We start from the raw sequence: 72,089 nt of genomic DNA, 5'->3' as shown, positions 1-72,089 counted from the left end.
TAAAAAAATAAATTAAATTAAAAAATAATAAATAAAAAAGAAAGAATACTCAGATGAGAAGGATGATTAAAATTTAAAAAAAGGAAAGAAAAATTTCAAAGAATTTTAGTAGTTGTTGTCACTGGGTAGAACATTTTCACTTTTGCGACCAGCTTTGAGAATGTCTAATTCATAACTGGAGAGTGACAGAATTAGTGTGGTTATAATGGAGTGAATATAGTCTTAAAATCAGGCTGACCTGGATTTGAACCCTTCCTTGGTTCTTGCTAGTTATGGGATCTTGGATATATAACTTAGATTATCTGAGTTTAAGCTTCTTCTTTTAAAAAATATGGATAATATCGTTTATCCCGTATACTTGTTAAAGTGATAAACAAGCAAGGTTCTGGGATACTGGTTTGCCCCTGATATTTATTTAACAGACATGAACTGTTAATTTACCTCTTTCATGTTTTGTTTATAATTTTTTAATTTGATGAAATGCTGGATCAAATCTCTGAATGAAAAGTAGAAGCAGAGATCTTCTGGGCAGTCAGTTAAGGAAGACAGGAGAAGGTAAATTATAAAGATTCCCAATTGTTGACTTTACTTTTGTTCTTAAGATGGTTCCTGAAGAAGGTCAGTGGAAATCTTGGGCTCAAGGAAATACAGTTATTACATGCATGATCTCAAGTACCTTTTGCAGCCTTCCGTGGCTGATATAATCTCCTCCTTGACTGAAATTTTTACCACTTTCCTTCTTGCTCCTCTGCTTCTTTGCTCTTCCTGAAACATTCCAATGCATTATAATCTCACAACTGTTGTACTTGTCTCCCTGCCTCCCACACTTTTCAAGGTATTTTCATGGCTAATTTCTTGACTTAATTCATGTTTTTTCTCCAATATTTTCTTTTCTTAATGGTCTTCTATAAATAGCCCATTTTAAATGACACTCCACTCTTCTATCCCAATACTAAACTCTAGTTATCATTAAAGTGCAGGTTTTGAGGACAAAGGCGATCTCAACTTTGTATATATCAATATATTCCCTGTACCTAGGCAATTGCCTGGAACAAATTAGGTGTTCAAAAATCTATATCACATAATCATGTTTTCATAAATAATTGTATAACAGTGGAGGCATTGGGGGCAGATACATCATTTATTTATGTGTTTGTGTATGTATATATGCAACCTGCATGTATTTATTTGCCACTGTGGACTAAATACAATCTGGCTTGATATACACTCTTTATCAAAAAAAAAAAAAAAAAAAAGGAAAACATTTATTTAGGTGTAATCTACATATCATAAAACTCTCCCTTTCTAAGTGAAATTTTTAATTAGTTTTAAAAATACATATACTCATATATCCATCACCATAATTAATAAATAGACAATTTCCATTACCTCATAAAGGTCCCTTGTGGCTCTTCCCAGTTAATCCCTACTATATGCCTGGTTTCATGCAACCACTGATCTCTTGACCCTATGGATGGTATTTTTCTTTTAAAGAAAGCCATATAATGGAATCATACAGTATGAATTCTTCTAGGTCCAGTTTCTTTCAATCAAGCCTACCATTCTTGAAATGTATCCACATTTTTGTTTATATGTAATTCATTACTTTGTATTGCTTAGTAGTGTTCCAAGGCACCAATATTCTACCTTTGTTTATCCTTTCAACAATAAAGGAGATGTAGGTTGTTTCCAGTTTTAGGATATTATGAAGAAAACTGCCATGAACAATCATGTATCAATCCTGTACAGACATGTTTTTGCAGTTAGGATATTTCCAGTAAGTGGACGCTGAGACAGAGTTAGAGGTGCAAAAACTTTATTGGGAGGTAGTACCTGTGAAAATATAAAGGGTTATGTGGGTGGGGGGATTGTGGAGGGGAAACATTCAGACTGCAGTGCAGAGCTCAAACTTTTAAAGAGGAAATAAAATAAAACTTGGCAGGGAGAGCCTCAGACTGAAATATAGATCTGACAATTTTTCAGCCCACCCAATGGGAAGTACTGGCCCAATGATTTCCTGTTAGTGAAGCCATGCTGTATTAGGTTAGGTATTCTGAGAAGCAGGTGCCAAGACAGAATTAGACACACAAAGATGTATTGGATCGCCTAGATCAGGTGGCAAAACTCTTTTCACTTCTGCCTGGATCTGGTGCAAAATTCTTTCCATGTTAATTAATATATCAGCTGGAACATAATTCCCAGATGTGGTATGTGTATGTGTGTGTGTGTATATATATATATATATATATATATATATGCCTCTGGAATTTATGCATACATACCAGGGATTTTGCTTCCCTTATTGTGGCAAAGGATGTACAAGTCAGGATTTTTTTCTCAATTTAGAGTGGATACTCTACAATTGGACTCCTAAAAACGTTATTTATGTTGCAGGCTCCTAAATAATCAAAGGGTTTACATTCCACCCTCTGGGGTCCATTTGTCTCACCAAGGCTGCTTATCCTGTCCAGTCATCATATGTCATGGATTTAATGATTCAATGTGATTTCCAAATCTCTGCATTATGACAGAGCAGGAGATGTATATAGACCTGGAGCAAAACTCTAAATGTGTTCTGATGTCCCTGCTGTGCCAACACCAATTAATTATTTTTATCATTTTCTTTTCATTTTGATCAATTATATTGTTATACTCTAGATAATAAAATTGTCCCATTTAAAGTGTACAGTTAAATAGATTTTACAAATACATATGGTCAGTTGACCATCACCACAAAAGATTTATAACATTTCTGTAACCACAAAATATTTCGTCATTCCCCGTTAAACTCAGTCTCATTCCCCCATCCTAGCCCCAGGCAACGACTAATCTGGTTCTGTCACTGTAGACTTTTTCCAAATTTTATATCAATTAGATAATATAATATATAACCTATTCTGTCTGGCTTTTTTCACTTAATGTAAAGTTTTTGTGATTCGTTCATGTTGTTGCATTCTTTTTTACTGTTAAATAGTAGACCGTTGTCTGAATACAACACAATTTCTTTAGTGATTTACAAATTGATGCCACATTATGTTTATCACTTTTCCAGAAGATTAATGTTTTTCCATTAATGGCTATTAAGAATAAAGCTTCTATGAAAATTTACATAAAATTCTTTGCGTAGACATATGTTATCTTGGGAAAAGACAAAGGAGTGAAATTGATAAGTCAAATGATAAGGATATGTTTAACTTTATAATAAAATGCCAAATTGTTTTCCTATAAGTTATATATGTGTGTTTTACTTGCTTCACATCCACGCTAATACTTGGCATTGTCAGTTCTTTTAACTTTTCTAATATGTGTGGGCATATCTCATTGTAGAATACATTTGCACTTCCTTAGTGACTAATGAGGGTGTGCTTCTTTTTGTGTACTAGTTTGTCAGCTATGCATCTGTTTTGAAGAAGCATCTGTTTAAATCATTGCCCATTTTTTATTAAGTGGTTTGTCTTCTTTTGTTGTTATTGAATTGTAAGAGTTCTTTATATATTCCAGAAATATGTTGCATATGAGATACGTGTTTTACAAATACTTTTATCCAGTGTCTGAATTGCCTTTTCAATGTCTTAAGTGTCCTTTAAAATGTCTTCATTGATGCATAATTATAGTACAGTAAGCTACACATTTTTAAAGTGTGCTATTGTATCAGTTTAACAGATATGTGTCTACACACACGCAACTATGAAACCATGAAAATCATCAAATAATAAACGTTCCTATCGCCCTCAAATTTTTCTTTTGTTCCTTTGTAACCCATCTCTACACCTACCCTTGTCAGCGGGCAAACAATTAAATTAGCTTGCATTTTCTGGAATTTGATATAAGTGAAATCTCAATATATGTATGCATTTGTACCTGGCTCCATTCACTGTGCATAAGGTTTCTGAGATTCATCAGTATAGTTTTGTGAATCAGTAATTCATTTTTAGAGCAGGGCACTATTCCATTTTATGTATGTATAAAAAGTTGTATATTCATTCACATCTTTTTTTTTTTTTTAGTTTATTTATTTATTTATTTATGGCTGTGTTGGGTCTTCGTTTCTGTGCGAGGGCTTTCTCTAGTTGCGGCAAGCTGGGGCCACTCTTCATCACGGTGCGCAGGCCTCTCAGTGTCGCGGCCTCTCTTGTTGCGGAGCACAGGCTCCAGACGCGCAGGCTCAGCAATTGTGGCTCACGGGCCTTGTCGCTCCGCGGCATGTGAGATCTTCCCAGACCAGGGCTCGAACCCGTGTCCCCTGCATTGGCAGGCAGATTCTCAACCACTGCGCCACCAGGGAAGCCCCTCATTCACATCTTGATGGACATTGGGTTGTTTCAAATTTTTTCCTATTACAAATGACGCTGCATGAATGTTTGCACGCAAGTTGTTGTGCATATATAAGTTTTTATTTGTGGGCATATACCTAGTAATGAAATAGCTGGATAATATAATAAATAAATGTTTAATTTTTGAAAAACTCCTAAACAGTTTTTTTTTTAAAGCATTAAGACCATTTTACACCAAAGATGAATGGGATTTCCTTATACACACTTGGTATGGTCTTGTCAAATATTTTAATTATTATAAGGGATGTGTACCCATATCTCCTTGTATTCTTCATATGTATGTGTGTTTTCTTTTAGGTTTTGTTAATTTGTTTAACATTGATTTTTCTTATTTTTTTAAAATCATCATTGTTATTTTAACTGCATTTATCTTATAATGTTGAGTGTCTTTTCATGTGCATATTGGTCATTTATATATCTCCTTTTGTGGAGTATCTGAGCAAATCTTCAGCCCATTATTTTCTTATTATTGAGTTGTAAGTGGTTTTCATATATTCTAAATTCAAGTCCTTGTATGATTCATGTGTTTTGAACATTTTCTTCCAGCCCATAGATTGCCTTATTGTATTAGTGATGGCATTTAATCTTGATGAAGTCCAATTTTAAAATTATTATTTTATTATTTGTTAGTTCTGCTCTATCTAAGAAATCTTTATCTAAATCAGGGTTAGGAAGATTTTCTCCTGTGTTTAATTCTAGAAATTTTAGCTACAGGTTTTGTTGTTTGGTTTATAATCCATTTTGAGATACTTTTTTACTGTGGTAAAATATATATAACATCAAATTTACCTTTTTAACCATTTTTAAGTGTACAATTTTGTGATATTAAGTACATTCACAGTATTGTGTGGCCATCATTACTATCCATTTCCAGAACATTTTCATTATCCTACACAAAGATTCTCTACTCTTTAGATACTAACTTCCCATTCCCCCTCTCATCAACCCCTAGTAACCTCTACTTTCTCTATCTATGAATTTGCCTCATCTAGGTAACTCAGGTAAGTGGAATTATTCAATACTAACTTTTGTGTCTGGCTTATTTCACTTCATACAATGTTTTCAAAGTTCATTCGTACTATATCATGTATTAAGATGTCATTCTTTTTTAAGGTTGAATGATATTTGATGTTTGTATATAACACATTTTGTTTATTCATTCATTCATTGATGAAAATTTGGATTGCTTGCACTTTTGGGGTTTTGTAATAATGTTGCTATGAAGAGTAGTGTACAAACATATGTTTAAGTCTCTGCTTTTAATTATTACTGAAGCATATAGTAATTCTTTGTTCAATTTTTTGATGAATTGCCATACTGTTCTCCATAGTAGCTGTACCATGTCACATTCCCACCAGCAATGCACAGGCATTTCAGTTTCTCCATGTCCTTGCCAACACCTGTTACTTTCAAAAATCAACAAACAAACAATAGCCATCCTAATGAGTGTGAAGTGGTATGTCATTGTGGTTTTAATTTGCTTTTCCTTAATGATTAGTGATCTTGAGCATCTTTTCTTGGGCTTATTTGCCATTTGTATATCTTCTTTGAAGAAATGCTTCCTCAAGTCCTTGGCCCATTTTTAAAATGGGTTGCTTTGTTGTCGTTGTTCTTGACTTGTAGGAGTTCTTCATATATTCTAGATATTAATCCCTTATCAGTTATGCGATTTGCAATTTTTTTTCCATCCTGTGGGTTCTCTATTTTTGTGTGTATGGTATGAGGTCAGAGTCAATGCTTGTTTGTTTTTTTCCCAGCTAAATTGCAGATTTCTTTTTACTTTCCATAAACACTTTAGCACGTATATTATTACCTAGTGATCAATATAGATTTACTAATTCTATGTAAAATTTACACACACTGAAATGCACACATTTATGTTTGCTTAGTTTTGGCAGAGGCATGCACCTGTGTAAACGCAACCTATCATGATATAGAACGTTACCGTGATCCAGCAAGATTCCCTGATGTTCTTTCCCAGTCAGTTCCCACAATCTTGCCCCCAGATGTAACTATAATCACACTTTTTTTAAACCATAAGTTTGATTTGACTGTTCTAGAGCTTTACAAATTTTGAGGAAAAAAGAGAGTATGCACTCTTTTGTGTAAGGATTTTTTACCACTTAGATTGATACATGACTTTCAGATTCACCCATGTTGTTACATATAATAGTCTGTGCCTTCATAACAATGAGTAATGTTTCCTTCTGTGAATATCTCTCTATCTAAATGGAAACTTGGGACAGGTCAATTTTGGGGCTCCTATAATAACTTTGTGCAATTCTTCTTTTGTTAACACGTATCTATTTCTTTTGGATAAAAAACTAAATTTTGCATTTCTGGTCATAGGCTAGGTATATTTTTAATTCTATAAGAAACTGACAGAACTTTTTTCAAAGCAATTGTCCTTTTCAATATTTGCACAAACAATGTATAAGAGTTTCAGTTTCTCCACGTTTGGTGTTATTATTACATTGTTAAACTTCGTCCATCTGACATCCTAGGAGGTGTGTAGTAGTATCTCATTGTGGTTTTATTTACATTTCTATCATGAATAATAATATTTAACACTTTTTCTGGCGCTTATGGTCCATGCTTACATCCTCTTTACTGAATTGACTATTCAAATCATTTGCTTATGTTTTTACTAGATTTTTTCCACCATTTTATTATTGAATTGTAAGAGTTTTTCATATACCCCAAATAAATTCACTTCACCAACCCTCCCAGGAAACACTTTATAGATGAGCAAGGAGATTTTTAGTGCAAAAAGAAAAATAAAAGTGTACTACTCTAGAATTAATAATTAATCTGAAGGATCTATAATATTTTGAGTAGATGGATATAAAAATTTATTTACTTTAGAATTTTAATATTAACAACAGCAGGATGAAGTACAAGCAAAATAACAACAAAAGCAATGAAACCCAAATTATTTCATTTTATGTAAAGTAACTTTAGTTTTTATTCAAATTGTCACCTTATTTAATGCTTGCAAATAATATTTTTGTATAATGACATATGGAGGAATCCTCTTCAGCTGTGTTTTATTTATTGCTTTCCCTCTAATAAAAACTATCATTTATTCATTTCTAATGCCAACTATTGTTTTAAGCATGCACATTATTACATATTACAAATAACAATGTTTTACCAATAGGTTTTTAATAAGTAAAAAATTGCCCCATTAATATAAGCACACTATTATTTATTTCTCATGAACTTAATCCTCAACTTGCCTTGCAATCTAGTTATTGGATTCTAAATTATGTTTATTGGTTTTATTTTATATGCGAGCAATAATCTTATAAATACATTAAAGTTTACAATCACTGTTCACATGGCCTAAATTGCTGTATTTTTTCCAGTCTTTGGAAATTGATCCTCTAATTATTGGATAATTACTATTCAGTGATAGGGTAATTATAGAGTAATTGCTAAGTTATTATTGAGTAATAACATTGTAACACCATGAAATTACAGGGTAGATAAATGCATGCCAATTTTTACATACTAAAGCACAGTACAGAAAATCCAATAATTATATTTCATTGCATTTAAGGAAAGCGTACACTAAATCACACTAATCAGTTTTCAGTAGTCATATATATTAGCAAAATTGTTTCAAAGCAAAGCCTTTATTTTCTGGTGAAAGCAAGTAGCTTAATTTTTGTGGAAAAGTTAGTGGTGGAGACAGAGTGTATGATAGTTTATGTTTTCTCTTTCAGTATCACTGTGCATACTACCTTTCACATTTAAGTAATCACAAATGAGATTTCTTGGGGAAAAAAAGTGCTATTATTTTAAATGTAATTAGAATTCTATCATTCTAATTTATATACTAAATTTACATACACATTCCCTCTTATATGAAACTAACAAACATGCTTCTGCGGGAGGAATAGATTTTGAAACTTCAATTAAATACTTTTGTATGGCTTCAGTGTCAGTGTCATAAAAGACAAAAAATTCTTGGGGAAATTATTCTAGATTAAAGAAGAATTAAACCCATGACAAGTAAAAGTAATAAAAGATTCTAGCTTAGGTCCTGGTCATAAAAAATAACAGGTATATGAAATTATTGAGAGAATTCGGGTTATATATTAAGCAAAAGTATTTCATCCATGTTAAGCTTGCTGATTGTGTTCATTATATTGTTTTATGTTGGAGGATATACTTGTTTGTTAATAATATGTGCTTTACTATTAACCACGATGCTCTACCACTCCAGGAAAAATATGTGTCTATACACACATACACACACTTAAGCTCACACACACTTATGGAGACACAGGAGAGGGAGGGAAAGAAGGAGAAAAAAAGAGAGAGCAAAAATAACAAAACCTTGACAAGAAAGAGAAAAATATATGAATGATAAATACATAAGTGCTCACTGTAGTATTCTTGCAACATTTTAATTGAAATATAGTTGATTTACAATGCTGTGCCAATCTCTGCTGTGCAGCAAAGTGACTCAGTTATACACATAGAGACATTCTTTTTTATATTCTTTTCCATTATGGTTTATCACAGGATATTGAATGTAGTTCCCTGTGCTATACATTAGGACTTTGCTGTTCATCCATTCTAAATGTAATAATTTGCATCTACCAACCCCAAACTCCCAGTCCATCCCTCTCCCTGCCCCCCTCCCCCTTGGCAACCACAAGTCTGTTCTCTATGTCTGTGAGTCTTTTTCTGTTTTGTAGATAAGTTCATTTGTGCCATATTTTATATTCCACATATAAGTGATCTCATATGGTATTTGTTTTCTCTTTCTGAATTACTTCACTTGGTATGATAATCTCTAGTTGCATCTATGTTGTTACAAATGACATTATTTTGTTCTTTTTTATGGCTGAGTAGTATTCCATTGTATCTATGTACCACATCTTCTTTATCCATTCATCTGTCAATGGACATTTAGGTTGTTTCCATGTTTTGGCTATTGTGAACAGTGCTGCTATGAACATAGTGGTGCATGTATCTTTTTGAATTATAGTTTTCTCCAGGCATATTCCCAGGAGTAGGATTGCTAGATCACATGGTAATTCTATTTTTAGTTTTCTGAGGAACCTCCATACTGTTTTCCATAGTGACTCCACCAGCTTACATCCCCATCAACAGTGTAAGAGGGTTCCCTTTTCTCCACACCCTCTCTAGCATTTGTTATTTGTAGACTTTTTAATGATGACCATTCTGACTGGTGTGAGGTGGTACCTCATAGTAGTTTTGATTTGCATGTCTCTGATAATTAGTGATGTTGAGCATATTTTCATGTGCCCACTGGCCATCTGTATGTCTCCTTTGGAGAAATGTCTGCTAAGGTCTTCTGTCCATTTTTCGATTGGGTTTGTTTTTTTTGTTGTTGAGTTGTATGAGCTGTTTGTATATTTTGGAGATTAAGCCCTTGTTTGTTGCATCATTTGCAAATATCTCCTCCCATTCCATAGCATGCCTTTCTGGTTTTTTTATGGTTTCCTTTGCTGTGCAAAAGCTTGTAAGTTTGATTAGGTCCCATTTGTTTATTCTTTCAACTTTTTAAGTTTAATTTTTTAATACAAAGTTATTGATATAGTCTGGACCATGACTTGATAAATCTTAGAACTGCAAAAGAAGACAATAAATGAGGAAACCCAGATGTTTCATGTATAACTACCATATCAGAGATGAATCTGAGAGTGCCTAAATATGCAGCATTCTTTACTTAGACTTGTTTTGTCATATGTTGTAGTACATCCCTTAATTTGACTCAAGTTCCTTCTCATAGTCCACATACATGCACAAACTACATACCTACACAGTAATGTATGCAATAGATGTGGATATACACATATAATGTCAACTTTTCTTTGAAAAAATAGTTGGTGAGTTTGGTAGAAGAAAATTCATATGCATGTTTAAGGTATTTCTCTTCCCCTCTGTCTTTTTCTAATTTTCGTATTTCTTTTGAGACTAAATTAACCCCCTACTGAAATACACAGACACCACACACACACACACACACACACACACACACACACACACACACACACACGAGAGAGAGAGAGAGAGAGAGAGAGAGAGATTAAGAGAGAGAGAGATCTAGAAAGAACACTCAACAAACCACCTGTGTCTTGAAAGAAGTAACATGTCAGCTTTATAATATCTCTAAAAATATGAGTCCCAAATTATAAAGAAATGTAATACTTTTCAGTTGAATTAGCTCTAGCAAAATCAAATTTTGGAGATTCAACCAGTTTTTTTCTTTTAATTCTCATGGTATCATTCAAATCAAAGAGAAAGTCTGGTTTCTGAATAATTCTGTATTCATTACTTGATATAGATGTTCATATATTGTGGGGAAAATATATCATAAAGTTGACTTTCTATTGAAAAATATTTTCAGAAGAAAATAAAAACTTGAGAAGAGTTTTGAAAAAACAGCATATGAAATGAAACTCATTTATTGAAAAAATAACATTCAGTCTGATAGTACAATCATAAGCATTATAGAGAGTATTATCCATCCAACCTCACATCAAATTTCTTACATTGGAAGATGAGAGACACACTTGGTTATTATATAAAAACTTCAATAGTGAACTTAATTATAAAATATTACTGATGCTAATTTTACTGCTCCATCACTTAGCGATTATCTTGCTACCAAATACATACTCAGTTTCTATCACTTTTTCCAATTCATAGTAACAATGTTTTTAAAGAAAATAGGACAGTTTTTCAAACTAAAAGTTCCCCATGTAAGATAGAAATAATAAGATCCACTTTTTATTCTTTGAAGGCAAGTTCTTCACAGTAAATGTGATGTCCTGAATAATTAGTAATTACTATTAAATATCATTGTTAATATTCTTATTTAAACGATTATAAAATACACATTCAATTTTATGTGGCCTTATGAGATTAATTTGATTCTCTTTTGAAAATAAAATTACTTATTAGTAATATTAACTATCCAAGTTCTATTTCTTCTTTAAAATCTCTGTCATTTTTTTTCTACACAGACACAAAAAACTTCTTATTTTACCCCCCCTGCTATATATCTTATGCATACTTAGCCTCTTTTCTTCATCAACTCAGCAATAATAAACTGATATTTTAATTTATTATTTTAAAATAATTTAATTAAAATCATCTTTTTAGTATTGCAAAAATTTTTAGGAATGTATTCTATCTAACAAACTGTATTATTTTCCATTCAAACTTATATTAATCTTGCACATACCACAGAGAATGCTAGAAGGAACTTAATGTGTGTGAATTCTATGAATTTGTCAGCTCTGTGCTGCCATAGAGCTTTTAAAGTTCTTCCAAATACTATATTTTCTTTTTATTTGTGAGAGATATATGTATAGAGCTGTTCAATTTTGGATCTATCCATTAACCAAAAATAGACACCCACTCTGTGTGTGTATGTATATACATGCATTCCCACATTCCCACGTACATACATACATGTTCATATATAAAACACATTTTCTCTGTATTAATAAATACTAGATACTGGAGATCTTTTAGATAAGATATTAAGTTTATGAAATTTTCAACCAGGGCAAAGTATCTTTCAAGAATGATTAAGAGAAAACTAACAACATCATTATTAGTAACGCTTGCAACCAATCATAATTTTTTGCAAATTTCCAATCAAAATTTGATTAAGTTGTTTCTGTTAAGTCAGAAAAAGAGCCCAAATACACTGAAAATGCTTATTTGGATGTCAACTTTTTTCAAATTTTAAAAATAAAGTCATTCAATTCAGAGAAAATTATGTCAAACATCTTTTGCTCTTTCTTTGAGGATATCAAAGTTTTTCCCATCATACAGAAAGAAGATGTAGATCTGTCCTATTCATATCTCTGCAGTCAACAGTGTGCTAGGCGCTACAGCAATGAACAACCAAAAAATATATAAGACATAACACCACCCTCTAAGAAATATAATTCATTTGGGGAAATACCATAGGGAATGCATTATAATTAGATAGTCTTTAGATGTTCATAAATGTTTAACTGGTGGTTTATAAAATTTTTATCATTTTTGAATATTTTTGAATTCCTAATAAATATTTAGGTAGTATCTATTTTATATTCCTCAGTTTATGAATGTGGAAAGAGACCCAATAACTCTCTACAATCACACAGCCAGGTATCTACTGGCTAAGCTAAGGCAAAAACTTAGGACTCTTGAATCCTAGGCAGAATGCTTCCGGTTATATTGCTCTGAGATATGATATAGCATCAAAAATTAATTCTACTGTGTATATGCTTTTGTTAATGCTATTGTTAATATTCATAACAGGAAATAAAAACTGACAAATTAATGAAATTCTTTTCTCTAGTATAGTTACATATTTGTTTAATAAAGCAAAGCCTCATTCAAGATAAAAATTATTACCGTCCTTATTAGAATTTTTAAATAATGAAAGTCTAACAGAGGAAGACATCCTAAAGGATGAGGACTACATCCACTTCTGCATTTTATCCTCAACACATGGCACAAAGTAAAAGGTAAATATTTGTTAGGCAGCACTGCACTCTTGTCTAAGACTGACTGACTCCTTATAATATTCAAACACACAAAGTATTCATATGCTTTCACCAATAAGTATAATTAGTTTGACATGCTAAAGGAAGGTGTGTTTGCTTAGTTATTTAGGTAAAATATTTCTTCCGTGAATTACCAGAATAAATGCTAACTATGCTTTGCTATATGTAACCCAGAAAGGAAAATTTATCAGTAGGTGAAAGAGGTATCGCTTGAATTGTGTGATTTCATCTGCTTCATAATGAAGTATGTTTGGGATTTTAGTAATAAAGAATTATTCTTTTAATAAAAGATATCTACTTCTGCCCAAGAACAAGCAGCATAATAATCCATGTCCATCATGCTTGTCTCTGTGTCAGATCAAGAATCAACCTGATCTTAATAATCACCCTAATCTATATAAGGTAGGAAAATAACAGGTTTTGGACATCTCGACTCTAATTGTTTCTCTTCTTTTAGTAGCTACTAAATAACTTCATCTCTTTGAGAAACAGTTTCCATATAAAATGGAGATAATAAACCTACCTTTTTTATAATTTATATAAATCTTATATAATAATTTTGATCAGGAGATAAGAAAAAAAATCATGGCCTATGTGGTGTAAATAGCTGAACAATGATGATAAAGGGAGTGCAAAAAGCAAAAATTGTTGCTACATTAAACAAGATTTTTTTTTTTTTGCTTTTTGTACAAGTTTTGTGGTCTATATTTGAGAGACACAATGGTAGAGTTGGGGAACGGGAAAACTGGTCCATGTAGTCACCTTGTGACACTAGGCAATTTTTTAAACATCTCTAAGCAGCATTGAGAAAAAAATGGTTATAAAATAAATGAAAAATCCACTGTGGGATTTAATTAGATAATAATAATAATTTGTGTTGGTGAATGAGGCCAGGTTTGTGCAACTTTTGACAAATAAATACATAAAAGTGGACAAATATCATTGGTAGTGGCAAAAAAAAAAAGAAGGGGAGGAAACTAAGCCAGAAACAAAATGAAAACTATTATGTGATTTCAATTATACGAAATATCTAGAATAGGCAAATTTATAGGACAGAAGTTACTAGGGACGAGGGGAGAGGGGGGAATGAGGAATTATTGCTTAATGGTTACAGAGTTCCTGTTTAGATTGATGAAAAAGTTTTGGAAATAGTGTTGATGGTTGCATGCCATTGTGAATGTAATTAATGCCACTGAATTGTACACTTAAAATGTCTAATATAGCAATTTTTATGTTATGACATTTCACCACAATAAAAAGATACATAATAAAAATAGTCCTATAAATATTTCTATAATTATCTGTAATTTAAAATCTTGTCACAATAAAAACTCAGAGCTTCATTGTCAAGTTCTGCCTAATATTTAAGAAATAAATAATGTCAATGATACTGATTTACAGATTCATCCAGAAAAGAGAGCAACAACATATATCCTCCCATCATTTATAAGCTAACATAACCTTGATTCTAAAACCCAACAAAGACTATAAAACACACACAAAAATTCATTCTAATGTCACTCATAAAATTAAGTAAAAAATCCTAACTCAAATATACAGAGTAAATATGACAAATATATAAAATAAAATGCATCAAGACCAAGTTAGAGTTATCACAGGTACACAAGTGTTTATTTAAATAGGGAAGCAATACATAGAATTCACCACATAAACAGAATAAAGAATATAAAATCATGTCAACATACACAATACATGGGAAACAATCTTATAGCAACTAGGAATAGAATAGAACTTTCTTATTCTGGTAAAGAATACCTAAATAATACTTCCATCACTAACCATAGATGATATGGTTGTGTAAGTAAACCTGAATGTAAAAGATAGAAATAGAAATATCTTTTATAACATAAGAAAATATCTTCATTAATCAGGACAAGGAAATACAATCCATAAAGAAAAGTTTGATAAATTTGATTAAAAATCAAGAATTATCTCTCCAAATAACACCATTAGAATCACTCAACTACATGCAAGAAGATATTTGCAACATATTTGCTAATAAAGAAATCATATAATAATATATAAATTGATATGCATAAATTACTTGTACATCAGTTAGGGAGACAATGGAAAACCCAATAGAAAACTGGGCAATAGACTTAAGCAGGTACTTACGAAAAGCAGAACTATAAATGTTCAATAAATATAGGCAAAAACTTCTAATAAAATTCATAGTTACAGTGATATACCACCTATTAAAATAGATAAAAACAAATGACAATGCCAAATGTAGATTATGATATATAACAACAAGTACTCTCATCCATGGATCCATAGCTGATGGGTGGGTAACTATCCTAACTATTTTGGAAGATAGTTTGATATTGTCTAGTAAAATTGAAGATACACTTAATCCTATATTGTTTCAATCCTACTGCAATGTTTACCCTACAAAACTGAACGTAATTTTGTACCATCATACATAAACAAAAATAACCAAACCATATTATTTATAATAGCTCCTTAATAGAAATGATCTAAAAACTCAAGAATAATATAATTAATTAATAAATAGTGGTATATTAATCCAGAGACATACAATACAGTATAAAAATGAGTAATTACTACTACAAGGAACCCAGTGGATAAATCTTGAAAACAAAGGATGAAGAAAAGAATATAAGCAAAAGAAAATTCCTAATGTTTGATATAATTTACATAAACTTTAAAAATAGGTAAGACTAATTGGATGAAGGTGGTCAAAATGTATATACTTTCAGTTATAAGATCAGTGAGTACAATATGATGTACAATGTACAATGTATAATATGAGTAATATAACCAACACTGCTGTATGTTGTACATGAAGGTTGTTAAGAAAGTAAATCCTTCTCATCAAAAGGAAAACTATTTTTTTCTTTTATTTTGTGTGTGTGTGTGTATATATATATATATATATATATATATATATATATATATATATGATGGATATTCACTAAACTTGTGATAATAGTTTCATGATATATGCAAGTCAAATCACTATGCTGTACACCTTAAACTTATACAGTGCTGTATGTCAATTATATCCCAATAAAATTAGAAGAATAATTAATTCATTAATTAAAAATAGGGAAGACTAAAGGAATGGGTTTAAGGATGAATAGTTAAGTCATAAAATTGTAGAAAACAAACAGATTAAGTAGTATAAAACTAAGGATATGGAAGAAGGAGAGGGTATGTTGAGTGTTGAGATGTGCATGAAAAGAGGTTTCTGAGATGTTAGTAATGTTCTTTTTCTTGGATATGATTATACGAGTGTTCTCTTTATAACAATTTATTAAGCTGTACATTTATGTTTTTTACACTTTTCCCTGCATTGTACTTCACAAAGAATAAAAAGATAGGCACACAATTACACATTCTACTTATACATATCAGTGTGTGTGTGTGTGTGTTGTGTAGTGTGTATCAAGCCATGACAGGTAGCAGATTCCAAAAATCATGAGGTAAATGTCATGGTTTTATTTTGGACAGTTCTTAAAGAGATACATGACTGAATTAAATATGAATCATAGGTAAAATATGTCCTCTTTTATCAGATATGTCTCATTTTTCACTAGTCAGGGAATTCTGTTCACTCCTGAGTATGAAAAAGTTTTTCTCTTGATGTTCTGATTTCAATGAAAGGCAAACACCGTGTTTATAACCCCAACCCATTTAACCTCAGTCATTTCTGACTTCTTCCAGTATCTTGCTCTTATACTGTTAACTTGCTCTTATACTGTTCCAAAGTCAGTTTGTTTGCCTGCATATTGTCTATGTGACATCTCTGACCAGTTTTCTACTCCAATTGCCATTCTGAGTTCAAATTCTCACCACCTTGTTACCAACCTCGTACTGCTTGCCACACAGCAGGCCAATAAATCGAGAGACAAGTTGTTGGGGCAAGGAATAATGACTTTATGTGGAAGCCAGCAGACTGAGAAGATGGTGGACTAGTGCCCCAAAGAACCATCTTCCCCAAGTTAGAATTCAGGCTTCTTTTGTACTAAACGGGGAGGGGGTGTGGCTGGTTGTTGCAAACTTCTTGGTTTGGGAATCCTTTGTTCTTGCAGCTGTCCTGGTAGGTCTGGTCACAATGTTCCTATAAACCTCCAACAAAACAATTACTATTATCTGTTCTGCAACTTTTTATCTGTATGAATGGAAAAGTGTTATACCTTTAAAGGTCAGAGCCTTGAGAATGAGCTATCCTGTATATTTCAGGCTATAGGCAACATTCTCTTACAAAGATGCAGAGCCAGCATGACTAAGCACAGGCAGCAGAGCACAAAGGTTAGAGCTAAAGGAATAGATCCAATATGGAGTCAGGTTTGTTCTTCTCTGTTATAGCCTCATATCTTAATTTCTACAGTGGTCTCAGTCCCTGACTCCAAGATCTCTATACTGCCTAAGTATCCTACATATCAATATGAATCATTTTATTAAAATTAATATTAATAGCATTCATCCATAAAAAACTTTTAAATGTCAATTTCTGAGCTAAGTATTTTATACTTCATCTTACTGAACTTTATTTAATCCTTATATCATCCCAATGATGTTGTATTTACAAGTCAGAAAAATAGTCAAAAAAATATTAAGTAAATTGCCCATATTCACACATTTGGTAAGTGATAGAGCTGGGAATCAAACCCAAAGCTCATGCTCTAAGTAGTATGATTTATTCCTTCTATGCTTTCAAAGTCAGGTAAAATAAAATAAGAAAGTTTTTATATAACGAGCGTCGTCTGGTACTCGCAATCCTCCATGATCTGGCTCCAGTCTATAATTTCAGCCTTGCCTCCAACTATGTCCTTTCAAACAGACTCTATTCACAATATAAGTTATATCCTCTGTGCTTTTGTGACAACGGTCCTTTTCCACCTGTCCGTCTCATCTCAATTCTCCAGTGAAAATGCCGTCTCTCTGTTAAGGCCCTCTGCACGTGTGATCACCTCTGTGACTCCTTCAATGACTTACCAGTAAGAATCATCTCTCCTTGCACTGTACTTCCCTCGGACTCTGTAGTGCCTTTACGACATTCTTTTTTAATTTGTGCACGTGTCATTGCCTGGATTTTGGAACATGGCCTGCGAAAACCTTCCTGATGTGCCGCCTGCCTCTTTCTCTGGTTTCCTCTTCACCCTACATCTGTTCACTCTATTAGATCCCAACGTACTGATTTCTTGCTGATCCTTCAAGGCAGGTCTTTTGCCTCTGAGCCTTACATTGACCTCTTCTTTTCACTCCTCTGATTCCCATCATCCTATCCCTACCTTCCCACTCCTATGGAGAATGCAACTTCTTCAGACCTTGAAACAAACTATATTTTTCCAGGCAGCATTCCTTCTGATCCGTAAACCTAACAATGGCCCCCTCCCTTCCATATACTCCCATGGCCCTTCGTATTATTCCTTCACAGATTTTTATCACAACTTGTATAAAGTACACTAATCTGTGGAATTGTTTCTTTATTTTCTTTCTTCCTCACTATACAATAGCGGTATAAGAATAGGGACCACATCTTTTCCCCTCCTTTTTCTAATTCAGTCCTTAGTGCCCAGCCCATGTCAGGCCCATAGTAATTACTCAGTAATATTTCTGGAATGGTCAGTAATATTTCTTCAATGGACATGTGCAATGATGTCTTCAGTAGCACCCTGAAATGTAGGGGCTCATAAATAGATTTTCATAATGAGAAGAGCACACTGTCTAAAAATTCAGGTAAGGTTTAAGCAGAACAGAATTGTTCCTTTATAGGTTTAAAACTGATCTGATCTCAGTTCCTTTCTAAGTAATGAAAAATATGCAGGCCTATCTAAATGGGATAGGACTATCTATCTAAATGCTGTTACATGGAGGGCAATCTCCATGCATCAGGTTTTATTTATCTTGTCTGAGATATGGCTCCTCTGGTAAGGAAACATAAAGCTTATGCATCATTCTATTTCTCTTTTTATCCAATTTTCCTCCATTCTGTTTTTATCTACATTTCATATATTTGCTAATATCTGCCTGCTTCTCTTTTCACTGTCACTTACTCAGCAATATAATCTTTATTGCATTGTAATAATTTTAATACCTTCCATATGTAACTTGCAGGACCTGCTCATAAATTACAGGATTTGTGCCCCTGACATATTTGTATTAATACCATTTTTTCTATCCTGGTTTCTCTACCTGTCTTTTCCTTTATGTGCCCCTCTATCTTATCTGCCAGCTGGTGTTTTACTAATGTTTTTCAGTCTTTTCTGCCTTTCAGAATAATTGAGATATCTCCTCTTTCCTTGTAAATTTTCCAGCAGTGGGTTTCTAATAGTTGAAACTCAGTCACAGGCATTTTAAATTGAGGCCTTAGAGTGAAACTAGGCAATAGAACCATATACTCTTAAAATGGTCTTGGATACAGCCTCAGATACACTGGAGATTCTTGGACGGGGCTTTCTTTTGTTGTTCCAACTTCAGTGGTGTTTTTTGTTTTTTAAAAATATTCTTTATTAGCTATTCATATGACATCTTTTTTTCTAAAACTACCCTTAAACAGTATTTAACTGGAGTCTGTTCCCTTTTGCCCCATTTTTTCCTTTTGACCCATTTCTCTCTCTCTCTCTTTTTTTTTTTTTTTTCTTAAAGAAATATGTTTTCTGCACTGGCATAGAGTGATACAAATAGCACTCTATTAGTTTCAGAAGACGCATGACTTTTACAATTTCAAGAAAAAAAATTAGAACAATTCTAATAAACTCTATCCCCTCTAGGACTAACGAAGTCTAATACTTCAAGAAAATGATAAGGAAATAAATACATTTTCATCTCTTAGGAAAAGCATCAATAATTACAATTTATGACCAGATTCTATGTATGGAACATAACTGCATTGTAGGGAAACTGAGATAAAATATGGTTCAAATGTAAGCAAATGAGAATTGAACGAAGCCTCTAACATAATAAATCTAATGGCCAAGAAATGCCAAAAAGACCCAAAGTTTACCATTCATGTGGAACTAGGCTCAAATAAGGATCCTCGAAAAGTCACAGTTGTATTGTGGGTGTCAAGAAACTTGGTCATCGTGCCTTTAAAATTGGGAAAAGGTTGATCTGCATTGAGCAAATAGAAATCACTGAGAGCTCTGGAAGAAAAGATAAATTTGGCAAAGTCAAAAAACATTCTAAAGGTTCCTTCTCACCTTTATTCTCCTGCTCCCCCCTTCCATTTCATCCTTACTTTCTTCTCCTCTCCTCTACCTCCTCTTCCTATTCACTCTCTGTCTCTGTCTCTTTCTGTTTCTCATTGGTTAGAGTGTTACCAAGCTCCATCCAATTTTAATTTCTGGGAAACTTACTTTTCAAAGCCATCTACCCTAAAGTATAAGCTGAGAACTAAACCCAAAGGAATTTTCATACCAATGCAGTTGATTTCCCTTGGAATAAAAGGCAATGTTATGTTAAGTTTAAAAATAGCTGTCAGTCGAATGTTGCTTTTATAATTTATTGAAATGGTTTAGTATTCTAGTGTCACAGGTTTCTCTGTCTGTCTCTTGTTGATTATTGCATTGTCAATTGAAAATGAAGCCAGCTGTGGCAATTAGCCTCATTTACTCTATGGGTGATATCTCAATTGATAAGCTGGTATCATATTCTACTTCATACTTAATGGAATAAAATCCTTTTCAGCAATCAATATGTGACTTTTTACAATTATATTCTGTCATTATTATTAAATTGTCACAGATAATTAGTTAATATTTTTCTGAAAATACATCTTTGCTTTTTCCAAACTCTCATGCAAGAAAGAAGTGAAATAATAATTGCAGACATATAATTTTATAAAGTAATCTACAAGTAAGACTTATTTCAGCTAAAATTTTTGTAGTTATGCCTCCCCTGATAATTTCATTGTATTTTATAAATTTCAAAAATATATTTTTTCAAAAGTACCTATTTTTTTAAAAACAGTAATACCAAAATTCATACTGTATATAACGTCTAGATCTACAAAAAAATACCTACTTTAATATCATGTACTCAGTAGTTGCAGTGTATAAAGTATTTACTCATTATACTTAGTCTTCATAGGGGCTAATATGGTAGCTTGGTTGCAAATGGACAGGTCTAGAAATAGCCAAAGCCTGGAAATAAGACAAGTTTCTGTCAAAATGGAATATCCTGAAATTGCCAGCAGGCAGAAATTGTGGTTAGTGGATAGGATACTCTCAGAGTGAAGAAGGAAGGGAATATTTTAGCAGTAGGGTATAGATAAGAGTTGAGGATGCAAAACTGACATTTTTTGATGGTGGATATCTTATGACAAAACATAGGAACTCAATGAGTGATTTATAAATTAATATGCTCATTAGAGAAAGGCTGGACCTTAATGTAGGATGAAATTGGGTATCAAGCAAGACTCCAAGAGTAAAGGAAAATAAGATGGAAGGTAGTTTATCTGCTTTACAAGTGGAATAAATTGGAGCTTAATAAGTTAGGTTGACTCTACAGCTATTATGAGGTAGAATGTGGATGTTAATCCATATCTTCTAACTAAAATCACAGGTCAAGATCGATTATATCAGTTGTCTCTACTTAACAATAACAACAACAATAATGGTTACTGAATAAAAGCAAACTCACTATTAGACATTTCATATATTCTGTATCAAATTTGTATAATGACTCCATAAGAGATACAACATTATCCCCATTTTGAAGATAAAGAAACTGAAGATAAGAGAAGTAAATAATTAAATCTATGACCACCTGACTCCAGAGACCAAGCTCATAATCACTTATAATAAAAATCTCAGGTTAGTAAGTCTCTGGACTAGAATTTGAGTGTGGGTCTGCTATGAAAATGCAATTTGTAGTCGTGCCTTTTAATATGTGCTGCCCTTGGCTTGGGGCAGAGTTTGCTGGCTCTTTTAATAGGGTCAAAATCACCTCTTCAGTCCCTGTAGTCCCTACTACATCATCGGAAGTACTCCAAGGAGCCCACCCTCCCCCACTTCCCTTGTTCTCATCAAGTGAATTTTCTTTATAACACTTTCTTTTAAATAAAACGATCTTATTTAGATATTTACTTATACACTGTGTGTCTCTCTCAACTAAATGTAAGCTCCAAGAGAATCATATCTGTTTATTCATCATTTATATTACCAGTGACTACCAAATGACAGGCACTCAATAATACTAATATTATTGAACAAGTAAAAAGGAAATATAAAAGGTCATCAAACAAGATAATTTTTCACTCAATACTTTAGAAAAAAAATTTTAAGTGATAACATTCAATGTATGGAAGTATAGGAAAATGGGTACTCATATCTTGCTGGAAATGTAGATTGGTAAAATTATTTTTGTAAAACTAAAGTAAAAGTATACATTAGAATTGTTTAAATATCCATATGCTTTAACCCAACTTTTTTTCTAAGAATCTTCCCAGGATAATGAGATAAAAAATTATAAAGATATATAATAAATATGTATGTATTACAATAAAATTTATACTTGTGTTTTGTAGAACTTGAAATTTTAAAAGAAATGAAATGTAATAAATGACAATTGAATAGAACATAGTTGAATAAACTATATGCACAACTATGCAGCCATAAAAAAAATAGACCATCAAAAGATGCTATTCTTACTACTCCATGTTTTTATTAGCAATGTGCAGTAGAAAAAAAATAAATATTATAAATATTTATGAGTAAGAAGAGTAAAATACCAGAATAGATTTCAACTAATTATGAAATTCTAAGGTACTTTTTATATAACATATACTTATAGTGTTTGGAGGATGGTTGTGGGAGAAAAATGTAAAATTAATTACAAAATTTGTCTATATTTACCAACAGTATTTATATGACATAACAGTCAAAGAAAAAAGTGTGTAAGAGGAGAAATACTATTTTGACTAGGGACAGAGATATGGAATAGATTAGTCCTAACAGTATCAAAATTTGTACAACTAAACTAATTTAAAAGAGGTGATACTGACATAGGATAATAGGAAGTGAATACATATATTTGAAACAAATCACATTACATAAAATGATTTAATGTGGAATATGATAAAGACATTTCACATGTGTGGGGAAGACAGCTATATAATAAATGGTTATTGCAAAAATAAAACATGTGATATCAAAAATCAATTCTAGATAGATTAAAGAGGGAAATAATAAAAATAAAAATCTTTGAAATATAGAAATATTTGAATAATTATGAATCTCTAGAGAAAACTGGTCCAAATTTAAAAACAATGAAGGAAATTATAAGAAAAACATTAACACTCATGTATGTCTAAAAAACAATGACCATTATTAATTAAAAAGATACAAAAATGGAATATGAGAAATTTTACCAAAAATAAAATATATCCTAAAATAAAACAAACATATCCAATTCCCTGCTTATAAATTATCAAAGATAAAAAGTAAAAATATTTAATGTTGGTGTGATAAATCTAGCCTCATTGTGGGCAAGTAAGTTAGTATAACTACTTGGAAAAACAATTAGGCAGCACCTAGCAATGATCTGAGCTTTTAACTCCATTACATAAACACTCGTCTAATAAAATAATTTAGAACTAGAAAACAACCTTCATATCCAAGATATGGTTTGGGAGGTAATTTATAATTAATACAAAAGGGAAACACCATAAGTATTTAACTATAGGAGAATAGTTAAGTGATGATGCAGAAGCATACTTTATCCCAACATAATTGATCCCCAAGTTATTATTTTACAGTAATAAATGTGCTTTAATATTTTAAAAAAATAAAAATAAAATAGGACAGAGTGTGACATAAAGTGTGATGAAATAAAAAACTCTATAATTGTACCAAAGTGTTCACAGTGGTTATCTATGGAATGTGAACTAAGATATATATATATATTTTTTTCTTCTCTGTGCTTTCCATATATAATATGGGTATGACTAAATTTAATTTTTTAACCTAAAATTCTTAATATTTAGGTAACATTTCTAGCCAGCATTTATTCTTATGTTTACCCTCAAGAGCATCTTTTCATTTTGTGGGCATATTATGTGATTTTATATTAAGGGGTCTTCTACAAACGTATAATAGGGACCTCACCAACAATATCCTGATATCTAAAGGCTGGATTTTCAGTTTATGATTTTGGCACATAATTGTAGTTTATGCCATAAGGATTGGGTGCATACAATATGCTTCTCCTTCTGTTAAAATTTTTGTGTAAGTGATTATTTATCTTTTCCATTACAATCAAGGTTAAGAAACATTGGCATCCATTTCATGAATCCCTGCCAGTAGAAACTATTTCACATTTGTGTCTGACTAATGTTCTTGTCACTTAGATTTAGATAATTTTCTTAAAAAAGAAGTGAGCATTCTAGAGCCTTATTAGGAAACTACTTAATATAACACATGAATTAATACACCTAATTGTGACTGTCTTAAACAGGGCACACTTATCTTTGTTCCCTCTTTTTATTCCGATATTTTGTCTTTGTTATGTCATTTTCATTCTAGTACATTGTCACTGTAGAGAAGAAATAGAAAAGAAGCATATAGTATATCCAATGGCAATAATATGGTTATCTAATTCTATGGGTTGAAATTAACTGAATATTTGGAGTTACACCTCAGAAATACCCACCTCATCTCAAGACTTCATGGTTTCCTACAAACTAAATTATGAAAACCAAATATGGAAAAAAAGCTGTATCCCAAAGTTTAGAGTTATAGTGGGTGATGGAAAATGATATTGAAGAACCTAGAAATTAAATTTAAGTCAGTGGAAAGACTAGAAGAAATGAACAGAATATTTTTATAGAAGATATATGTAATAGCTATTTGGAAAAAGGGAGCTAGATGTTTAGATGACTGATTATCATTGAAGTAAAATATTTTTATCTAAATGTAATTAAAAGTTAGTTATTTTTGAAACTTTAAATATAATATCAACTCAGCTTTGGAAAATAAATGTTAAAATTATGTAAGTTATTTGTACTTTATAGTTTTAATACTCAGATGTTGAAATTTTACAAATAAAATAATAGATACAAATACTTCAAAGAATATGATGGGCTGTAAATTTCTAAGGTGACTGCTCACCTTTTCCCTACCACAAATAAAACAACTAAAATGTGCTTTAGATTGCTCACTTTTATGTCTGTAAAAATAACTTTCCAGATAAGTGGTGTCACAAGCAATAATTTCACAGACCAGAGAAGAGATATAAAATGGAATCGAATTGAAGGTTTGATTAATAACAATTTGACACACAATCAAAATAGCTAGTTTCTCTTTGAGAAGAAAGGCAGGACAAAACCTTAAATATGTAGGAAAAACAATCCTCAAAGCAAACATACCCCTTCCTTATTTAGTCTGAAAAATTCATAGAACAGAGCCCATGGGAATTTATAGAGAGATTTCCAGAGGCTAAATAAAAGTTTATCAAAGACTAAGGGAAATTGGCATTAGAAGTGTCCTTCAAATAAGCTTATAGTTCTAAAACTCAATAATTTGAATTCCCTTAAGGTCAGTGAGAGATGTGAATGACAATACAGATGGTGGTATAAAAAGCAAGGCTGTTGTGCTATGTGGCTATAGTTAGATTTTAATTTAACTGGGAGATATAAAACCTAACCAAAATATATTTTACTTCATTGGAAACTTTATTGGTATTTACAATAACTATGATGAGAAAGTGAGTTTTTTTTTAAAGTAATAATTCAAGATATTTAATTTCATGTTTCTTAAGAGGACAGTTATATGTGCTTAATAAGTGAGAACAATTTTGGGCAAGCCATTTACTTCTGATTATTTACTTCTGTTTCTTAGGACTTTCTCTCTATATACTTCCCTAGGGAAGTATTGTATACTAAGTCCTCTAAAAAACTAAGTTAATGAAATTCATGGTGGTATATGGTATCATATAGCAATGTTGAGAATGACTCTAGCAATATGATTTTTACTAACATGGCCAAAGGAAATGTATTATAATTCTATAATAAGCAACCTAAAGAAAACTTATGGTCATGAATTGCAGAAAATACCACAGAGAAAGGAGTTTGAAGATTGCTTAGGGAAAATCCTTCACATGAGTGCACTCAAATTTTATTTAATGGTAATTTTTTATTACAAATGAGATCATTTATTATTATGGTAATCTTTGTTGGATGGAATATTAAGATAAAATGGTTATGTCAGACAAAGAGGTAAGTTAGGATGAGAGAGTTCAAACTAACATATATATATATATATATATATGGAATGGAACGTGGTAAAGCTGACTCCTGAGGCCTTAAGTCATGGAAGTAGAGTTCAACTTCAAAGAAACACATAGTGATGAAGAGCTACCAGATGACCAGCGTGATCATTCTTTATGCATTTTTATTTTTTCAAGCATACTATAAAATTTAAGGGTTTTGAAACACACTAAGGATTAAGAAACTTTGAGACCTACTACATGAAACTAGTGGTAAAGAAGTAGAACCAGAGAAATCCAGAAAATATTGTCACGAATATAGTTAAAACTAGCAAAAACAAAAACCAGAAACAAACAAACAACAATGACATTCTCCTTTCTTGAGGAATTTCACTAAATGAAAGTACAGGTTTTAAGAGTAACGATGTGTAGATGTGTGATTTGGTGACTGGTCTCAGAATGAAAATAAAAGGTCTAACATGGAGAAAAAAAAAAAAAAAGGTGTGCTATAGTCAAAACCATGTAAGTGGGAAGAAAGAAAGAAAGAAACCATTAAAAGCTACACATATGCACACACACACTCACACTCATAAGATCAAGAATGATAGCATCGAAGTAAGTAGAACTTGTTTCAAACCAGACCTGAATTAAATTGGCTTATATTAATTAACTTTATCAATAAGCTTTGTAGTAGAGTATCTGTTCTGAATTTCAAATATTGTCTGGAGAGCTGAGGGAGAATTGTATGCCAACTCTGCAGCATTCCATGATAAGTGTAAAATTAAATAACCTGCTGGGATTTTGATTGAGATTGCACTAAATCTATGGAACAAGTTATTTTATGAATATTGACAAACCGATACTAAAGTTTATATGGAAAGTCAAAAGACCGAGAATAGCCAACACAATATTGAAGATGAACAAAGTTGGAGTTGACACTACTGAACTTCAAGACTTACTATAAAACTACTGTAATCAAAACAATGTGGTGTAGGTGAAAGAATAGGCAGATCAATGGAACAGAATAAAGAATCCAAAAATAGACCACGATGAATATAGTCAACTGATCTTTGAAATAGAAGCACAGGCAAGACAATGGAGCTAAGCTAGTACTTTAAAAAAATGGTGCTGGAAAACTGAACGTTCCTATGCCAAAAAAAAAAAAGAATCTACACACAGACCTTACACCTTTTAAGGAAATTAACTCATAATGGATTGGAGATCTAAATGTAAAATACAAAATTCCTAGAATGTCACATAGGATAAAACCTAGGTGACCTTGGGTTTGGTGATGACTTTTTAGATAAAGCATCAAAGACACAATCCATGAAGAAAAAAATTGATAAGCTTAACTTCATTAAAATTTAAAACTTCTGTTCTGCAAAAGACAATGTCAAGGGAATGAGAACACAAGCCACAGAGTTGGAGAAAATATTTGCAAAAGACACATCTGATAAAGGAGTGTTATCCAAAATATGCTAACAGCTCCTAAAACTCAAAAAAAAAAAAGATTTTAAAAATGAGCCCAAGACCTTAAAGGATATCTCACCAAGAAGATATACAGGTGGCAAATAGGCATTTGAAAAAATGCTCCACATAATATGTCATAAGAAAAATGCAAATTAAAACAACAAAAATACCACCACACAGTTATCAGAATGGTGAAAACCTGGAACTCTGACGACACCAAATGCTGGTGAGAATGGGAGCAACACAAACACACAAAACAGAAAGAAAATAAATGAAATGAAATGAAATGAGTATAAGCCAATGGGAGGTATTAGGGACATTCACAAAAACTCACACATCACATGGATGTTTATAGCAGATTTATTCATAGCTGTCAAAACTTGGAAGCAACAAAGATGTTCTTTAGTAGGTGAATGAGTAAATAAACTGGTACATCCAGACAATGGACTTTTATTCAGCACTAAAAATAAATGAACTATCAAGACATGGAAAAGCATGAAGGAAACTTAAACGCATATTACTAAGTGAAATAATTAAATCTGAAAAGGCTACATAGTGTATGATTCCAACTATGTGACATTCTGAAAAAGGCAGAACTATGGAAACAGTAAAAATATCAGTAATTGCCAGTGGATGAGGAGTGAGAAAGATGAATAGCACAGCACAGAAGGTTTTTAGGGCAGTGAAAATACCCTGTATGATATTAAAATGATAGATACATGCCATTATACATTGTCCAAACCCATAGAGTATACAACAAGAGTGAACTGTGAAGTAAACTGTGGACTTTGTGTGTGTAAAAGGTGTTGGTGTAGATTCACCAATTGTAAAAAAAAAATGTACCTATGATGGGAGATGTTTATAATGGGGAAGATTATGCATGTGTGTGGGGCAAGGGTATGTGGGAAATCTCTGTACCGTCCTCTTAATCTTTTTGAACTTAAAATTTCTCTAAAACAATAAAGTCTTTAAATGTTATTATTAATTGTCACTTGCCATGAATATCTCCTATTCTATAACTGGTATTTTTCTATTTCTTTATCTTGTTGAGGTCTGCCCATACTGGAGATTCAAAAACAAGAATTCTAAAACCAGGTAAAAAAAACTTTGATTAGGGGTTGAATTGTGTTTTTCCAAAACTCATTATGTTGAAGTCCTAACCCCCAGTGCCTCACAATATGATGTTTTTTGGAAGTAGGGTTATTGCAGGTGTATGTAGTTAACATGAAGTCATACTGGAGTAGCATGGATCCCTAATCCAACATGACAAGTGTAAAAGAGGGAAATTTGGAAACAAACTCATGCACAGGGAGAATGGTCTTTAAAGATGAAGGCAGAGATCTACAAGCCAAAGAATGACAAAAATTGACAGCAGACCACCAGAAACAGAGAGAGAGGAATGGAACAGACTTTCCCTCACAGCCCACAGAAGTAACCAACCCTGCTGATGCATTGATCTTGGGCTTCTGGCCTCCAGAACTGTGAGACAAGAAATTTCTGTTATTAAAACCACCCAGTTTGTAGTATTTTGTTATGGCAGCCTCAGGAAACTAACATACAGGGATAGCTCATTTTATTGTGCTTTGCAGATGCTGTAATTTTTACAAATTGAAGGTTTGGGGCAACCCTGAGTCAAGCAAGGCTATCGAAGTCATCTTTTCCAACAGCATTTGCTCACTTCATATGTATCGCATTTTGTAATTCTCACAATATTTCAGATTTTTTTCATTATTATTATTCTATTATGGTGATCTGTGATAGGTGATCTATGATGTTACTCTTGTAATTGGGGGCACCCCAAACCACACCCATACAAGAGGCGAACTTAATCGATAAATGTTGTGTATGTTCTGACTGCTCCACTGATCGGCTGTTCTCCCATCTCTCTCCCTCGCCTTGGACCTCTATTCCTTGATACACAACAGTATTGAAATTAAGCCAATTAAAATCCCTCAATTACCTCTAAACATTCAGGTGAAAGGAAGAGTGCAAAGTCTCTCACTTTAAATCAAAGTCTAGAAATGATTAAACTTAGTAAGTTAAGTGTGTTGAAAGCTGGAATAGCTCAAAAGCTAGGTCTCTTGTGCCAAACAGTTAGCCAACTTGTGAATGCCAAGGAAAAGTTCTTGAAGGAAATTAAAAGTGCTACTCCAGTGAACAGAAAAATGATAAGAAAGCAAAACAGCCTTATTGCTGATATGGAGAAGGTTTTAGTGGATGGGAGAGAAGATCAAACCAGCCACAACATTCCCTTAAGCCAAAACCTCATCCAGAACAAGGCCCTAACTCTCTTCAATTCTGTGAAGGGTGAGAGGTGAGGAAGCTGCAGAAGAACTTGGAAGCTAGCAGAGGTTGGTTCACAAGATTTAAGGAAAGAAGCCACTTCTATAACATAAAAGTGAGAGGTGAAGCAGCAAGTGCTGATGTAGAAGCTGCAGCAAGTTATCCAGCATATCTAGCTAAAATAATTAATGCAGGTGGCTACATTAAACAACAGACTCAATGTAGACAAATCAGCCTTATATGGGAAGAAGATGCCATCTAGGACTTTCATAGCTAGAGAGGAGAAGTCAGTGCCTGGCTTCAAAGCTTCAAAGGACAGGCTGACTCTTGTTAGAGGCTAATGTAGCTAGTTACTTCAAGTTGAAGCCAATGCTCATTTACCATTCTGGAAATTCTAGGGCACTTAAGAATGATGCTAAATCTACTCTGCCTGTGCTCTATCAATGGAACAACAAAGCCTGGATAACAGTACGTCTATTTACAACATGGATTACTGAATATTTTAAGCCCACTGCTGAGACTTATCCTCAGAAATAAAGGTTCCTTTCAAACTATTGACAATGCACCTGGTCACCCAGCAGAGAAGTAGACTGTCCTTTGACAGCCTTTATCCGGTTATCCAAATATTTTAAATGTATATATTTTTTTACTTTACAATTTCCATCTTCTCCCATTACTTCTTGAGAAACAATAATTTGAATGCAGTAGCTGGAAGTGACCTTAGAAGTCATCTTGTCCAAGTCATACCTTTTCCAAATGAAGAAACTGGTATGCAGAGATACTAAAAGACTTGTTTATCCTAATGAAAGCAATTTCAAATAAGGAAATAAATTAAGTATAAATATATTCAACACAATAATAATAGTAGCAAAAATTTGGAAAATACCAAAAATATTCTATAACATGGAATAATAGATAACCATTTAAAGTGAATGAGTAATCAATTATGTATTTATCATTCATTTTTAATCAGTTATTTCTTATATTTATACTATTTATTTATATTTTACATTATATTATCAAAATTTTATTTAGAAAAGGAAGAGGAGGAGTGACCGGAGCTCGCATTCATTCTGTCATGTTATGATACAACAAGGCAAGCTAGGCAGAGATCCCTCACCAGAACCCAACTGTGCTGGCACACTGATCTCAGCCTTTAAGCCTTAAGAACTGTGAGAAAATACATTTCTGTTGTTTAAGCCACACATTCTACGGTAATTTTTTATGGCAAACTGAGGGGGAAACTTTTAAAGAACCTAGAAGTAACAGTGACTATAATAACATAGATGTAAAACTTATACACTAGTGGAAAAGGGCAGTATAAACTAATAAATAAAATGACAATGGTAGAAAACAAAATTACATCTACAATGTGTTTATAATTGTGTGCTGTATTAGTTTTGTAGACTGTTGTATCAAATTACTACAAACTGATAGCTTAAAACAACATAAATTTACATTCTTGTAGTTCTGGAGGCCAGGAGTCCAAAATTAGTTTCACTGGGTCAGAATCAAGATGTCAGCAGGGCCACACTCCCTCCAGAAGCTCTGAGGTTGCATTTGCCCCTTGCCTCTCACAGCTTCTGGTGGTCATCAGCATCCCTTATCTTGTGGCCACATCACTCGATTCTCTGTCCCCATCATCATATCATATCAGCTCCTCCCCTGTGTGCCTACTCCCCCCCTTCCTCTTCATATAAGAGAGTACACACGTGATTGCATTTAAGGTCCATGTGGATAACTGAGGATCATTTCCTCAAGATTCTTAATTTAAACAAATCTACATATCTACAAGTTCCTCTTTTTTATATTTTGCCAGGTAAGGTAACATTCACAAGTTCTAAGGATCAGGACATGGTTATATTTGGGGAGGGGAGGCTTTTTTTGTAGCCTACCACAAGTGATTTGTATGTGTGTATGTGTTTGTGTGTGTTTTAAAATACTCCTAGGAAATACTACATGTTTATATTGTTATGAATGGCTGTAGAGATTTGGGGGGATTTTTATTATTTTATTTTATTTTTGTTTTATTATTTCTCTAATTTTCAAATAGCTGTCACTTTTTAAATTAAAATAATAATAAACATTTTTACTTTCAAGTGTATTCTTTACTTTCATGATCCAAGTCTACTGGCTAACAGAACTAGACATGGAATCCAGATAAAGTCATGTAATCTTTCTATTACAATGGCTTAACTCATATGAAAAAAGTTACCAAAAATATCACATAAATATATTTATTTTGGACTCTGAATATTACCTTTAAGATAGCTTAACTGATAAAAGAGTATTGAAACATTTATTCTTTTAGACTATAATGGAAAACATAAACTTCTTACTGAATCCTACATACAATTAGAAAAGAGAGCTAAAAAAAAGACCAGGAAATAAGAGTAGACAAATGTAAATACTGTCATTTAAGAATAAACAGAAATTGCCGTTTTGTTTTTGTTGTTTCTTTCTTTGGTTTTAACTTTAAAATCCAAATATATAGAGAAAGTTTTATATATAAAATGTCAAATAAAAATCTTTTTACTTTTGGAACTATGTTCGCACCAGAGCTTTCTTCAATGACCTTCACCAGAAAAACACTTAAAATTGTACCTAAAACAACATGCAGGTGAAAAATATCTAATTTTATTGCTTCAGTAACTCCAAAAATGGAGAATGGAATTTCACCAAATTTTCAGTGAAAATCCTCATTTAGGAATGAAGAGGAAAATGATGATGAATTTCAAGCCAACACATTTTGAAGGCTATAAGTGGCTGCAAATAGGATTTATCAAGAAATGTCTCCTCAGCTCCAGCAACAGAGCAATGGCATAAAGCTGTAATAAGCACAATTTATTTTTATTAAACAAAAATGGAAAAAACCTGTAAGTTATTTTGTCAATCACACCATTACTGGGGTCATCCCCAAGATATATAATCCTTTGAATATAAGTGATTTTCTCCAGTTTTAATAATATAGCTTTCACTAAGCTTTGTTAAAAACAAATCCCCCAAACTCACTTTTAATTAATAGAACCAGTGATCGTTTAACATTAACACATTGGTATAAGTAACAATTTGCCATACCTTTAATCCTTATCTGTAATGTATATGTTTTTTGTTACCTGTCTGAAATAACAGCATAGAGACTGCAAGAGGTTGGGCATTGGAGCCTTAAACATTATATATTGATATTTATGCGTTATTTTGTGTTTTTACCTTTATATAAGTCTCACTATTTTTTTCTTATCTGGTATCATCATCATCATTATGATCATCACTGCTGAAGTACTTAAATTATGCTTTTTATACTTGCAAAGTACTTTAATAATTGTTTCTATTTGGTATCGAAGAACACTAACATTAACGTCCCAGGACTCTAGTTGTGTATGTCAAAGGGAAACCAGTGAAAACAGCTAGTTAATTAAATTCACGTCAAACAAACAGCAAACTTGTTTCAAGTGTCAAAGAAAAATTGCACCAGATGAAGTTAAACAGGAGAAGACTTTTTTCAAGACCATTACAATAGGCTTCAAGACTATTGCAACAGGGGCAAGAGATTGAACTCAATTCCTCTGAAACAAAATGCAGGAGGATTTTAAATGCTGGGGTGAGCTAGTGGAAAAATACTGGAGCACTTTAAAGGGAAGGCTGGTGAATGTGATGATTCAGTCTGTGTTTGCTAATTGGTGCTTGTTATGGAAGTTACGTTCCTAATCTTCTACAGGAACTAGAAGACAGGGGCCCTATCTTTCTTGAGGATTATATTGCAAAGAGGGGATGGCTCCAAGTTCCTTGAGAAAGACATGCCTGGGTTGTAGAAGATTTACACCTTAAAGAGGTACAGAAAGAATTTACAATTTCAAGTTTTCTAAAGTAAATGATCTAAGGAAAGGAAGCCCAGGGCCTCTAGCCAGGAAAATACCTGTTTAAAGTTTATTCAAGCTCAGGGGCATGTTAAGGCCATCTTGGTAACAAGTAAAAATTATATTTGGTTGTTAGTAAGAATGGTCAGTCTGTCTTCCAAAAAGTATGTAGTATTTGATACTATTATGTCTATTTTATTTTGCCAAAACAGTTTTCTGAGTGTGTATATAGATGTGTCTCTTAATTAGATTAAGGTGCCCAAATCATTGTCTTAACGTGTCATGTAAAACTGAGTGTGTGCTATTAGACAAAGACAACCTAAATATGTCCCAGTTCTGTCTCATTTTAATTTTTTAATTTTTTTAATTTTTATTTTTTTATTGAAGTATAGTTAATTTACAATGTTTCAGGTGTATAGCACAGTGATTCAGTTATATATATCTATATCCCTATTTGGATCCTTTTCCATTACAGGTTATTACAAGATATTGAATATAGTTCCCTGTGCTGAATACAGTAGGTCCTTGTTGTTTATCTATTTTTTATATAGTAGTCTGTATCTGTTAAATCCAAATTCCAAATTTATCCCTCCCCCCTTCCCCTTTGTTAACCATAAGTTTGTTTTCTATGTCATGAGTCTATTTCTGTTTTGTAAATAAATTCAATTGTATCATTTTTTTAGATTCCACATCTAAAAAATGTGGAATGATATCATATGTTATTTGTCTGTTTGACTTCACTTATTATGAAGTAAATGACGTAAATGATGTAAACGTAAATGATGTAAATGATGCCATATGATATTTGTCTGTTTGACTTCACTTATTATGATAATCTCTGGGTCCATTCATGTTGCTTCAAATGGCATTATGTCATTCATTTTTATGGCTGAGTAATATTCCATTGTATATCTATACCACATCTTCATTCATCTGTCAATGAACATTTAGGTTGTTTCCATGTCTTGGCTATTGTATATAGTGCTGCTATGAATATTGGGGTGCATGTATCTTTCTGAGTTAGACTTTTCTCCAGATATATGCCCAGGAGCGGGACTGCAGGATCATATGGTAACCTTACTTTTAGTTTTTTAAGGAACATCCATACTATTCTCCATAGTGGCTGTACCAATTTACATTCCCACAAAGAGTATAGGAGCATTCCCTTTCTCTACATCCTCTCCAGCGTTTATTATTTGTAGATTTTTTGATGATGGCCATTCTGACCTGTGTGAGGTGATACCTCATTGATTGGTTTTGATTTGCATTTCTCTAATGATTAGTGATACTGGGCATCTTTTCATGTGCCTGTTGGCCATCTGTATTTTTTTTTGAGGAAATGTCTATTTATGTCTTCTGCCCATTTTTTGATTGGTTGGTTTGGCTTTGTTTGTTTGTTTTTTGACATTATGCTCTATGAGCTGTTTGTATATTTTGGAAATTTATCCCTTGTCAGTCGCATCATTTGCAAGTATTTTCTCCCATTCCATAAGTTGTCTTTTCATTTTATTTTCCTTTGCTGTGCAAAAGCTTTTAAGTTTCATTAGGTCCCATTTGTTTTTTGGTTTTGTTTCCATTACTCTAGGAGATCCAAGAAAAATATTGCTGCAGTTTATGTTAAAGTGTGTCCTGCCTATGTTTTAGTCTAGATTTATAGTATCCTGTCTCACGTTTAGGTCTTTAATCCATTTTGAGTTTATTTTTGTGTATGGTGTTAGAGACTGTTCTAATTTCATTCTTTTACATGTAGCTGTGCAGTTTTCCCAGCACCACTTATTGAAGAGACTATCTTTTCTCCATTGTATATTCTTGACTCCTTTGTTGTAGATTAATTGCCCATAGGTGTGTGGATTTATTTCTGGGCTTTCTGTCCTGTTCCATTGACCTATGTGTCTCTTTTTGTGTCAGCACCATATTGTTTTGGCGTCGGCACCATATTGTAGCTTTGTAGTATTGTCTGAAGTCAGGGAATCTGATTCCTCCAGTTCCATTCTTCTTTCTCAGGATTGTTTAGGCTCTTCCTCATTTTTAAAGATTGATTACAACTAATCATTCCATCTTATCAGTGTATAGGATAAGATCAAATTAAAACTTATGACGAAAATTATGGTCAAAATAACACCTTACATTTTTAATGTGATTGTTTTCCATACAATGTGAGCTAAATCCTTATGGGATTTTTGGTTTTTTGATATTTACGTGGGAAATTACATGGTGAAAGTTTGTATAGTCAGTATCTGACAACTATGACGTAAAGATAAGACTTCCAAAATGGTATTTACCTAAGGCGTGCGTTTATTTGCAGGTGTGTGTGTATGTGTTTGTACATGTGTGTGTTTTAAATAGCAGCCACTCATTTTCACTGTTTTTGAAAAAACTTTGGGCCTTAGAGCTAGATGGACCTGGGTTTGAGTCACAACTCTGCCAACCACTAGCTATGACATAGGGGCAAATTAGCTAATCTGTCTGAGACTCATTCTCCTTATCATTAAAATGATGTTGATGATTATGGCACATTTTATTTTCTAAAGGGGGCTACAGCTGTATCTCCTCTCCTACATGCTTTTTGTGATGTAAACTTGCCACACTCCCACTGAGAACTAGAGTCCTTTTCCACCCTCTTGAAAATGGGTAAGACTTTTTAAAAAATTTTTATTGGAGGATAGTTGATTTACCATGTTGTGTTAGTTTCTGCTGTACAGTGAAGTGAATCAGTTATACATATATCCCCTCTTTTTTAGATTCTTTTCTCATATAGGTGATTACAGAGTATTGAATAAAGTTCCCTGTGCTATATGCTAGGTCCTTATTAGTTATCTATTTTATATATAGTAGTGGGTAAGACTTGAAATTGCTCCTACAAAGAGCCAACTCTGGCTGGAACCTTCAGTTAGCCTGGTAGCTTCCGCTTCTTAGCTCTTGGAATCTGGTCACTATGTAAGGAGTATGACTACTTTGGAACCATCTTGCTCTGAGAAAACAAAGCCACTTACACAGGATGAGATACTGCATGGAGAGAAAGAGTGGCCAAGGAAGATTGACATGTCAGTTGTAAGAATGAAAACAACATTCAACTAAGACCAGTTGAGCCTTCAAATGGTCTCAGCCCCGGTTGTTTTCACATTGCATTCCCATGTAAAATCCAAAGAGAGATCTATCCAGCTGAGACCAGTCAACCCACAAAAGTGTGAAAACTAATACTAAACTATTGTTGTCAGCCACCAAGTTTTGGGTAATTTGTTATGCAGCAAGAGATCATTGTAACAGTGTCTAATGGTTCATTTGTGTCTATTAAAAATAATGTATGTAAACAACTTTATATATAGGATATTATTATTGGTGCTAGGTACACTTTATAATCTCAAATGGCCATCTTTACTGACTCAAAAATAATACTAGTATTTTTTTCTCAAAGTTTTAATTTTCTTGTCATTAACTATAATTTTTCATCCTTCTCTATGACTTTTCAATATCTTTTACTGCAATTGATTAAAATTATTCAAAGTAAACATTTTGAAGTGTTCTAACCAGTAACAAAAATGAAGTTAAATTACATAGAACATGCATTAGTTTGCTAAGGATGCCATAAAAAAGTACATCGACTGGCTTAAACAACAGAAATTTATTTTCTCATAATTCTGGAGGCTAGAAATCAGAGAACTAGGTGTTGCAGGATTGATTTCTTCTGAGGCTTCTGCCCTTGGATTTGTAGATGGCCATCTTCTCCCTGTGTCTTGATATGGTCTTTCCTCTGTGTGTGCTTGTGCCCTAATATCTTCTGATAAGGACACCAGACATGTTAGATCAGTCATATTGAATGTGACCTCAGTTTACCTTAAATATTTCTTTAAAGGTCTTATTACAAAATAAAGTCACATGTTGAGGTGGGTGTTAGGACTTCAGTAAATGAATTTTGAGGGAACACAATTCAGCCCATAAGATAATATAACTTGAAGATGATCATTTTTACTGAATTGAAAGTAATACTATTATTTTTAAACAATTAAATACAATAACAGTGCAGTTAAATTAAACAGAACAAGTAAAAGTTGTTGAAACTAACTGTTGTTTGGAGTAGCTAGGAAAGACATGACAGACTTTCAATGGGGCAATCATTTATTATTGTTAGCCACTTTAGCTGGAACTGATTCTCTCTCTAAATTCTCTGCCAAGTATATATTCCCGAAATACCCCCCAAATTTCTCAACCTACATACTAATGTTGAATCGTGGTGACATTTAGCATGCATAACCCTATCTTAATAACTGTTGTAGAAGTTTTCAAATCGGCTGCAATGCTTTGTAGCTACTTTCACTAAGAAATAGAGTTTTGTTTTCCTTTTTTTCCCCGCATTCCTTATACCTGACTGGTCTGTGACTTCCTCTGAGCTTATGTGATGTCACTTCCAGCACATTTTATATTTTATGTCTTGCAGCTTCTGCTCTTGATGTTCATGCTCCCGTGAGCCCACATGCCAAATAAAATAAACCTGGTATTCCCTGCTGTTTGATGTCAGAGAAACCATGTGTAGGAGAGAAAAGCTATCCCAGATGGGTGCATCCTAGACAAACGAGCCCCCATCTGACCCGGCAGCTGACCCCAGACACATGAGTGAGCCTATCTAAGAAACTAGCAGAACAACCCAGTTGAGGCCAGCCGGACTTCCTAACTACAAAATCATAACCTAAATGATGATTGTTGTTGTTAAGCCACTAAATATTGGACTAGTATGTTTTGGAACAAAAGTATATGATTAATTAAAAATTGAAAATATATTCATGAGATGTTTGACAGTTCATTTTAGTAAACATTGATCTTCTCTGAGTAGATACCGGTGATTCTAATTTTTTGGTTGAGATAACAAGGTATAGGTGGAACAGGTGAATTAAGTTTTAATTAAAGATTGGGAAAAATAACTGGACATTTAAAAGGAAACTCTTTTTGAATGACATTGAACCTTTGACAAATGCCCTTGTTTAACAAAAAAGGGAACTGTCTGAGAGTCGGGAAATCACTTGATCAAAAACTGGGATCAAAAACTTACAACCACTTCTATCTATCAGGTCCATGCTTCTTCCACTTCAAACAATATCCTTATTTGTGTGTGTGTGTGTTTCATTTTTTTCATACTATTATGTTACTTTTTAGAAAATATTTACTATCCACCAAAACATTTTAAAATATTTTAAAGAACAATCAGTGAGCCATGTTGTATAACACAAAGTTTTTAAATAAAAACATAATCACAACTGTATTAATCCTCCAGAACTTGACTTAAATCAAAATTAGATTAAGTAGTAAATAGTAGAGAATGTAAATGCTGTTTTAAGACCCATGACATTGTATAGCTGATTCTCTTTTTTATAAAGCAGAAACTAACACACCATTGTAAAGCAATTATACTCCAATAAAGATGTTAAAAAAAAAAACATGACAATGAATATCTTTAAATGTGGGTATTCTTATTCTTTTATCAGAAGCAAAAATTCTTCCATCTGGGTAAACGGCAATAATTTTTTCCAATGAATAACGTTTACTTTTCACAAGAGAGACATAAGTTGCATATTAGAGTCCAAACAAAATAAAATGAGACATTTACTATGTTTTTCCATTGTGATTTTCAAGTTAAGACATTCATTCAAATGAAAAGAAATAGGAATGGATGCAACTCAGCTGGTAGAAACATTCAATGTGATGATATCCAAACAGCTCCAGTGTTTCCTGAGGTGGAGCCAAAAACTTGTCAAATTCTCATCCCAGATTATGGGTGTCGATAAAAATACTTTTTTACTTTTATGTTTTGGTGTTTGGTGCTTATCTGTGTGTCTTTTTTTTTTTAACAAAATAAAAAGTCCTGTGTTCTTCAAATGACTCAACACAGTTCCTTAAGATTGTCGTTCTTTTTTGTGAGATGCTGTTTATATTTTCTCCTTTCTCTCTAAATGTCAAAATTTGGCACAAGGAATATGGCAAATATTCCTGAATGCCATGGCAGAATGGAAAATTGTTCAGATGTCCTTACTATAAAGGACACTTCCTCACTACTTCACAATTTGAGTATTGTGCCAGCTTCTCTATCCCACATCAAAACGGTCACCTGTGCCGTTATTCATATTATTCAGCTCTACAGTATGTCCTCAAGCCAGATGTTTAACTGAGTTATTCTTTCCTCCAGTCAAGTGGAGTGCTGGTTGAAGGATGAAATGAAATGAAACTAAATAATAAATTAGCCAAGTTTTTATTTAAAACTTTGTTTTCTCAGTCCAGAAAAATAAATGTCATTTATATTTGTATTTGTATATGGCACATAATTACACAGGTAAAGATGAGAACGGGGAGATGGCATCTTGTATTTTCTTAAATGTTTCATTTATTTGTATCTTAAGAAGTCATTAGATGTGTCAGATAATCTTAATATCTAAAAATTATGAAAAAAATATGTAGAGGCAGCATCTCGGGGAAAAACACAAACGAGAAACACCATGTTTCAGGGGAAACATGTGGGGAATAGAAGGAGAATGTCCTCCACTTCCCTCTCGGACTAACAAATGCTGAAGAATGGTGTTGAGTACTGATGTTCATCCCTGATGAACACCTAAGAGTGAGAATCCCGTGACATGCAGCAAGTCAGAGTACAGAAGCTTCAGGTACTTGGGAAGATGCTGATGAGAATTCTAGCTACCTTCTGAATAATCTAAAGTAGAAATTAAGGAGAAAGCTCCTATAAGAAGGTTATTAGCAAGGGAAACAGAGAATGTTCTCAAGGGCATATTTTTAGGTATATAAAAATAAACGAATTCAAGAAGGCCACATGTCTCTATGAGTCTGAAATAATCAGACAGCATTACTACAGTTGACTTTCTTGAATATGTGGATGAAAAATTTTGAAGTAGTTTAATACTTTTTATGTAATAGTAGTTATCTACACACCTTTTTAACATATTCTACCTAGTCTGATTTCCCCATAATTGGGGAAATAATGGCAGGTATAATTATAGAAGACACAATTAGAGCAATAAGATTTCTTTATCAGATAGGCTGGGTCAGGACACTGGCTAGAAGTATAGGTTTGCACTCCAGATTCTGGGTTTAGGTTCGATGGAATGATTATCCAAAAGTCTCTAAAGATGGAAAGAATCAGAGGTTGAATGAATTTGGGGAGTGGATGCATAAAGTCAGATACTAAAAACATCACTCTAGTCATCAAGCCCAAGCTGGGGAGAAGAGGCAGGTACCAAAGACAAGGTCAAACAATTGAATGACAGGGTGATACTTGAAAAGAGCATAGAGTTATGATGGAATCAAACCCAACTGTTCTAAATATGGCTACTGGATTCCAGCTCATTTCTTCCATTGCCTTATGATCTATTTAAGTGTTCAACTGAATTAAATGGAACAAGTTTTGTTATGTGTGTTGGGGGAGTGGTATTTGAAGGGGTGTGTTTATTTTTTGTTGGGAGTACTATAGTATATGCCTTGGCACTAGAGCTGTATCCTATATAGACCCACCTTAGGAGCCCTTAACAGAGACAGATGCCTGGACCCTATCTCCAGAGATTTTGATTCAGCAGACATAAATCTGCCTTTTATTTAACAAACTCTTTAAAACTCTTGGTGCCATTTTTCTATAAACTACACTGAGAAAAAATGATGTCATAGGTAAAAACATAAACTTGGGATCAGACTACCTTTGGGTTTTAACTTCACCACAATATTAAATGTGTGACTTTGGAACTTTCTAGCTGTTATTTTCATCAACTATGAAATGGATTAAATAATAACTGCTTTATAATCTTGATGATGAAGTCAGATGATATATATAAAGTATGTAACAGAAAGTATGGTCGACACTATTTTATAGATATGAACATAGTGGAACCAAACTTTTTAATAAATATAATGAGAAAAAGAGGACAAATGCAGGAGGTAAATCCCCAATTGCCCTAAACTCACGTCCTGAATCTGCCTGATTCCTTCTCACTCTTCCTTCTAGGTATCAGTTATCCATCCCCCACCTGTAGTAATTCATATAAACTGGATTTTAGATCTAAAGTCTTAATTAGATTATGTTCAACATATTTGGAAACATGGAGAATTGAAAGATACAGAAAAAAAACATTTTAATTCTCATTCACATGTGTTTCTCCATTAGCAATCAGCATGATGAAGTATCTGTTAGTGATTTTATTATAAATCCCACCACCAACAGCCACCTGTTCTTCCTTCCAGTTGCAAAAACTGCTTAGTCTTGAATACAAAGCAATGATAATAGGATTTGATGACTCCAAGAAAAGATTACAAATTTCCATAGAATCATAGAATAGTAGGAATACTACTTTCTAATAATACTAGGAATAATATTTAAAGTGAAAATGAAATGAAAATGGTTTTAGAATTCATAGTAGGGGGTTCGACTGACATAAATATAATTCTCAGAAAAATTAGTGTGAACAATTAAGTTCCTTTCTATGGAAATATAGAGTGAATCATTATTTTCTGCATGTATATTAGTTTGTTTCTACCCAATTGTGGAAAAATAAAAAAATAATTTCTTAAATTGACATACACTCCTATAATTTTACATTAACTGGATCAGTAACTTTGGAATCAACTTCATTAAATATTTGGTCAGTTTCATCAGAAAAGTGACATTAAAAAGAAAAAAATTTAAGACTAATTTGAAATCCTATCTAACTGATTTTCAAAGTAAGACACAGGCCCATATACATAGGTGGATTTCAAATACCCTCCTGATAAAACACCAATTGGGTAAATAATTATATCTCTTCCATTTTTACTGGCAACTTATGCATAATTCCACTGTCATTCAGTCTTCATATTACAAAGATTTACTTACTGATGACATGTTATTAGTAGCTAAAATATAATATTCTTAAGCTGAAATAATCAGTGAAGTGCTTAGATTGTTTTATGTGTTTTAAATAATATCAAGACCACTATATAACTTATGTTAACTTATAACTACTATAAGAAAAGTTTATTAAAAGTATTAGGTTATTGTTATATTTATATTGCATTTTTTCATAATATACATATTAAACAATTCACATATGTTTCTCTCTAATTCATTGTTATTTCAATTATTTTTCTACTGAGACAAGGAAATAAGTGTGATAGGTATTCTGAGTTGACAAAAAATTTTTTAAATGAGTTTACTATTTGAATTTTTCATTTTTCAATATAGTTTACAGAACTTTATTTTTTAATATAAATTGTTTATAGTACTAATAATATAATTCATTTTTATGAGAACTGACAAACTGAAATTGGGATTATCTTTTTTTTTTTTTTTTAAGACCTGCCTGTACCTCTGTATGACAGTGTGAGCCTTTGGGCAAAGAGCTTTAATTTTCTGCCTTTAGGAGTGAGTTTTCTCACCTGCAACCTGAGGGGATTGAATTAAATGATCTTTGTTCACTGCAGATCTATGTTTCTGAGACACTATGGATTCACACAAAATACATCAGGTGGGAAAAAAAAATCAATCTAGCTGATTAGATAAGCCTAATGAGACACTAACCTCAGTAATGTGTTGTTTTCACAGTTACGATATTGCTGCCACAATCTGCTTCTCCCTTTTAACCAAACTGCTTGATTTCAAGTTCCTGTAAAGACAGCAATATTGTATCTGATTGCAAAAGATATCGCAAGTATAAATTCTGAAAGATGGTAACAAATACAGAGAGAAAACATGTAAGAAAGTGCAAATGAAAATATCAAACAAAAACAAGACACCAAAACTATTTATTACCAGCAATCAAATGTGACACTTTTCAATTCTTATCAAAATATTATGAACATTAGTAGACATTTTGGCAACAATTTAATGCCATGCATCTCCAACTGGGGCAACATCCCCAGAAGAAACATTGAATTACAATATGGAGTATCAGCTAGGAACATCAGATTTTCAATAATTCTGCAGTGAAATTTTGGACTTCTGTACTCCTAAAATTAAATCAGGAGTTGAAATTGGTCAAGCTTTCTTTTATTTTTTTTGAGGGGGAGGCATGGGTGGATGTCTGTATGTGCTGTGAGTGATGGCAAATGATGGTACTTTTATGACTTTGGATGACTTATTGATGGAGCTAAGGACCCATTGAGAAGATAAATGTTTCTCAATGCTTTTCAGAGGCTTATATAGCTTGTTACTTTACTAACCCGTGAATTATTAATTTTTTATTGTACAAAATCTACTCCTCCAGAGAAACCAATTTATTTTCTTGCTGAACTAACGCTTGATTGAGGTTTAACTTCCAAATATGGGACCAAGTGTAACCTAATCTCCCAACACAGTGAATCCCTTGATAAAACAAAAATAATACAAATTCTGGAAGATAATTTCTTTATTTCTTATTTTTGTAACATTCCTAATTTAACCATTTATAGTGTTATATGTTTTAAATTATAATTTCAGTTAGAAATTTTGAAAGGTGAGGGAAGGGAAAACAGAAAGATGGTAGTATAAGTTTGAAGCCAGTAAAAAATGTATACATATATATATATCAGAACAACCTGAAATCATTGAGAATTTTGACAGGCATGGCAATGTCCCTGAGGCTCCACATAGTAAAGCTGACAATGAGATGGTGATATACACCAGAGGTGAATCTGTAGTAAGCCTCAGCAGACACTCCAAAAGCTTAAGATATACCTGTTTAGATTTTATATTTGAGAAGAGTCAGGTGGGTGTGAACCTTGCCAATTTTTGTGAGCTGTCCTGCAGTGACATATAAAAATTACACATACACATTTTGAATAAAAATTATTAGATCTGTTTGCAACTAAAATGAGAATTCTTGGCTAGGGACAAGGTGAAAAGATTAAAACCAACACTATTTATTTTTTAACATCTTTATTGGAGTATAATTGCTTTACAATGGTGTGTTAGTTTCTGCTTTATAACAAAGTGAATCAGCTATACATATACATATATCCCCATATCTCTTCCCTCTTCCAGTCTCCCTCCTTCCCACCCTCCTTATCCCACCCTCCCTATCCCACCCCTCTAGGTGGTCACAAATCACCAGAGCTGATCTCCCTGTGCTATGCGGCTGCTTCCCACTAGCTATCTATTTTACATTTGATCGTGTATATATGTCCATGCCACTCTCTCACTTTGTCCAAGTTTACCCTTCCCCCTCCCCGTGTCCTCAAGTCCATCCTCTAGTAGGTCTGCGTCTTTATTCCCGTCCTGCCACTAGTGCTTTTTTTTTTTTTTTTTGGCTGTGTTGGGTCTTCGTTTCTGTGCGAGGACTTTCTCTAGTTGCGGCAAGCGGGGGCCACTCTTCACCGCGGTGCGCTGGCCTCTCGCTATCACGGCCTCTCTTGCTGCGGAGCACAGGCTCCAGACGCGCAGGCTCGGTAGTTGTGGCTCACGGGCCTAGTTGCTCCACGGCATGTGGGATCTTCCCAGACCAGGGCTCGAACCCGTGTCCCCTGCATTGGCAGGCAGATTCTCAACCACTGCACCACCAGGAAAGCCCGCCTAGTGCTTTTTTAATGTCACTTTCTAAATCATCCTTAAAGAGGAAAAGTGAGTCATTGGAGAAAACTTGGTGAACCTTGCTGCTCTGTGAATATGTACAAATATGTTTTGACTCAAAATGAGGTGTATGTGGTTTTAACAGTATATAACAGTTATAAAGTATAACCAGTATACTTTAATGTGCATGAAAGTCATTTTGAACAGTTGGTACAAAGGTTGGATTTAACTTAGTTATTTTATATTTGAATGAAATAGAGACATTCATTTTTATTGGTCATGATGAAGAGATCTATGAAGATATGTTTATTTGCTAGTATATCATGATAAAATAACTGATGAAGAATTTTCCAAATAGATAAGTGAATATTTTGGTATGCACACGACATGCAAAATTAGGGAAGTAGTAGTCTGAATCAATTAAACCATACCCTTGAAGATATTTTCAGTCATTTCATTGTCCATAATTACTTTGTCTCAAAAATCTTTCTTTTTTGGGGGGACTTCCCTGGTGGTGCCGTGGTTAAGAATCTGCCTGCCAATGCAGGGGACATGGGTTCGATCCCTGGTCCGAGAAGATCCCACATGTCGTGGAGCAACTAAGCCTGTGTGCCACAACTCCTGAGTCCGCGTGCCACAACTACTGAAGCCTGAGCGCCTAGAGCCCATGCTCCTCAATAAGAGAAGTCACTGCAATGAGGAACCCGTGCAGCGCAAAGAAGAGTGGCTCTCCCCCACCCGCCACAACTAGAGAAAGCCCGTGCGCAGCAACAAAGACCCAATGCAGCCAAATTAATTAATTAATTAATTAAATTTTTAAAAAAATCTTTCTTTTTTGTTCTCTCAGTGTGCTCAATGGTGTGGACAGGACGGTAGAGTTATCAAAAAAAAAAAAAAAAAAGCCCAAGAGTTTGTGTGTTTTTTTTTAAGCTAATTTGTAATAAAATTGAAAGCTTACTCTGTTAACCATACATACAGTGCTTTAGCTAGGGGGAGACGGTTACACTGAGTGTTTGAGATCAATGTTCAGTTGTTAATTTTCGTACGAGAAAGAAAAATGAGCATAGTATGTAAACATCTAGATTAGTTAAATAAACACATACTCACATTAATGATAAATAGTGGCTTACAGATTCACTGTAAGACATTTCCCCACAAGGCCAGATACTGTCAAGCCAAATCAACATGGCAAATCTGTTCTTTTTTGACACTTTATGGCAAATATACTTTTCTGAGAGTTGAATAGAGAGCAAAATATTTTATTAAGAGCTTAACATGTGCCAGGCTCTATAACAGACAGTAGAAATAGAAAGATAAATAAGAAACAAATATTATTTAAGAAATAGGTTTCTTCTATTTAATCAGAGAAATATATTTAAATTAACATTTCTATACTAAATTAAAAATATATTTAAATTTTCAATATAGTCCAAACACTATAATGATAAAAATAGTTATAAGCAGAACAGACCTGATTGTTACAAGCTTTGTCTTCAGAAATGACTGAATGAAACCTTCAAAGGAGCCGTTATAAAGAGCTGATGTTGAAGACTCTACTGAACTAGACAAGGGGGATCCAGAGGAGAACGTTTTGCGCAACTGAATCAACAAATACATGCAACAACCAGTATTTTTTAGGCAGTGAGAATTATTTTTTTTGTGGACTAATGGGCTCAGGAGTAGGAGCCACAGACTTTTGGGAATAAAGTCTGAAAAACTAGAAAGATAAACTTAGTATCTCTGATGCGTTAAGGCAGCTGAATGCTGAATATGGTGGGAAAAAACTGACTGGTTGTAAGTAAGGAATAACATAATCAGGTTTGCATTTTAGAAAGATCATTCTGCCAGCATTTAGAAGAGCATGAAGTGGGAGCCTGTTCCAACCACCCAGTTAAGTCCTCCTATACTCTACCTCACTTAGCCTTAGAGACTTTACAATGGGCTTATTTACACCCATCACCATGGCAGTAGGCTGCTATAACAAAATAATTAATATAGGGACTCTTTTATGTAGTTACACTTTAGTCCAATAGCTCGTGGAAAAATGTATTGGTTGACTCTTTTGCATTTTACAAGGCTCTGGTAGCCTACATAAGACATAAATCACATGACATCAGCTTGGACAGAGTTAATTATAAAAAATACTTTAAAATATGATTAAGGACAAATGCTAGGGGTTTGGTATGATTAACACAATATGTATCATAATGTAAAAAAATTGAGAAACAGAAACTTCAATTAAGTAGAGTCAGGAGACCAGAAAGTAGAGCTCTCACGCCCAGTGATGATAGCAGAGCCCAGCAGAAAGACACTTCTCCTCTTCTGGCAAGGACTCAGCCAATGAAAAGCCATAGACTCTTTGTTTACTATGGCCATCTCAACTTCCTTTTTCCCCTCTATAAATGTGTTATCCTTCCCTTGTCTAGTGGGGACTTACATTTGTCTTGCTGTGGTTACAGACCCCGAACTGCAACTCTCTGCTGATTCTGAATAAACCCATCTTTGTTGGAGAGATATCTGGCAGTCTATTTTTTTTAAGTCAACAATAGTTTTCTCTTTATTTTTCTGTTTTACAGTCTTGCATTGGGAGTTATAAGGATCAATATATTACACAACCCCGCCCTAGGCAAAGTCTCTTCCACCCCATCTGCCAACCCAAATGTTAAATTGTAGAAACAATGGCCCTCTTGGTAGCCAAACTATAGCAGTGGTTTTTCATCAAAACATGAACTATTGCTATATAATGCAGTAGACATCTGGTATGCAGTCTGGAAAAGCAGAGCTCCAAAAAAGGAGAAGTGAGAACAAAAGAGAGAGGGAGTTGAATAAACACAATAAAAATATATTAATGTCAGCCTATCATATTTCAGTGTTTCTTTCTAAAAATAAAATCACTGGGAATCAAGTGAGTCCTCAGCCCAAGAGAGAGTTAGTTAAGGCTTCATAGAGCCATAGTCTGTACAAGCAATCCATTTTCAGGTCAGTTGAGCCCTGAACTGAGCTGTAAAGCTGTAACAAATGCTGAAATACTCTTAAATCATGGGCAGTGGTATCAGTTAGAGAGGAGAAGCTGTCCTGGCCCCAGTCTTGGTCACAGTTGCTCCCTGTCCCTCCCATTTAAAGGGACATATTCCCAGAAGATGCTGGTCTGACTCTGCTCATGAACTAAGAATTCCGGTGTAGGATGGGGGCACCAAAAGCTGATGGCTCATGTCAAAGCAGTTGTGAGCCAAAAACGATATTAAAAAATCAATCATATTACTGACTTCCAATACTTTGGAAATTACAAAATACAATGGAAAATAATCAATGAGAAGACTTGAATTGTAGTTCTGATTCTGGTCTGCTACTTTCTAAATTTATATCTCTGAGAGAGAGAGATACTTGTATAGCATTTTTTTTTTTGTAGCATAAAAAAATACATCTGTAAAGCTTAATTAATGTAGTTAATTTTAGATCAAGAATTTATATATGCATGTGTATTTTAGAAGTTAAGAACATGCAAGGACATAATAATTATTATTAAATGACAGAAGTTTTGTATCTTTAATATAATGTTGAAGCTCGATTTAAAAAATTCATTAATAAATTTGCTAATTATAGTTTTTCATATTGAACAAAAGTAGCTTGCTTATATAAAATAAAGGACCCGCAAGAAAGGACAAAAGGCCTCTAAAAGACGTAACTGAAAATATCTTTCAATGCCTCACTGAACTTTGACTTTTCTTCATATTAGTTTCACAATCTATGAAATATTAGGAGCATTAATTAATTCATTTTTTTGCTTCTTTATTCACTCAGCCATTTGCCAAATTCTTGAGTGTTCACCATGTGCTGTGACTGATACAAAACTGAATAATATTATTTCTTTGATGAAAGCCACATTGACAACTCTGACAAAAGAAAGCCGCTAGCAAAAGAATGGAGACAAAAAAATATATGTATTTTAAAATTAGGAATAAGACACAAAGAATGTAACAAACAAAGAAGTTAGTTCAAGGATGAGAAAGGTATTCACATGTCAATATATAATGAGTGTAAACTTTCATGTAAAAATGTGTTCAACTGGTTGTTAGCTTAATGTAGGTGTGTGTGTAAGGCAGGGAGTAGCATTTATTTAGAATCAACTAGGTAGCACAGATTTTATTTTTCCCAATTTACTAAGTTTCAGAGAAGTTAATAATTTGCCCAAAGTCTCAAATCTACAAAGGAGGGTCAACTAGTATGAAAAACTAACCGTTCTGATTTTGAAGCATCTGTCCTTTTGGCACTATGGCTCTTTAAAAGGAAGAGGAAAATTCTTTGATATTTGTCATTATCAGAAGAATGCACTTACATAAAATGCCTTTCCCTCTGACACTGCCGGATAAAAGAAGATAATAACAAGAGTTTTTAAAATCTCTTATGGTTTAAAAAAGGAGTGTTTGTCAATGTGAACACTTGTGCTTCTGCTACATTTATAAGTTCAGTGTAAAAGGTTTCATTTAATTTCTAATTGGGCTTCTCCTCTGACCTCTGGCCTCTTCTCTTTCCCTCTCTCTCTCACCTTTTATTTTTTAAATAATTTTAGATTATGAAAACTTTGCCAAAGTAGTGAGAGTTCCTGCAAACACTTCACTCAGCTTGTCCTAAGGTTACCATCTTAAAGAACTGTAGGAAAATTATCAAAACGAGGAATGTAACGTTAGTACAATATTACTCACTGCTAAACTACACATCTTATTCAAAATTCACTATTTTTCCCTTTCATTTTTTGTTGTTGTTTAAGGATCCCACATTTAATTTAGTTCTATGTCTTCTTCATCTACTTCAATCTGTGGCAGTTCTTCAGTTTTCCTTGTCTTTCATGACCTCGATGCTTTTAAAGAGTACTGGTCAGTTATTTTGTAGAAAGTTCCTTAATTTGTGTCTTTTTGATGTTTTCTCATGATTAGACTGGCATTACACTTTTGAACAAGAATATCAAAGATATGATGTTGTGTCCTTCTCAGTACATCATATCAGATATGATATTGCTATTTATGTTGTTAAACTTGATCATTTGGTTAAGGTATCATCTTATGGTTCCTCCACTGAAAGTTTCTATTTTCCCTTTATTATTAAAAAATATCTTGCAGGAAGATATTTTGAGACCACACAAATGTCCTGTTTCTCCTCAAAATCTCAACTTCATCCCTACACATATGCACAACTTTGAACAAATTACTTAAGTTCTCTGCCTCAGTTTCCACATATTTAAACTAGAAAAAAAATTATTTCTTTTACATAGACTCTTATAAGTATTAAAACGTTCATGTAGGGCTTCCCTGGTGGCGCAGTGGTTGAGAATCTGCCTGCCAGTGCAGGGGACACGGGTTCGAGCCCTGGTCTGGGAAGATCCCACATGCCGCGGAGCAACTAGGCCCGTGAGCCACAATTACTGAGCCTGCGCGTCTGGAGCCTGTGCTCCGCAACAAGAGAGACCGCGATAGTGAGAGGCCCGTGCACCATGATGAAGAGTGGCCCCCACTTGCCGCAACTAGAGAAAGCCCTCGCACAGAAACGAAGACCCAGCACAGCCATAAGTAAATAAATAAAAATAAAATTAAAAAAAAAAAAAAGTTCATGTAAAGAGCTTAGAAAAAGTCTAGGGTACAGTAAGGATTTAATAAATGATTTTTAAAAATGTAAATGTTGAGGGATCTCTAGAAGGAAAAAGAGTTAAAAAAAAAAAAGGAGTATCAAAATTCCAATAAAGGGACTAGGAATAGTAAGCAGTAGAATTCATGTCATACTTTAAAGCCTGAAAGAAATCTGAAATGGTGGAAAACAGAGACAGAAAAAGTGTTAGAAGGTAAATCTGTAGAGTTTGGAAAGATCTTGCAGCCATGCTAAGGATTTGAGCCTTTGTCCTAAGGCCGTATTGTATTCTAAACAAATATAAAAGATCCTAAGGATGGCCTTTTACCCATTTTAAAGTGGAGCAGAAACATGGTCTGATATTTAGTTCAAAAATACTCTGTCTGTGATCTGGGTAATACTTTGGAGGTGCAAGAGGAGGCTTGGCAAGACTACTTAGGAAATCAAAATATTGGAGATTGGACAGGAATGATTGCAACAGAGACAGAAACATAAAACAGAACTAATCATCTTTCTTTACATCCCTTTCTCTCTAGGCATTTTCTACTTTTCAGAAGAATACCAGCCATTTGCTTACATTGGCCAACTACGTGTTATCCTACTATAATTCTTTCTGAATATAAAATTTGAAAAGTCAGATTTTTAAAATTTTACCTCCATAGCAACCCCATGATATAGGTACTTTTATTGTATTGATTCTACAAATAAGAAAACTGAAGTTCAAAAAGAATAAGGAACCCAATCCAGTCCAAACAAAACCAATCTAATCAATCACTAGATCTTGTTCATTCTCTATCCTAAATATTTCTTAAATAATGTTTCCTTTCCTTCTTCTCCACCACCAGTAGCTCAGCCTAGGTTTCTCCAATACATATGCCAACTTCCTTCTAACTGGTGGATTGCCTTTAGCATTGCCTTTCTCCCGTCCATTCCATATTTGCAACACAGTGATAACCGTAAACATCAAATCTGGGTATCTTCCTCCCCTGCTTAAAAACCCTTGTTGCTTTTCCATTACTCACCGGGTAAAGAGCAAACACCTTAGTACTAAAGAATTTACTCTCATTTCCTCTCTAGCCTCATCGATCAGCAGCCTCACACCCCTACTTCTACTTCTATCCTCATTCCTCCCACCTTATTACTTTTTGCAGCAACAAATTATAATAACTTGCAGTCCCTCTAACACACCTACTCTCAGCTGCTGCCATTTTTGCATGCCAGTAACCCTGTTTCTGACACTTCCTCATCCCATTTTTTTACTTGGCAAATCTTTTAGTTGACCAGGGTTTAGTGAAAATTTTTCCTCTCCTAGGAAAACTTCCATTTCTCAAAAGACTGAATTTATGCCTTTTATGTATTCCTGTACATCTTATACTTACATATATTATTGCACTTAATACCATATATTTCCTATGTATTCTAGAAATCCTCTTCTTCTTCCTTTAAATCGGAACTTCTTTGACAGCAGGGTGGTGTCTATCTTTTTTATCATTGTATCGTTAATGTCTTGTGCAGTGTACATCCTATGATAGGTGCTTAATATACAACTATAATGTTTCAGTTCATGAATTAAGATGGCCAAATGAATAAATGAAATAACAAATATACACATGAAATGTTTGCAGTGTTTGCTTTTCAATAACAATATAAAATGGAAAAATATTAGTAAAGTTAAGAAAATTTCCAGCAATTTTGTTAGTATAATATATACATCTCTATGCATATAAATAAGTTGTAAAAACCAATTAAATACATATTTACTTGACTATCTGTAATAGGATGTACTTTTCGATTTCTTATTCTAATCTGGTTCATGGATCTCTACTTATATGTTACTTAAGCAATAGTAATGATGACCACCATTACATTATTATGCCAGTCTTCAGTATTACATAGATACCTTCAATTTTTCTTTTTTTCCTTCTAATGATTTAGAGGAAGACTTCATTTTAGCTCCAGATTCATGGCTCTCTGTTTTTATTGGATTCCCCTTTCCAGACACAAGATCTAGAGTATAATCAATCATGTTTACTGATCTTTAGCCCCAGCATTTCATAATTTGATTGCTAAAAATGCTCTTATTTTCCTGGAACAGGTAGATTTTGAATGTGTTCCTTGGCCCATCGGACATGAGCATAAAGTGGCGTGAACACGAGGGGACGTGGAGAGACAGCAGGTTTGGCATTAGACGTGGCAGCATCAGCGGTCTCAGCAAGGGTGCCAGTATTTCCAGGCACTTCCCAAGCATCATGTCATGAGTCCAACCTGTTCAGGTCTCTCCTGCCTAGAGAGGCTGGTTCTTGATTAATATCAAGTCAAGTGTTTTGTCCTTGTAAGGTTTTACTTAGTAAGCCTGAGGTTAAAGATGATTTTTCCTTTTATCTGTGAATATTTCATAGACGGAGGACCTTTTCCCCCACAGGTGAGTTCCAGTATGCTAAATCTCTTTTGATTTAACAGTTGTCTATTAAAAAGGATTAGATAAACAAGATAAACACAACGAATTATAGGTGAAGGTAAAAAAATTTCTACTCAGTGTTCATGTCTAAGAGTAAAATTGAGTTTCTCTTCTAAAGTGGGTTTTAACATGTACGTAATTTTAATCATTCACTGAAGCCACGAGAACATGTCCCAATATTGCGACTTTGATAGCAGTGATATAAACAAAACAGAGTAGCTGTTATAAGATATACATGAGCAGAAGTCTTAGAGTCAGGCTATTGGGTTTATGGCTAATGTCACCTCTGACTGTGTAACCTTAGCCAATTCACTCAGATGCTCTGAGCCTCAATTGCCTCGGCAATAATCAACTATGTTCCTGTTGCCAATAACAGACAGACACAGTTGATCTTTGATGATGGGATTTTATTGTTAGGCTCTGTGGTGAAATGACATGGTACAGGAAACTGGTAGCATTTTATAATAGCCCTGATCCTGGAGTTTAAAAACTAGAATGATGTAGTTAAGGCAAAAATAGAAAAATAATTAAGCATCATATAAGATAAAACCGTAAGTGTAGTATTTCACACTCTCCATATGAACCTGTTATTATCATTGTCAGGATATATCATATGACTAGGTAAGTTTATTGGCATGCAATGTGAATCACACCAATTAGAAACGATTTTGAGCCAAGCCACGTCAAAGGCAACTGGATTTTATTATGATCTGTCTAACGAGGTTCACTTTAGCTCACAAACCAATTCTTGCTATAATCAATAGTGGCCAAAGTAGTAGCTTCAAGTTCACTAGATGAACATGATATATCATTATAATTTGTTCAAAAAAAAGCATTTGGGGGAAATTTCTTTAGAAGAGAAGGGAGTATGTTTTCCTTCTGATGAAAATACCAAACATACATATATGAAAATTCATATATTTACATGTATGAATTGTAAAATATTAGGTAAAATTAAGTGATTATTATATCATGATAAACAAGAGATCTTTTAGAATTTTATGTGTTTTATAATATATTATGTATGATCAGCTGTGGTTAAAGATACATTATTTAGCTAATTAAAATATAGTCAAGTATTAATTATTAAGATCTCAATTAGAATCAGTTTTTAAGTGAAAAAGATTTTGTGGAAATCAATCATATGATGTTATATTAATTATATTATATTAATTCAGTCAATCCTCATTATTCATGGTTTCTGTATTTGCAAATTCATCCACTCTCTAAAATTTATTTGGAACTTCAAAATTAATACATGTGGTACTTTCAAGTCATTCACAAACATGAACAGAGTGAGGAAACTTTTGAGTTGCCCTGGGCATGCATTTCCAGCTGAGGCCAAACAAGGCAACTCTGACCTCCTTTTACAGCTCTTATACTGTAAACAAGTATCTTTTTTGCAATTTATTTATTGTCACCTTTTTTTTTTGCATTTTTGTGCATTTTCTTGGTAATTTTGTCATTTAAAGTGGCCCCAGGCTTAGTGCTGAAGTGCTGTCTAGTGTTCCTAAGTTCAAGAAGGCTGTGACATGCCTTATAGACAAAATAAGCATATTAGATAAATTTTGTTCAGGCATGAGTTATAATACACTTGGCTGCGAATCCAATGTTAATAAATCAACAGTATATATTAAATAAGCATCTTTAAATAGAAACACATATAAATATGGTTATATATTGATTGGTTGATGAAAATATTGTGACCAGCACTTCACAGGAACCTAACCCTGTATTCCCCCTAGCATAAATGATTCAGGATTCACTATCTCAGTGTTTGCAGTAGAACATTACTACCACAAATTTTAAAAACTTGACTGTATTTATTTTTCCTGCTCTGTTTTGTGTTCCTACATGGCATAGAATGAGAGAGGGAACAAATGTGTGATTTGTAGACGAAATTTGCCCTCATGAACTAAGACTTAGGCTTAATTTATATAACAGAAACACTCTAGCAGCAATCATAATCATGAAAGGAAACTTTGGGGAGAGACAGAGAAGAACAAGGTGGAGTGCTGAGTGGGGAGTTCATCCCCCTCCTCAGTGATTGTGTTCCAACCCAACTTCGTGTAGAACTCAATGAAAGAGCCAGTTTTAAGTAAGTATTTGCATGTCTGTCTCACCTCTTAAGAGCAGAGACCCTACCTGACTTGTAAAATCTGCATATATGCAAGGCCACACCAAGATAGAAGTGAAATCAGCCTTATGATCCAAGCCATTATCCATAGTTCAATGACTCTTATTCTGCTTGCTACAAATCATCCCACAAGTGTGTCTGAGAACCCTGACGATGTTACACGTGAGCTCATTAACAGTGCTGGCTCACTGGCGTTGCCACAAGGCCTCACTAGTTGATTGTTCACTTGACTCTCTTTCCCTATGTATCACCCTGTCTGTTGACACTGCTCACTTTTCTCACATCACTACAGATTCTGCTGGTTACTGACGGATCTGACACCGATGCAGCTCTGTCTGGGCAGCACCAGTCCTGGGCACAGTTCACAAACCGGCCGAAAACCTCCATGACTTTCTGTATTGGATAGTGTTGCTCTGTTTTCCAGGTACGGCTTCTCCAGCCAGACACCATACCCAGAGAAGTCTTTTAGGTGCCGTGTTTGAGTGATCTTCTGTGATTTTTGAAGTACAATACACCTCTGATTTAGTTTATTCATTCCATTAAACAGGCAATATAGAATTGCTTCTTGAATCCCAGTCTCATAAAGTTCTCAGCAAAAAAAAAAAAAAAAAAAAAAAGAAGTCCTTGCTTTTATTCCTACTGCCATCTCACTAAAACTTAGCAGAAGTTTATGGGGTATTGACAGTGAAAAGGAATTGTCTAACATTATGCTCTACAGAGAATTTTTTTCTAACCTTGGATTATGACATCTGACATCCTGTTTCTGGTCCAAAATTGTATGGTCCAAAATTAATTGTGGTTAAGAGTGTAGGTTCTCAACCTTATTGACTGTATTTGGAGGCTGAATCCACAACATAATTGTTGAGTGATCTTTCACAAATTATTCAATTTCCATGGGCCTCACATTCCACATATATAAAATCAATATTACAATAGTATCACCTGCCAGTTAGTCAGTGGGATTAAATTGTCTAGCATGTGTAATCAGTAGCATTTAAATAAAACTGGCATTATTAAACATCAATGGGTTTTAGTTATTATTTTTCCTTTAAGATGTGTTCTCACCTCATACAAATTGATGTGAATTAGATTTACCCCATCAGTTTTTCAGACAAGTCCAGATATGTCTTCATAGTAGGTTTGGACACATACATTCCTTATCTTTCAGTACCTAGTAGCTAGCACATATTAAGTGGTAGCTCAGGAGATATTTGTTGAATAAATGGTAAGTACAGATAGAGGCATTGAAATGTTCAGAAAGAGAATATGCCACTAATACACAGTAGTGGTTTTAGTAGGAGAAAGACAGGAGAGCTTATCCTGCCTAGGGATAAGCAAAGTGCCTCATAACATTTCTTAAATGAAAAATATCCTACACTTACTGAGTAATTTTTCATGCCATGCACTAGCATCTATTATCCCATTTAAGTCCTATGTTGTATGTTCTGTTCACTATTCCCATTTTGTGGATGAGGAAACTAAGGCAGAGAGGAAGTAATTTGTTCAAGATGACACAGCTAATATGGAGTAGGGTGGGGAATCACATGTTGATAATCTGAACATGAGAGCATGGTCTTTTTTTTTTAAAGGAATCTTTTTATGTTTTTATTTCTTTTATTTTTTAATTGAAGTATAGTTGATTTACAATGCTGTGTTGTTACTGCTGTACAGCAAAGTGACTACATTCTAAGGGCATGGTTTTAATTACATTCTTAACAGAAGAAAAAGGTGAATGAATGAGATAAATGAATGAATGAGAGTTTAACAAGGGTTGTAGATGTTAAGACTTAAGCACTTGCTTCAACTTGTATGGATTTGAATACCAGTTACCTTATTAGTTAAATGAGTAGTTAACTCATTTTTCTGTGCCTCAGTTTCCTGACCTATCAAAAAGTGACAAACATGATATATACGTAACCAGTTGTTAGCAGGATTAAATGGGAAAATAATATAAAACACTTATCCAGTGCTTGGCACATGGTAACTGCTTGATAAATAGCTACAATTATCATTGTTTTACTTGCTCTTAATTTTATTACTTATATTCTTATTTTAATATTTTATTTGCTTAAGGACAAGGTGAAACAATCAAATTGGAATTATGATACATATTTATAGTAAATGTTACCTTTTCAAACTAGTTCTAAAATAGTTTGGTGGGCAAAAATGTAGGCTTCAATTCCTTGGAACGTTAACTGAAACCTTTCATTATCTAATTATTTTAGAGAAAGGGAGGTTCTATTCAATTCTTGTGGATGCAAGTGTAATAGAAGAAATACAGACATACTGCTTGGATACAATCTGCCTTTGAAAGAGCTAGAAAAAGAAATCAGTTTCTTCTGAGAAATCTTTGTGTGAGAATAATAGCAGAATCCTAAGATGTCATCTGTTATGGTCATGACTGTTCCTCCAATGGCACCTTAAGTGAAGTAACACATTTTACAAAAATTGGTTAAAAGAGAAATAATATATTTTCTTCTGGGAATTATACAGAACAAGAGAATATTTATTATCTGTTGTTAGTATTTTGATCATTTTTCTTTACAGTACAGACAGTAGCAAAGATGCCAACTTGCAACAAATAGTTGAAGATGCTTTCTGGTTTAGAGAAGTAAAGCAATTGTTGCAAGATTTTCTGAATGTGGCCCGCAAAAATCAGCACCTCTTTCATGGCAGATGGATCGTAATAATTATTCCTCAGCTACTATTTTAAAATTGTACTATAATTGATTTTTTTTCTAAATATAAGTCACATATACTTAACTAATAGACTTTTATATAAATGGATGTTCTAATTTAAATTCTAAGTCATAAATTGAGACCAATTTTTTAAATACTGCAAGTCCTTTGTAAGCCCGCAATTAAGAGTTCTCATTATACCTAATCTTCGAGATCTCTGTAATCAGTCTTTTTAAGTTTTTTTATAAATATGTTTTCTTAGTACTCTTTTCATATCATTAGTTGTCAGACGCATTCAAATATTTTATTTCTATTACTCTAAGAGCACCTCAGGGAAGGGGACCTGTCTTTTTCTTCTAAGAGCTAGTCCCTTGTTTGACACATTTGATGTGTACAATAGCTCTTAAAATTAAATCAGTAATGTCATAATTAGTTAATTTATTCCCAATGGTAAATTTATTTAAAATACTAAACATTTTTATATGACCTCATATATATATATATATGTATATGTATATGTATATAGGCAACATATTATTACTAAAAGCAGGTAAGTTCTGGAAGCTTATGCCATCCTATATCTTGGTCACGGCACAGCTGGCCCTTCCTATCACTGATATGATACTTTTACTAATAACTATTACAAAGCATTTTTCAAAACATTTTTATCTCTTAAGGTATAGATAGCCTCCGTTATGAACAGGAGGCACTTCTGCATGAATCAATACATCAAGAGGCATATGCAGTTAAATTAAAGAAGTGATAAGTAAAGTGAAGAAAGACCAAAGTGAAGTCAGGGAATAAAGAGTGGTAGAACTGTGGTGGGTTTTCTATTTTGCATATGGTGGTCAGGGAAGCCCTCTATGAGGAGGAGATATTTAAGGAGATCCCTTGATGAAGAGAGGGAGGGAAGGGAATCCTGTAAGGATGAAGAACATTCTGGTGTAGGAAACACAAGTGAAAGTCTTTGAGACAGGAAATAATTAGATATGTCTTAAGAAACTGCAGGAAAGTCACTGTGATCAAGGCAGAGTCAGCATTGCTGAAGCAGGAAGGACTCTAGGTTGAAAATTAAATCACATGAGGCTTTGAACCTGAGTCAGGAAGTTGGATTCTGTTCTAAGTGTGATGCAAACCACCAGAAGATTTTGAGTGGTATGAGAGTGATATGATCTTATCTACAATTTTAAAAGATGACTCTGATGTCTACATGTAGACTAGACAAGATTAAAAGTAAACAAACCACTAAGGTTGTCACTGAAGTAGATCCCAGAGATGATGGTAGCTTGGGCTTGTGAGCTAGTGGTAACAATGAAGACAAGTGGTCCAACTTAATACATCCTGAAAGTTGATTTTTCAAGACATATGAGCAGGGTTCAGGATGATAGTGAAAATAAAAAGAATCGAGGATGACTTCTAGATCTGAGCAATTAGATACATGATGAATGCCGAGATGGGGAAGCCTTGAGTTCATTAACACTGGAAAGTAGAGCTATGTATTGGATATGTTAAGCTCATTTAGTAGAAGCTTTAACAAATACTTAGCTGTAAGCTTCTTAGTTGTAAGGTTCTATAGCACATCAGGCTGTAAATTTGAGAATGAACTCTGTATAACAAGACTGAATGAAATCATAAAGAAGTAAGATATAAATAGGGAAGGAAGGTGGTTGGAGAACTGAGTTGGGTCACCCCAGCATTCAGGAATAAAAAGAGAGACTCCAACAAAAAGGATGGAGAAGGAGTAGCAAGGCAAGGAGGAGAAAAACACATCAGAGAGATGCATATAATAAGCTCAGTGAAAAAGAATTCTAAGAATGCCATCAAATTTATTGAATACTACTGAGAGATACAAGAAGATAAGGACTGAGAATTGATCATTGAATGAGAAAGGGTTATTACTGATGATCTTGAAAATAGTGAGTGACGATGACAAGATTCATGGAGCAGAACCAAGTATGAGTTGATGAAATAGATACAGAAAATACTGAATATTCCATCGACAGGTTTATCACTAGGAAATATATGAGTCAAACTATATAGGGGATATGGAGTCAAGAAAGGTGTTTTGTTGTGTTTTGTTTTCTGTGATTCTGTTTTTTCTAAAATTGGGATCTGCTGGAAATTGAATTTTCTGTCATCGGCACCATGAATACAGGGCATTCTTGCTGCTATACCTATGTTAGCATTCTTAGAAATAGCTCATTTTGAACTTTGCATCTACCTGGTAATTTCTCTCAATATCACATGTTCTCTAAATCCTACATATATACACTAAGAATTATATTTCCCTGCCACCTTAGGGAAGCCCTCTTTCAATATTCCAGACATTATAATCTCTCTATTAAGTGAAAACACTTTTTTCAGTAGTTTTCTTATCCTTGTTAAATATGGCATTTTATTATTATCTACTTGCTGACATGTTCACCATATCTAGACCATTAATTCTATGGGCTCCAAGGTAGATTGCCTGGGTTTAACCTCTAGTTCTGATATTATTACTTATGACAACTTTGGCAAGTGTCTTAGCTTTCTAAGCCTCAGGTTTCATATATCTACAACCATAAAAATAATAGTAAGCATATTCCAAACTTCTTTAGAGAATTCCACAAGACAGAAGCATCAGTACAATGTAAATTTCAGTAAATGCTAACTTCTATTATTGTACAGTTTTACTGTATTATATGGTTATATAACCTTAAATCCCCAGATCTCTGGATAATGCTTTTAACAGAACAAATGATAGTTAAATGAATAAATCAAATTTTCCCAAATGTTCATTTAACTCTTTTATTCAACTAGTATATTTTGAGTATTTATATCTTCCATTCATTGTTGTGGACACTTGCTTATAGGTCAATAAAGAACAGAAACAGCAACAAAATGCCCCCCAAAATGGCTTTGCTGGGGTATCAGCAACTTTATACATACTAAAGACTCACTTATCTACAACTTCCAAACCGCAAATTTCAAAAAATTGAAAATTGATACAAAGTGCTATAGAACTAAAATAAGTCTGTTTGTGTAATTATTTATCCCAGAAATAAAGGGTGCTAAAGTTGTATATAATGTGCAATATATGACTGTATTACCTTAGAAAATTTAAGAAATTCTGAATTCCAAATTATGTCTGGCCCCAAAGATTGTAGTTAATTCAATGTGGGCTTGTACTATCTAGCCTTCAACTGAGTCCACTTATTAGACAGTTGTTTTTCAAAAGATGGTTATTAGAATGTTCATTAAAAAATTCCCATCCTATTCAAACATATCAAAATTTTTCTGGCAAATGAGGTAACTGCCTGAGCTTTAGTTTTGACACTTTTAAATTTTAAAATTATGGTTATGGCACAAAAACATGGTATATATTTTAGATTTCAGAAAGGATTTATAGAAAAAAGTTTTAGAACAAAATCATAAGCCAGTTTATTCTGAAATTTGTTTAGGATTATACATGTAAAACCCAACAATATTCCTTTATGAAGCCACTTTTTAGAGAATAAATATTCACAACAGAAAATAAGCATTCTGGTGGAGAGTGGAATCAAAAAGGATTCCATATGGAAAAGATTTACTGCAGAAATCTGAGAACACCCATAGTGACAATGGCTGCTATCCTAACCCAGCCACAATTGTTATTCCCATAACTCAAGATGAGAGGAAGGTCTTACTTTTCTTTACAACACTGAAAGAGAGTGTGCCACCTGTGCCTCACTGCATATCTGTAAATAACAGATTGCACCAATTATGTTAGTGTTCTGTTGCTGTGAATTAAAATAAAATGCAGCAGTGGGAAGGATTTATAGGCAAATGCCTCCTTTAGAATTCTAAATCTGATAAGAGAGAAGTATGAATTATTAAACTAAATAGAAGCTTTATAGAAAGGCTTGTAATCAAGCTTTGCTTGCACAAAACAGGAAACCTGTGACTAATTTCAAATAATCTTGTTTGCCTAACAAGATGGGACATTTAAAGGTCAACTTTGTAATGAAAATCTGATTTCAAGGAAAGGAAACACTGTTACTTTACTCTTATATTTTGCTTAGAATAGACGTCATATTGCATAAAATGAAACACAGGTCACCTCTAGAAGTTAAATGTTTCTGGTGATGATAGTTTACAATGAGTTTAAATATATGCTAGACAGTAATTGAAGAAAACCTAAAGGTTAGACCTTCACATTGTAAGTTAAGATAGCCAAAGTCAGATAAACACCAGGTTTTGTCTTTACTTTGAGCTAAAAACACAACCTTCTAACAATTGTGCTATTACCTTAGTATAATTAACCCCTCTTCAGTTTTATTCTAGGAAAAATAAATTGAGGCAGATAATTAATGATAAGGATGGAAAAGGAACTCATAATAGAGCAATCTGAGACTTTATAGCTTTGAGCACTACAGTAGGTATATTTATTAAGAGAAAATCTTTTTCCCTTTCCCACCAATGCTACTACTTAACTCTCTTCTTTATCTAAATATCTGGAACAGATGGAATGTCAGAGTTTTTTGTTTGTTTGTTTGTTTGTTTGTAGTACCCACATTAAAAAATAAATAAAAATCTCTTCTTTCATTTCTTTTTTTAAAAAATATTTATTTATTTATTTATTTATTTTGTTGCACCAGGTCTTAGTTGCGGCATGTGGGCTCCTTAGTTGCGGAACCTGGACTCCTTAGTTGTGGCATGCAAACTCTTAGTTGTGGCATGCATGTGGGATCTAGTTCCCTAACCAGGGATCGAACCCCGGCCCCCTGCATTGGGAGCTCAGAGTCTTAACCACTGCGCTACCAGGGAAGTCCCTCTTCTTTGATTTCTGATTTCAGAAATAAAATTCCGATTTCTGAAATCAGTAATGAAAGAGGAGATATTAAACTGATACAACAGAAATACAAAGAATCATACGAGACTACTCTGAACAACTATACACCAACAAATTTGACAACTTAGGAGAATATTGATATTTTATGAGAATGTGAGGAACACTCTATAACAAGTTAAGCATGAATTTGTCATAGGAAAGTGATTTTGTGCAAGAAGGGAAAATAAATTAAAAGGTAAAAAATACAGAAAGAAAGTATAGGAAGATGGCCAGGGAGACAAAAAATATTTAGATAAGGGAAACAATAAATTAATATAGAACTTAAAAGAGAACATACTAAAATAGAGGAGAGTAAAAAAGAAAATAGACTCCTTGTTATTTATCTGAAATACTAGAAGGTGGGCAAATAAAGATACTAAGTTCTTGAACACATTCAAAGAAAATTTTGCCTTGTTTATAAACAAACAAATAAATAAATATCCCCATTCCTATACTGCTTTTTTAAAAAATATAGTTCATCACAACCTGCCTCATACCATTCAAAATCCACAAAGTAAAATGCATTACGCTTTTAAGGTGCATCAAGCTTTAAGTTACTCAAACAAATTTCGTTCTCCGAATGTCCCTAAAATCTGGCTGTGGCTATAGAGGCAAAGTGAAGAATTTCAATGCATTAGGGCAAAGTAGATTAATTATATAGATTTATGTGTACTACTTATTCTGAAACCCAAGGAAGCCTATTCTAACAAGGATGCTTTTCTCTCTTACGAAGAGGTTTAGTTCTAATGTCACATCTGAACCTAAACACCATGTATCAACAGATTATCTGGTTTTGTTTTCTTTGCATTATGTCATTAATTACAGTAGTTCCAATATTTATGTATATCACTATAGTTCTTGATTTCAGAATTTTGTAAAGTAAAAAAATGGATTTGTTGTGAATTATTGAACTCATAAATGAGACCTGCATTATTATTGATATGATAGGTTGAAAAAATTACCTTAAGATCTGGCACCACAATTAGTCTCAGAATTCTTGTTTTGAAAATTGAGCTCCTGTACTGTGAGAACCTCAAGCCCCAGGGAGAGATCACATGGAGGAGAACTAAAATGTTTTTTTCTACAGAACAGAATTCCCAGCCAACAATCCATGCCCACTGCTATCCACTTAGAGCCCAGATAGAACTGCAACCTCAGCCAACAGTGACTATACCTTCCTAAGAAACCAAGAGAAAACTGGGTAGGTGATTCTAGACAACCCAGACACTGTAGAGGCTAAATAAAATATTTCTTGTTTAAAGCCATGAAGTTTTGATGTGGTCTATTCTGCAGCAATAGATAACTAAGTCATATGCATTTCAGGCAAAGTATGATGGCATATTATTACCACATAACTCAGATTTAATGTGCAATTTTATTAAATGTTTCTTATGCAGTTAAAATAAATGTACATTCTGCAGGTGTGTGGTGTGTTCTATATATGCTACTGAAGTTAATTTAGCAAATTGGGTTGTTTAGATCTTTTTTTGTCCTTTCTAATTGTCTACTGATTCAATCAGTTGCTGAGAGAGGTGTGCTCAAGTCCTCTATTTTGGTTATGTATTTGCTACTTCTGTTAGTAGTTGCTTTAATTATGATACTATGTTATTAATTGCAAACAAATTTATGATTGCTACATTTTCCTGGTTTACTGACCCTTATACTATTTTGAAGTATTTCTCTTTATCTCTAGAAATAATTCATGCTAATGGTCTATTTTACCTGATATTTGTATGGCTCCACTAGATTTATTTTTTTTTTAAGTCTTTGCATGACAAATCATGTTCTATAATTTTATTTTTAACATTCCTATTTCCATTGATATAAAATGTCTTTCTTCCACAGAGAATATGATTTTTCTTATCTGTAAATTTATAATAGAGTATTTAGTTTATTTACATTTGATGTAACTTATTTATTGATTGATAGATTTATAATTAACATCTTTTTATTTTATTTTTCCACATATTCTATGTTCTCTATTTTCTCCTTTTTTAAAATTAAAGTATCATTTTTTTCCATTTTCTCATCTATTATGTTGTTTACTGAGAAGTACTTTACTATTTGTTTAATGGTAATCCTAGGAATGTACTACAAGCAATCTTTTTTAAAAAATTTATTTTATCGAAGTATAGTTGATTTATAATGTGTTAATTTCTACTGTATAGCAAAGTGATTCAGTTATACATATATAGATATACATTCTTTTTCTTATTCTTTTCCATTATGGTTTTTCACAGGATATTGAATATAGTTCCCTGTGCTATACAGTAGGACCTTGTTGTTTATCCATTCCATATATAATGGTGTGCATCAGTTAATTCCAAACTTCCAGTCCATCCCTCCCCCACCTCCCTTCCTCCTTGGCAACCACAAGTCTGTTCTCTACGTCTGTGGGTCTGTTTTGTTTCGTAGATAAGTTCATTTGTGTCATATTTTAGATTCCACATATAAGTGATGTCATGATATTTGTCTTTCTCTTTCTGGCTTACTTCATTTAATATGATAATCTCTAGGTCCATCCATGTTGCTGTAAATGGCATTATTTCATTCTTTTTATGGTTGAGTAATATACCATTTAATACAGAGACCACATCTTCTTTATCCATTAATCTGTCGATGGGCATTTAGGTTGCTTCCATGTCCTGGCTATTGTAAATAGTGCTGCTATGAACATTGGGGTGAATGTGTCTTTTTGAGTTATGGTTTTCTCAGGGTATATGCCCAGTAGTGGGATTACTGGGTCATATGGTAGTTCTATTTTTAGTTTTTTAAGGAACCTCCATACTGTTCTCCACAGTGGCTGTATCAATTTACATTCCCACCAACAGTGCAGGAGGATTCCCTTTTCTCCACACCCTCTCCAGCATTTGCTGTTTGTAGATTTTCTGATGATGCCCATTCTAACTGGAGTGAGGTGGTAACTCATTGTAGTTTTGATTTGCATTTCTCTAATAATTAGTGATGTTGAGCAGCTTTTCATGTGCTCTTGGCCATCTGTATATCTTCTTTGGAGAAATGTCTATTTAGGTCTTCTGCCCATTTTTGGATTGGGTTGTTTGTTTTTTTAATATTGAGCTGCATGAGCTGCCTATATATTTTGGAGATTAATCCTTTGTCAGTTGCTTCATTTGCAAATATTTTCTCCCATTCTGAGGGTTGTCTTTTCATCTTGCTTATGGTTTCCTTTGCTGTGCAAAAGCTTTTAGGTTTCATTAGGTCCCATTTGTTTATTTTTGTCTTTATTTCCATTACTCTAGGAGGTGGGTCAAAAAAGATCTTGCTGTGATTTATGTCAACAGTGCTCTTCCTATGTTTTCCTCTAAGAGTTTTATAGTATCTGGTCTTACATTTAGGTCTTTAATCCATTTTGAGTTTATTTTTGTGTATGGTGTTAGGGAGTGTTCTAATTTCATTCTTTTACATGGAGCTGTTCAGTTTTCCCAGCACCACTTATTGAAGAGACTCTAGCTATTACATTTTTGAATATCAATTATTCCCATATTTCTCTTCTCTGCTTCTGATAATTCTTTTAAGTTACATATTTTTTACAATATCCCATGTCTCTTGCATTTTCTTTCTTCTTCTCCTTCCCCTTCTCCTCCACTCCTCCTCTTCCTTCTCCTCCTCCTCCTCCCCTTTCCTCCTCCTCCTCTTCCTCCTCCTCCTGCTTCTTCTTCTTCCTCTTCTTCTTTGTGTTTCAGTCTGGATAGTGTCATTAACCTATTCCATTCCAGTTCAACAGTCAGCTCTTCACTTTTCCAGTATGCTCCTAAACCCATCCATAATGTTTACATTTCACAGTATTCACCTATTCAGTTCTAAAATTACCATCTGATTTTTTAAATATATATTCCAGCAATCTAGCTCGATTCTCCATTGTGTTATTCATTTTTCTTGACATACTAATCACACTTAAATTAAAGTTCATATCCAAAACTTCAGTATATGGGTCACCTCAAAACTGTTTCTATTATCAATTTTTTTTCTTAGTCCTTCCTTTTAGAATGCCTGATAATATTTCACTGTGTGTCAGGCCATTGTGTTATGAAACATGATAGAGGCTTTGGATGATGTTATCTTCCTCCAGAGAAGGAAGGAAGTCCCAATCCTGACTCAAACTTCTAGAGTAGAGGAAGACCACCTCAATCCATAAGCAACTAAGCTGACTGAAGGCTGTTTTTCATGCATTTATTGCTTGATCTATTTCAGGTGCACCCCTTTCCAACTTGCCAGGTCCTGAACTCCAACTTTATTTTTAGGAAAGCTAAATATTCAGCATTGTAAGACTGTCAAAAACTCCACTAAACATTTCAGCTATTTTCCACAAGAATCCTTAACATCTGTCCCAGAGTATGTTACAATTTGGATAATAATGTGAGGAGAAAGCCAGTCAGTGTGTCACGTTCAACCTTCTATGCACATCTCTTCTCCCCAGGATCTTGGCTACACTGGCTTTGTCTGCTGTGGTTGCCAAGCCCAAATCTCATTTCTTTTCTCCCTGTTTCTATGAAATTGCTGAAATCTCTACAGCTTCTCTGCATCACATTTGTTGTCCTCTAGCAAGCTTTTTAGCCTCTCTCTCTGTGCCGCTTAAGGCTTGGAAAGGGCTCCACAAAGAAAAATGAGGTGGATTGTTGGGCTCACCTAAATACATTTTCCCTCTTTCAAGGGTTATTGCACTTCTTTTCTTGGATGCCTCAGGAGGCCTTGCTGTCTTCATACATATGCATGTTTCTTTTTCTTTTGTTTTGTGTTTTCCCAGTTTTTCTTACTTTACAACAAAAACATTGTCCAGATGAAAGTGATACAAATGTAGCTAAGAGAAGAAATCCTGAGAATCTCTACATTGACTTGAAGAAATTTCTCTAGATACAATTCTACGAAAAAATAATTTAAGTACTGAAATTTCAGCATTATTGTATAAAGGAAATAAATTTCCTCTGATTTTATATCAAATGCTAACCGGTTATATAGTATCTGAAAGTGACTTAAAAATAATAGTTTCCTTTTTGTGGGGCACATTATCTGAAACTTTAATTTTTTTCTTGAATAGAGTTAAATGAGGGATTAGAATTTTCTAGAATGAGTCTAAGCGAAAAGTCAATTTTTAATTTATTAAAACAGTGTGTATTTGTAGAGGGATAAACTAATTGACTAATGGAACACAATGGAGTTTTTGCCTCTAACAAACTAATGCACATATAGAATGTTAATATATGGTGGAGATGGCATTACTCACTGGCAAAATAAAGGAACGTTTAACAAATAAAGCTGGAGATAGTCCCAGAGCACTACCTAATTTATAAAATTTGGAACAAGTAAAACTAGACAAAAAACCAAAGTCACAGCAGTAAATCATTTTATGGGAGACAGTAGGATGGGACAGGAATTGTTCCAATAAACAAATATAAGTTATTTGAAATATTCTAGCTCTCGGTTTGCATGGTGGATTAAAACATTATCTTTATTTAAATGAATTAATACATGAATTTTACCAGAATGTCATGTATGTTTCAATAACAACAATGTGTTTACTAATCCACTCTGTGTAACTAAGCTTCAAGACAAAAAGTAAGAAGAATTGGATGACAGTTGTCTTCTAATACCCTAACCCAACCTCCTAACTGCAGCAGGCAGGGCTTTGGGGTTTAATTACTGCAATACTAACCATCACATAGGACATCTAGTATTTTATATCTGTTGTAAAATTGCATAAAAATGATTAAGAGTAGCCCTGATTAGAAGATCTAGAATGCATTTTTCCATGACTTTCAAAAGCATATGACAACACAGCTGTCTATTATTTTATTTGTAGTAAGACATGGCTTGCTGACAAGGCTGTAATTAGAGTTCTGTAGCTCTGTGTGGAATCATTGTCCACTTCCTATAGAAAAAAATTAATTTGTGTGTCAATCTTAGCAGTCTAAGAGCTGATCAGGATATCCTAGAAAATGAAAATGAGGCTGTCTCTCCTCCTTTTCCCTCATAAACAAACACTGCACGAAAGCTTTGGGGAATGGCACTAGGAGAAAGAAAATTGGATGATTATCCCATGATTTTCATAGTTAAGAATTGTCAGTTTACTATAAAACATTTACAGCTTTCCATGTGTGTACACAGACAGTTCAATATTTTTTAATTTAGAAAATGTAAAATGACCAAAACCACTATATATTTAGGATTACTTTCAAGTGAAATTCTACTTTAATACTCATGATATCAATTAGATGTATGAAGTATTAGAGCATTTATATGAGAGACATACGTTTATTGACTCTAAAAAATTCTTGATCAATATATTTATACTAAGAACCCCAAAGTATTAAATCAAAATCCCTGCCAACTTTTGTAACTAGAGTAAATGTAAGTGGTTCTGTAGCAAAATCATAAATGTCAGTGCAGAAGCACTATTTCCTCCTTATATATCAGTATTGCGTTCATGAATATTATAACAGTTTATCAACCAGTCAAAAAATGGGAGGGAAAAAAAGTGAGTTATATAATCTATGAGCTAACAGTATATATACACACATACACATGCAATCTGTAAAAATACGTCATTTTATAAGACAAAATATAGAATTCCATGTTACATTAGGAGAAAAAGATATTCTTATACTCAAAAGTTTTAACAACATTATCCTTTGGCTTATATAAGGAAATTTTAGGTGGAAGTTCTTAATATATTTTGGGACTTTTTTTAAATCAGATATATTGTAAAAACTGTCAAAAATGTTGGTTAGAAAATTGTTTAGGGCTAAAAAGACAAAAAAATCACTTAAGAACAATAACTGAATACATTTTCCACAAATTATTGCCAATTTTCCATTAATTCTTGGTTTAGAAACAAATAATTCTAAGTGGAATAGTGTGCTGAAATGATGAGATAATCTTTCCTTTTAAAAAAATAATAAAAGCATTTGTTTTTAGGTTTGATGCCAAAGTACTTTATTAAACTTTTTTTTTTTTTTAAGAATGGCAAAAACTCTCAGATTTCTGAGGTTTTTTTGTACTTTCCAGTGATTTTTTTTTTAATTTTCTGGTCCCACTTTTTTGTTTAAAACTTGTTGGAAGTTAATGCGCTAAGATGTTATCTAGTCATCAAAATCCATGAAATTAACAATTATTTATTTATTGATCAACTATACAAATTAACCTCCCCTTTCTTGTATGCCCATTGGCTTACTTTAAATTCATTTTATCATAACTAATTATTTTAGCCTCCATCTACTTCCATGGGATTGGAGACTCCATGAATAATAGTATTTACCTTTGAGCTTTACACAAAGTAGTTGCTTATTAAACATTTCTGGGATTTGATTAATCAATAGTTTTGTTTTAATCTAGGTTGGCTAACCTAAAGAAACAGATGATATAAGCACAAGGAAACAAAGGCATTCCAAATTCCTTTGTGTGATTCCCATCTACACAGATTAACAAAATGCTTTGGAATTCTCAGAGGAAATATTTTCTTGATTTATACATTTATATGCTTGGTCTTTACATGTTTTGTTATATAAGGACCTGGGTTTCTAATTACGGATTTGGTGAGAAAGCTACTGAATTATTGCAAAGTATTATTGAATTCATATGCAGAAGCTGTGGACTGAATATGATTTTACTCATATTACTATTTTAAGGATAAAATGATGAAAACATATTTATTGAGTCCTTAATATGTGATATGAATTATTACATGTTACATAATAACTCATTTAATTTATTTTAGATGAGATGACTATTTTGATTAATAAAACATAGTCTTTTAACTGTAATTTTACAGAACTTTTGGATCTTTATTTTTTCTATTGATGGATATTGAGATAATATAAAAGATATTAAATAATGTGCATAACAATAAAAAGGGATTCTCATATACAAAATATTGAAGAGTACTAAGATTTTCCAATGCTCACTATAGAATTTGAGGTAGATGTACTAATCTTTTAAAGAAATTCATTTTCTAAAACCTAAATCACTGTATTGCAGTTTTTTAGCTTCAAAATATAGCTAAGTAGATGACATAACTAAGCTAAACAATTACCAAGAAGAAAAACTCTAGTTAGTTGGCACCTCCTAGAATAGACCAGGTTGGTTTTCCTTTTGTATGATCCAATACAAGAAATTCGATCAAATATGTATGTTAAGGCAATAGTTACCCCCAAATAAGAAGCTTTGATTAAATTTACTCTTTTTGGTGTATCCTGATTTCTTAAAATAACTATGTAGCAATTAAAACATCTATCTTCCAGGGAAAAACTGCTTCAAAGATCTTTTATTTCTAGGTAGGGAGTGTATGAATCCCTAACTACAATGCATTGCTCAGTTTTCTCCACTTACAGTACTTTCATCTTGTGAGGAGATTAATAGCCATCTTTGAGACAGTAGCTGCTTTCTATTTATCAAAGAGAAACCAGTGGCTGGCAGCTCTCCTAGAGGACTTAGGGAAGATATAACACAGTGACTTAACTGCATATTGGTAACCTGAGTGTGGAGACAAAACAAGGAACTCTAAATGCTGATGAGTCCCCAAAGACTGTGATTGTTTTCTCCTATTTCGGTTAATACACCTATCATATCTTTAATTGTATGCTGCTCATTTTAATTTCTGTGTTTACAGTCTAAAGCCGCATCAATATTACAGTTGTGCCTCACATTGCTTTCATGAGAAGCCATATCTAAGTAATCAAGAAGCTGATTTTATTGTTTCAGCAGTGTCTTTTATCTTCGCTAAATTTTTTTAAAGAAATTAATTCCTTGACCTCAAGATTATGCAATCTTAAAAATAGTGAACATCAGAGAAATAATTAGTCCATGTTCTACAACCAACTTCCTGACTGAAATTTAGTTCTAATGTTGTGCTATAATCACTTCAAAACACGTTTGTTAAAAGAAACTCAAGAGAGGTTTCTGGGAAGGCGGAGAGGTAGGAAGCACCAGGAATCTGTCTCCCCATCTAGACAAAAACTGTTCTGGCAGAATCAATCTGATATAATTATTTTGGAACTCTAGAATCTGTAGACAGCTTGCAACTTACAGTGAAAAACTTGGACAGTGAATTATGGTTAATTTTGGTCAATTTCAGCTTTTAACACAATAAGGTACCTATCCACCAGCCCCAGCCATCTGGTAAGCAGATTAGTATGAGTTC

General features: G+C 33.4%; 2 long non-coding RNA genes across 2 annotated transcripts; both read left to right on the top strand.

The window, feature by feature from the left end:
- Nucleotides 1-26,140: 26,140 nt before the first annotated feature.
- On the top strand, nucleotides 26,141-38,462 carry LOC309606591. Its single transcript, XR_014231971.1, has 2 exons — nucleotides 26,141-36,318; nucleotides 38,123-38,462. It is a non-coding gene; the product is annotated as an uncharacterized lncRNA (long non-coding RNA).
- A 9,199-nt stretch (nucleotides 38,463-47,661) lies between these two features.
- On the top strand, nucleotides 47,662-57,948 carry LOC309606586. Its single transcript, XR_014231966.1, has 3 exons — nucleotides 47,662-53,234; nucleotides 55,215-55,368; nucleotides 55,700-57,948. It is a non-coding gene; the product is annotated as an uncharacterized lncRNA (long non-coding RNA).
- The last annotated feature ends 14,141 nt before the right edge of the window (nucleotides 57,949-72,089 follow it).

Source organism: Balaenoptera borealis (assembly GCF_965194805.1).
Source record: "Balaenoptera borealis genome assembly, chromosome: 11".
In the NCBI taxonomy this organism is placed as follows: Eukaryota; Metazoa; Chordata; class Mammalia; order Artiodactyla; family Balaenopteridae; genus Balaenoptera; species Balaenoptera borealis.
This window is presented reverse-complemented; position numbering and strand designations above follow the sequence as displayed.